Source organism: Spinacia oleracea, chromosome 1 (genome assembly GCF_020520425.1).
Source record: "Spinacia oleracea cultivar Varoflay chromosome 1, BTI_SOV_V1, whole genome shotgun sequence".
Taxonomy (NCBI): Eukaryota; Viridiplantae; Streptophyta; class Magnoliopsida; order Caryophyllales; family Amaranthaceae; genus Spinacia; species Spinacia oleracea.
The window spans coordinates 85190653-85262741 of NC_079487.1; the positions used below are offsets into that span (position 1 = coordinate 85190653).

Consider the following 72089-nt stretch of genomic DNA (forward strand, 5'->3'; position numbering starts at 1 on the left):
GGCCACTGTCGATCAAAACTAAAAACGATAAATAGTATTTCCAAGAACAAATTTTTACTCTCCACGCAGAGAGGACAAAACAACTAAAAGAAATAAACTATGCATTGGCTGAGGTAGTGCAAGATGAACATGGGGACAGCCGCCTGTGCCATTATTGCCCAGCATTATCTTCAGCATCAGACAGAGGCAACTCCCCAGGGTGGACATTTTCAACACAATGATCAGGTACCCCATCATCCTCTGGCACCGTACCGCCTGCAGCCAAACACGCTTGCTCGGCCTCCCTCTTCTTTCTCAGAAGCTCAACATGGAGCCCAGCCAACCAAGCAGCTTCGATAGGAGACCAGTCAAGATCAGGATGCTTCTCCTGCACTATTAGCGAAGCAGCCTTCCAACCGCCATCATAGCTCTGAGTGCGTAGAGCATACTGCTCATCTGACCGACGGAAGTCGCGAACGGCAGCCGCAAGTTGATCTTCGATGGAGTTCTGCAGTTGGGCCATTTCATTGTCATGAGATTGCTCAACAGAGAGAAAATCCTGCTGAAGAGTCTCAACTTTCTGCTGCTCGGTAACCAGATCAATTTGGGCCTGGGAAAAGTTAGTCTGCAGCTGATCACGCTCTTCAGTAACAAGCTTCAATTGATCATTGGCCGAAGTGAGGCAGGTCGAAGATAGCTCCAGATCATCAGTTAGCTCCTCAATTCTCTTCTTTTGGGCCTCTATATGAGCAGCGTTGGCAGCAAGTCGTTTCTGGTAAACTATGAAAACTTCTGTCAACTCACGAACAGCGTTGCCACACTAAGAACATAGAAAAAGAGGCAAGCATTGTAAGTAAGTGCATAGCAAAAGAAACGAACCAATGTACCAAAGGAGAAGAGAAATAAACCAAGTATACCTCCATGACCTTCTGACAAGCATTCGCCCCAGGGGTGTACAAACGCTCCTTGGGCAAGTCGCTGGGTAACTGCAGGCCTCTCAACATCCTCAGGGCAAGTGTCCCGCCTTTCTCAAGGTAGTTCCCATATAAGCTTTCTGATTCTGATACGTCCCAGCGCGGAACAAAAGTACGATCCGAAGCAGAAGGACCGGAGAAGATAGCAGCCAGCTCAGGGTCGGCCTGGGGACGAATGCGAGAAATTCTTTCTCAGCAAACTCCTTATGCCGACCTGTGATATGCAGGTCAAGATCATCAGCAGCCAGATCGTTTCCTTGAATCTCTTGCTCCAAAAACTGTCGAAGGGAACTACCAGAGTTGTTGCTGCGATGGGGATCAGCCGCAGAAGGGGAGGCTCGGAGTAGCTCAGCCCCACCATCAAGCATGGGTTGTTTCCCAGGACGCTGAACAAAAGGCGGCTCTTCAGCTTCGATGTCCACAGGATCGGACGCAGAGCCCGAACGACCTGGATGGTCACGTACCTCATCAGCCACTTCCCCAAAGTCATGACCTGCATCCTCTGTTGGAGCTTCGAGCCCAGCCTCGAAATCAGCTCGGTCACGACGAGAGCCTGACAGGGCACCGCGATGGGAAGCCCCGCGAGAGGTCTGCCCTCGACGAATAGGAGTGCTCACAGAGCCAGTGGGTGTAGAGGAAACCACCCGGGACACTCTAGGAACGATCCCAGAACCGCCACCCCGACCAGATCGGCGTGTAGTACTTCTCCGGCTGCCCTCTATCTGGTCAGCCAAAATTTGATACCCATTCGCAGCGGGATCGGGGGGAGCAGCGCAGATGAAGGAACCATCAGCCCGAACACCCAATTCCTCAAGGTTCAAGAATCGACGACCTGGAAATAAAAAAAACGTAAGGAAGAGAAAAACAACCCGCACAAAGAGAAAATAAAACACAAAGTGAGTAAGTAACACAGAACTAACCTTGAGGGTGAGTAGAACAAAGAAACATAGCGAACAACACGTCATTCCGCAGAACATAACTTGAATGCGGAAGCCAAACACGAGGCAACCGCCCAACCTCTTTACCGGCAGCATTAAACTTCGGCTCGGATGAAAAATGCTCAAAAGCCCTCTCCTCCAGGACAACACCATCTACAATCTCGACTCCCTCTAGTCGAGTCCGAGGCCGAACAAAACCCCGAGCAACAGGAAAGTCAGCAGGGACAGCGAGCCAATAAAACCTATCCTTCCACTCCTTTTGACCGGTAGGCATCCCATGGCAGGTCAATCTTCCACGATTGCAATAGATGGAAAACCAACCAATCTTGTTCCCAGTACCACTGTTGCGCAGATGATGGACTCGCTTACAGAGAGAAAGGGTCTCAGGGAACTCCAAAAACCGACAGACCCAAATATAGCTGATCAAAGTACGTACAGCGAAGGGGTGGAGCTGAGCTAAGCAAACATTAAACGCGCGAAGAATCTTCACCAAGGTAGGATGCAGAGGAAATCGCAAACCAAAGTCCAGACTATAGGCATAAACGCCTATGCATCCCTCTGGTGGATGAGTGATCCGAGCATCGTCGTCTGGCACGATAAGTCGATAACCATCAGGCAGACCATAAAACTCTTTACCAACAACAGCGTGATTCTCTTTTCGCGCATCATCAGTCCACTTAACATTCAGCTTCGCGTGTAAGGGACCAAAAGCAGAGGCCTCAGAAAGGAAGGGCGTCGAATCCCCAGGAACGACATTCTCTTCCACGTAGTTTGGAAAAGGCCTCATCTCGTTTACCTGGGCCAAAATATCTTCCCCACCAGCTTGCTCATCCACAGAAATAGTGACATGGTTGGCCATCATAGAACGAAAAATAGATTCCCGGCGTCTGTAAACACGTAAAGACAGTTTAGACTCATTAGCTCCAGCAAGCTGCTCAAAATCATCTAACCAGGCCTGTCAAGACAGAGGCTGAACATCAAGCCCTGGGGGGACATTGGACGGCGGATTTATCCTAACTATCCGCGACAGATAGTCATGGCGCATCTCCCTAAGAGTTTGACGAAAAGATGGGGACAGGTCGGCTGTAGAGTCAAGACGCCCAGAATCACCCGCATCTGGGGGGGGCGACTCCTCCCCAGAGGATTCATCGTCAGAGGACAAAGGAATCACAGCAGGCACAGAGCGAGACAAAACATCATGCATTGATTTGGTTCTGTGCTCAGCAAAAGCTCGAGTCTCCTCATCAGAAGATAAAGAGACAGAGGAGGGAGAAGAGGTAACATAGGAAGCAGAGGAAACGCTTTTAGCGTCTGAGCTACTAAGGTTTTGGCTATCAGATGCATCAGACATTGTGAACTGAAAGTCACAGGAAAAGGGAAAAAGGCACAAAGGTAAATAACACAAAAAAAAAAAAAGCTACTCAACAATGGCGGAAGTTCAAAAACGACTCAACAATGGCGAAAAATACCAGAAATTGAAACCCAAAAACCTCCAGAAACACTAAATTCAAGCAAACAACAAACGAAAGTTGCACAAAAGAATCGAAAAAACAACAAAAGATAGAAACTTACCGGAAAAGGAAGATAGGGTTAGAATCAAAAGGAACACGGCGACGGAAACCTCCCTTCGCGAAATGGCAAATGAAAACACGAAGGGCAAATGACCACCACAAGCAGCGAAAACACTAGCAATTGACCGGAAAAGTGACGACAAACACAGAAATGAGCAAAAGATCGAATTTTGAGAAGACTTTTGCAAATAGTAAGCAACGAAGAATGAGAGCACTCGAGTATTTTCTTCAGAAACACCAAGGAGAGAGAAAGTAAGAAATGAAGATGAAGAAGGAAGGAAGTTACCTTTTTTTTTAAGAAGCCAAAGAAGAACGGCTAGGATGCGAGCAACGATACAGTTGCACAAGCAGGATGAAGGACACGTGTAGACCTCAGTTCAACTGAACTCAAGCATGACGAAGGACGGTCCAGATTGAGCGACGATTCCAATTGACTCTTCAGATGGGCAACGCGTGGCACAAGGAAAAGCCGGTTAAAATCCCCAAAGATTTCTTACCATTTCACCCCAAAGAAAGCCCGCCCAAAAAAAAAAAAAAAAAAAGAGCAGACCTAATTCGAGAAATTAGATCTACTCTTGAGGGACTGGTAGCAAGAGAATACATAACCAGGACAAAAGCAAAAAGCCAACAAAACAAGCATTACAGCCCCAAAGAGGCCAGATCAAGAACAGAAGAGCAGACCTGACTTAAAAAGTCAGCTCTACTCTTGAGGGACTAGTTGTACGGGGTCATATCCAGAGAGGACAGAACATTAATGACAGAGCAAACTCTGACACCCAGGACACACCCAAGTCAAAGAAAGACTCTAAGCCCCAAGCCAAGCATACGCAACCCAGGCAGATCAAACCTCCCCATATCACATATAGGACATAGAGCAGAGCCAGACAAAGTTGCATCAGTCCAAGAAAGGACCCGCAGGCTAAACGACAACGACAAAGAATAAAGTACATCGCCGTCATACACGTGGCGGAATCCAAATAGGCCAAAGTACAGAATAGTACGCCTATAAATAGCACCCACATCACTCATGATGGGACACATTCTTACACACGGTACTTGCTCCACCTTCTCTCTATATTCGCTCTCTAAAGACTTCTTATCTATTTGCTGACTTAGGCATCGGAGGGGGTTTCCTCGGTTAAACCCCCGAGGTTAGCTCACGTTTGCTCTGCTTGACAGGGCCAAGGCACTTCGGAACGTCCTCCCAGTTCCATACTCGGAACACTTACCGTTTCGTACTAGTGTAGTGAAAATCCTCTGGTACATCTTTGTGAAGAGTGTCATTGAATTTTGAAAATACTCTTTGACGGGTTGGCCGGAGCAAGTTCCGTGTTTTTCCCATTCATATTTCCAGAATTGGTTTTCTGGTTGATAATAACTTGGCCAGTAATACAGAAGGTCTTTCCTTATATCCTACACCAAAAAGATTAAAAGAAATGAGTACTAATTACTTTGAGCGAAAAAGTAATACATACAAACATGGATTGTGCATAAGGTGTAAATACATTCAAAGCTGAACCACTGAAAGGATGGTTTGTGCAATACTCCATTCTTGAACCATTTCCATGTGTTGGCCATACTCCGTGCAGTCGAAGATTGGCTGGAGGGGTCTTATTGCACCCATGTTTGATTGTGCATAAGGCCATAGGCCACTCAAAAGCAACCACTGCGAATGGTGGTTTAGGGAGGGAAGGAGGTGGGCATCGTACAAATGATGCAAACACAATAAGCATAAACGTTGCGATAAAAAGGAAGGTAGCCATTTTTGTGGAGGAGGAAATAGGATTTGATGATAATTTAGCACAAATTATAACGTTTCATACAGCCCTTTTATAAAGATAGGATTAGCTAGCAGACTTACTGTTTCTACTGTTGTTTTACACGTAAAACAGAGCAGAAATGGAAGTCTGAAAGTGCTTAAACACTCCTTTTAAGCAATTTAATCACCTCCTTTGTACATCTAACAAACTGTGTATCAAAGAAGAACGCAAATGGAATTTGAAGCCCAACAGTAATCAACCTGGCCTTTTCTTTTCTTTTGAACTACACCATGCCACAATGCAAAACCTTAAAGTAAACAAAGACTTTACAACTAATGGATGAAAAGTAGGTCGTTTTGATGGCAATTAACATAGATGGATACGACTAATGTGCTTAACTTAGCGCGCCTTGATATCCTTGACAAAATACTTTCAAGTTTCAACTCGATCTTCAAGATAATATGAGTTGACATCAAGTCAACCAGTAGAACTAATGTACATCATTAATGCCACTACCCTTACAAATCAATCAATCTTCAAGGATGAGTATAAGTATATGAGTCTAGCAAACATCACCAAGCGTAGCTCTAATTAATCCATGTGGACTGCAGGACTGTGGAGAGTGGTGTAAATCATACATTAGCAAGAATGTAATTATCAGCTTTGAAACTACGGTTGTCAATGAGGCGTACAAGTTTGTCTATTTAAAATGAGGACCGAACAGCTAAAAGACATGAACATATAGTTCTCTGAGGGCACGCTTGGATTGGGTGTAATGGATTACGAGGGTAATAAAAGTCAAACCACCATAATAAAAGAACAATGAAGGTGAATTGAGGTGGTTGCAAGGAGGATGGTGTGGTGGTATTGTGATGAGAAGTTGTGGTAGTGGTGGTGTTGTGAGGAGAAGGGAGGAAGGGGGGAAGTAATTACCCCAAAATGAGGGTAATAATCACCCTAGTGGGATGGTGGGTAACTATTCCCCCCATGATGAGGGTATTTGTTCCCCCTTCTCTTTTATTTTCTTCTTGCCAATACTAGCTTGTTCCCTTTGCCACCACTTCACCCCCTTATCATCCCCTTCAATTACCTTAGTTTGACTTTTATTACCCCTTTAATACATTACCCTCAATCCAAGCATGCCCTGAAAGTGAATTAATCCAAGTCCACTGAGGGACTGAACCAGACCCAGTTAACCAAAAGTCTAAGACAACCATTGGAAGTAATTAAACTGAGAGAAAACCATCTACTCCGTAATATAAATCCCACTGCGAGGAACATCAAGACACAAGAATTGCTCACCATCACTTTCTCACCCCCTTTTTAACCAACTATGTCAAAGTTACCATTCAGTTCCCAATGTGTTTTTTTCTTTTACTTTAGTTTGTTGCTTTGTTTTCTCCTTGACCAAAATTTCATTGTCAGCATGAATTTTGACATTTGTCTAATTACCATAGAAACCTTATATCTTATATTCAGAATGATCAAGTACCAAATTTAGGCCAGTCAAAATGACAACACCCTTCTATCCACATATAATAGTCCTCTTGGGCCTTTTTTCCATCTTCAAGGTGTTTTTATTTTCAGTCAACTTTTATTTCCCATTGTATATCATCTACATATTGAAAGCTATACATAGAATGTGAACAAAATCTTCTGGAACCTCTTTTACGTTAAATTACGATATATTTTCTGATTATTTGATGGACGATGGTTAAGTTTGCAATGTCTGACCCAAAAAGTTGACAAGGGACTATCATTTGTGGATAGAAAGTAATCTGTAATCACATATGCAAACAGCATTTTCAAAAAGAAGTTCAAGTTGGACCATCATGATTTACCTGGAAAATAACATCATAAGTTGATAACTAAACACAGTATCTTCGTTTTCTTCAACTTCTTCAGGACCAGATGAGGTATATGTCTTCTCGTTTTGAGTTTTGCAAGTAGTCTTCTCGTTCCATTTCCCTTCATATTCATGGTTAACACTGGAATCAAAAGGATGAGTATCATGAGATTTGTGATGTATGTAGGGTCAGTGGTCGGGGTGGGATGAGGATCATTGTGGACTAACCTCGAAGGTTTGACCTCAAACCCCACAATCTCTGCTAAGTCAGTGAGAGCATCTTTGTGATACTTGACAGTAAACACCAGATGATTGTAAATGAAGTACTTAAAATGTTCGGTCTGTATACAGAAGAAGTTAACAACTGGGTGAAACTAAGATTCATTATGCTCGGACATGCCAAGATGACACAAGTTGAGTAGATGATATACTCACACCAGCATAGTGCCCCATAATTCCTATACGGAAACCAATTTGATAATAGTCTGCAGCTTCTTGAGGTAGTGGTTGATAACGAACAGCAGCAGGAAGCCCATCCAGGACCCTAACACTGCAGACACAGTAGTTGAATGCAAATCAACAAAAGACAGAAGCAGGGTACATGTATTTCAATTTGCTTATCAGACAATATCGTCAACCAGTGTATCTTATGAGGCTTTGGAGGCCAAATATGTTAACCTTTCAGTCATTTTATGAACCCATGATTGAGAAGAAGAAAGGAAAAAAAAAGCTAGTTCACAGAAAATACTTGGAAATAATTATTTCTGCAATGAGTTCTTCAACTCCATTGAAATTGAAAACAGCACATGTATGTGGAAGAAAGAAGGGAAAGGAATTTTCCTAGTACTTCCTCTCCTTCTTTCCTTCGTGCAATTCAATTTAGTTGCATACATGTGAACATGATCATACTCATGAATTTTCTCTTGGAATGAGTTAATGACTTTGCTGATAGCTCATCAAGAGTGATACGACAGACTACTCTGCACATCTGTGGCTCCCAGCATCTTGAAATACAGAATTTTGAAACTGGCCATTATAGTGAAGACTAGATTTCAAATTAAGTTTTGAGTAGTCAAATAGTTGTACTCACCACAAAAGGAGAGTCTATAAGTCGATGGCCAATAAATTCATCAAAATATCCAGCAGTGTCAACTGTAGTATTTGGATGACATAAAGGAAGACAATAGTATGTAAGGAAGCTGAGCAGCAGAAGTTAACTTGTCAACTTTCACCATCAATGGATCTACTTGAAACCAGAAGAAGTACCGGAAACGACACTTATCTCATAGTCAGACTACATACTACAAGATACACTCACCGATGAGAAAAAGAGCATGCTAACTGTCACGGTCCGAGTGTTTTGACACCGGATCGTGCATCGCGCTCTTGCCTATGGGGCGGCATGGGCGCAAGCCTTGTGCGGAAAGTGAATCTCAAGGCTCGGTACACGAGGGGGTGTTTGCTTTAAAATGGGCACTCTTGCCTATTGGCAACAAGAGCGAGGGTCAAGTGTCGATCGGGGCGCTTGTGTGCCTTAAGAAGCTTACTAATTAATTATTTTAACTTTCAATTATACCAAGTGAGATGAAGGCTTTGAGTTCAGTCTTTGTTGTCGCCAACTCTCTTATGCTGCAGCTCCATGGTTCCAACAAAAGAGAAGAACTAACTTGCATTCTCCCTACCAAATTCAGCCCCAATCACCACTAAACCAACAAATAATTGGTACGAAGGGAGTAACTTAAGTATACTGATTATAATTTCCTTATTCAACCTAAATAATGTCACTTTAGAAATTATAAAACCACTTGCAAACTGACAATGATAACGAACTAAAATTAGCTACTATAAAAGCCTAGTTAAGTTACCAAATTGATACAATAATATGCTAAAATGAATAATAAAAACACAGCCTCAATTAAGTCTATTTCCTAGGGATATTCTGAGTGTTTTGAGGCGTAGCCGTATTGGTGGCTACCCTAGCGACATCCAAAGCATCAACCTCAGACTTCTTCTTAGAGTATAAAACAGTATACCCTATTATAGCAGAAATAGCAAGCCCTGCTATAGTCATAGTGGTATAACTAAAAGGAAGACGACGACGCTGGTGTAGTACCTCCCCGGGACCACGGCCGTGTCCCGGGGGACGCTGCGACGCCTCCACACCCGCGGCCTTGACATGCTCAAGTGTCATCTTATGGGTGTCAGCCGTTTTTCTCCAAGATTGATCACCATCGCCACCCTTGTTGCTTGGATCAATTTTTACATCACCTTTATCTATATTAGGTCCTCCCCACGACATAGTAATATGATCTTTTTATTTTATTTTTTCTTTGTAAAGTAATTATTTGTTGCTCAAATTGTTGTTGTAAGTTTGTGCAAGTAATACAACAATCTTCTTGTTGTTGTGTTTAAAGAGAAAAGGTTAGCTTGGACGTGGCACGTAGTTGGGAAGAGTAAGTGAAATTTCTGAAAATATGGAGAGGACATCTGGGTTGAAAGAAATGTTGACAACCTTGATGTTGGAGCGTTTTTGTTCTGGACATGTGTCTCGTTTTGGTACTGGGAATTTGGAAATGTGTCTTCATTTTTAATAAATAAATAAATACTAAGGTTTCGAAGTGGCCCAACACTAAATCTATGTGCTAATGTGTAATGGTTTGGTTATGGAAGGGTTAGAGCATGAGGAATGGCAAATAACAATATTTGTTGCTTATTGCTTTGTTAACTTTTGCCATATTAATTTGTCAAGTCGCACTACAATCTTCCACAAATAATAAGCTACAATTTTTTTTGATTTTGGTAGAAATTACAAAGCTTGTAAGCTGTAGGAAGCCAATTAGCTCTACAAGTAATAATTCGCCACAATTAGTAACTAGCTCTAATTTTTATTTAATTACAAACTAGTCCTTTAATGGTTAGGTACAAGGTAGGATGGCTAAATTTGTTACATTAAATTTCTTGCTACAATGTTTTTAAGCTATAAAATTTCTCATTGGTTAGATACAAACTTTCTTGCCCCTTATAAGATTTTACTAGTTTGTGCCCGTGCTAATGCACGGGACTTCTAAAAAAACTAAAAAGCTATTGAAAAATACAATCATGAATACCTAATTAAAAGATTATTTGTGGAGGTCAATTCAACTGAATAGATCCAAATTAGCAAATTAATATTTATAAAAATATAAAAATATCTACTATCTTACATGTTTTTCATAACAATACATCTTTTGCAAATGGCAAGAGTCGAATATTGGCAAAGCACGTACTAATATAATAAAGGAAAATTTGGTAATATTAATCCAACCTTTGGCCGATTTTCTTTTATTAAGCCCACCTACGACATATTTTTTAATAATCCCATCTTTACTACCCATCGACTTTTATTAGGCCCAACACGTCATAAACCTATTGTAGGCGGTAATATGTCCCTACGTGGCAGTACTCTATCTCGATATATTCAGTCATCATCATCAATTCATCACCATCTCGATGACTTTTTTACCGATTACCGGTCACTTAAGCCTAATAAAAGTCGTTGGGTAGTAAAGGTGGGATTATTAAAAAATATGTCGTAGGTGGGATTAATAAAAGAAAACCGGCCAAAGGTTGGATTAATATTACCAAATTTTCCATTAATAAATTGGTAATATAACAATACTTTTTTTTTATTTATAGGGAAGAACGGGTTTCGGATAAGTGATATTATCTATATTCCAAAGGTGGAAAATTTGGTAATATTAATCCAACCTTTTGCCGATTTTCTTTTATTAAGCCCACTTACGACATATTTTTTAATAATCCCACCTTTACCACCCAACGTCTTTTATTGGGCCCAACACGTCATAAACCTATTGTCGCCGGTAATATATCCCTACGTGGAAGTACTCTCTCTAGATGTATTCAGTCATCATCATCAATTCATCACCATCTCGATGATTTTTTCACCAGTTATCGGTCACTTAAGCCCAATAAAAGTCGTTGGGTAGTAAAGGTGGGATTATTAAAAAATATGTCGTAGGTGGGATTAATAAAAGAAAACCGGCCAAAGGTTGGATTAATATTACCAAATTTTCCTATAATAAATTGGTAATATAACAATACTTTTTTTTTATTTATAGGGAAGAACGGGTTTCGGATAAGTGATATTATCTATATTTATTAGATTGATTAAATTTTAGCAACTTTGAAAATGTGTTTAAAAATTTCCAACCCATATGTTTTATTGTTATTCAAGTTTTCAATTTTAAAATTCAAAGATATGCAAGTTGATTTTATTGTTTTTTTCATAAGAATATATTACATTTCCTAATTTAGCCGGTGAATTAGAGTTCAGGGATTGAGGTTTGGAGTGCTCTCATTAACCATCACTTTGCTTTAATAATATAGATTTAATATATAATTTTATTTATTTTATCGTTTCCGCATTTTTATTTGTGAACTACTTGCTTAAATGAGCTACAATATTTTGATAGTTTTTCTTTATTCTTCTACGAGACCGCCTTCGGCGAGTGGACTAATATATCTCTCGTCGGTCATGGGTACCTCGATGGACAGCATCCCTCCCAGTTGAGATTTTTTCCATTCTCAAGGCTCAAATGCGAAACCTTGGTTAAGGAGCAAGAGGCTCTTAACAACTCATGTCAGTCTCAATTAATACGATATTATTTTTGTGTGAATAGGCCCTTTTTATAGTCATTAGAGTTGCTCTTAAATTATGTGCATGTCCGACCTTAATTATTTCTAACTTAAAATTCCTTTTACTTTGAACCTTCAAATTCCTTTTACTTTGAACCTTCTTTTTGTTCAAGACTCAAGCTTATCATACACTCGCCTAATTTTTAAATATTTATTTTACCTCAAATTCTCTTGGAAAAATAAAACATTAACATTCTTCTACGGAGTATCTTCTATCAAGATTACGGAGTTTTCCAATGGTCATCTTGTATTCCCTCCGTCTCTTTTTATTTTTTACGTTTTCTTTTTTGGGTATTTCAAAATGTTTTTTATCTTTCCTTTTATATTATCACATAATTGACTTATTATTCTATCAAAATTTGTGTCCAATTATTATTTTAACCAATTAAATTCATTGGGACATTAAATTTTTCACACTTTTTCATTGGGACATTAATTTTTTCTCATTTTCCAATATCTGAATTTTGATAAAAGCAAAAACATTATAAATAAATGTAATTTATCTTGTTTAAATAAAAAATTTGAGAAATCTCGATACAAATTAATTAATCGTTAAAACGCGTGAAAAATCCCAAACATAAAAAACAAAAAGAGACGGAGTGAGTAGTTGATAACACCATCAAGGCAACGTTATTGGTGCTCTTGGAGCTTTAGAAGCGCAAATTTCAGATGTATTTTATTTGACTAGTTTCGCTTTTTTAGAGATTTCAAAACGGATGAAACTTTTCATATGAGTAAGAAAATACCCTTATTTGTATGCAGTATAAGATAAATGAAGTATTTTTTAGATAACCTTTGTACTTATGATGTATGATGTACGACAAGTAAATGAATAAATCATAAAATTTTCGTATAATGGTTTAAATTGAAATATTGTTACATGTTAAAATCTCCTACTTGTAAGAGTTTGTTTGTCCATTTAATTTGTTTTGCTCATTTAGAGAATTTGAAATGAGCAAAACTTGTAAACGACCAAAAAGAAAAATACTCTAGAGTATACTTCACTCTAAATACATAGGGTATAAGAAAGATTTTTATAAATAACCACATGCAAATGTGACTGATGTATGATATATATACCTTTTTTTTTTGTGCGAATGAGCCACGGTGACGGAGATAGGAATCGATCCTAAAATTTTCTGAAATCAGGATAGAAGCTATAACCAACTAAGTTAATCGGCAAATTATTTAGACTTCATAATTATAATTATTGTTGTGGATATAGAATAGGAAATTAGGAACAACCGATTATATAAATAAAAAATGCCATCCCTCTTAGAATCGAATAATGTTTAGTTCATCGAGTTCTAAATAGCTTAGACTACTATCCTGAGAGAAGGGGTTCCATAATTATTGAATTAGATTATCAATCAAAAGCTGGATGCAAAGATTAATTACAAAAGGAAAATAAAGACCATTGAAGTTTAATTTAATCAATGCGTTTTTCGTACATCAAGAACTTTCGACCGTTTGCACAATTTGTAACCGTTACATTAACGGACAAGAGAAACAGAGCCCATTACATTTCACCTGAATTTCAGTCAAAAGTGTCCCCACTTTGACAACGGCTAGTTTTCGACCGTTTTCCATTCCCCCTCTATAAATACCACCCCCTTAAACCACTATCCTATCACTCAAATCTCTCTAGCTTTACTTAAACAACCAAGGCATTTACTTCCCCAAAATAAATAAATTTCTAATTCTAGCTTTATTTTAATTGAACTTTATATAGCATATACAAAATCAAAATCAAAATCAAAATCAATGGCTTCAAGAATCTTCTTCTCACTTTGTTTGGTATTGGCGTTTGCGCTTTTCACTGAAGCAAAAGATCACCCTGTGGGAGGTACATCAGATGCTTGGAAAGTTCCTTCTCAACCAGATTCTCTCAACAAATGGGCTGAAAGAAGCAGGTTCCAAGTTGGTGATAATCTTGGTAATATTAAGATTAATTTCTCCTATCCTATTTCATTTTCTGTTACTAAATCAATTGTTAGTCAGAAATCCCACCTGGGTTTTATCAATTTTTGTAGAAATTGTAAAAAATATTGCAATTTAGCTCAAAATCTAATCCAGATAATATTCTAACTGAAACTTCATGGGTTTTATTTTATTTAATTATGGCAGTGTGGAAGTATGACAGCAAGAAAGACTCGGTGTTGCAAGTGACAAGGGAGGCATACTTGAACTGCAACACGAGCAGCCCAATAGCGGAGCACAAGGAAGGAGAAACCAAGGTACAATTGGAGAAATCAGGGGCATACTACTTCATCAGTGGAACACAGGCTAACTGTCAGAAGGGAGAGAAGGTGATTGTGGTTGTTATGGGAGCTCGAAGCAGGCGGTCTGGTGCTGATTCTCCAGCTCTTGCTCCTTCTCCTTCTCCTTCTCCGAATTCAGAAGCTGAGGCTCCTACAGTTGCTCGTACAAATGCTGCTTCTGGCCTCAAGAGTGGGGTCATGGTTGTTGTTGGGATCTTGGCTGGGTTTCTTATGATGTGAGATCTGAGTTTTTTTTTTTGTGAGATAGCAACAATTATATTACTTGGGATAAAGAAATGTTAGTCCATATAAGGCAAAATCTTTGGATTTTCCTTGTTTTTTTTTTTGTTTCAATCTGGTTTCAGATCATGTAGTTTTCTAATTGTTCGATCTGCTCATATTAATTAAAATTTATTCTTTATTTGTTTTATGATGATAGTGTCTCTCTTAAGCCAACCTCTGACCTCTGTGTGTGTTACCAAAGGAATTGAAAATTTGAAACAGATGGAAATGTCATTCAATTAATTACTCAGTTAGTTCTTTAGCTGGATTAACATTTTTTTTTGAGATTCTTATGCCAAAACAAAGAACAAGTTGGCATGTAAAGAGAGTAACCCTCCTCGGTCACAATCTGAAGATTTTCTGTGAATGAAGAGCTAGAAGACCCGTTCTTGTTACTTGCACATTGAGGAACGGTGTTCCCAGTGCCAAGGTGCCAGCAGAAGAAAATTCAGCTCTTTTGGACATGGACAAAATCAAGGCCCCGGGGATTGATGGCTACAATGTTCAAACTCTATCAAACTCTATCAAACTCAAGAAGAATGACCCAAAAGGAAATGGGAATTGTTTAGTTTCAATGTCTCTTGAGAATAAGAGCTCGCCGGAAGTAACACCAAAACGCACATAAGTTTTGATTCAGGCTCCGCTTGGGGTGTAAAACATTTTCTGTAAAATGATTTTCGTGGAAAATAATTTACAATGAAAAACACAATTTTAAAATTAGTTTTCCGTTGTTTAGTACATGTAAGAAAAATGAAGAAACCAAAGGAAAATAAAAACGCAAATTTGTCAGAAACCACCTTTTAAAATAGAGATTTTGCGAGAAGAAATCCGATTTATAAATATTTTTGCGAGAAACCAAAGCTGGATTCCGGTGGTTAACTCTTTTTCTCAACGTTGACTTGCACTTGACTTTTTTAAACAAAAAATTCAATCATTTTTACATTCTTCCCATTCACTTTTCACTCCATTTTATTTCTATCACCTTCAACTGCAGTGGTGAACTGACAGAGAGAGTCGAGGTGTTGAGAAGAAAATTATAGAAACAGAAACCAGCAAATTATGGAAACAACAAATTATCGAATCTCCGACATACATAACCCCAAATTTACGCCATAAAATTATAACAAGAACACAAGTTAACAACTACTTACAGTAATTCATTCAAAAATGCATATAAATACTCAAAATTTCAACACAACCATCAACCTAATCAATCAAATTAGAATGAGTTGAATGTCCCTAATTTCAACTTTTGACTTTGAACTTTTGTTAGTTTTTCTGGGTGATCTGCAAAATGAGTAAGATGGTTTATGGAAAACTTATCCAGAAATTCACCAAATTTTAGGAAGAAACCCAAAAATTCAAATGAGCGGTGTTTAAGGGAAAATTAAAGGGAAGAATATGAAAAAACGATTTATTTTTTTGTTAAAAGAAGTCACATGTAAAGTCAACGCCATAAAAAAGAGTCAACTACCGGAATCCGGTTAAATGAGGTCTCTCGCAAAAATATTTATAAATCGGGTTTCTTCTCGCAATTTATTTTTTAAAAGGTGATTTTTCGCAAATTCTCTATTTTAAAAGGTGATTTCTGACAAATTTGCTAAATAAAAGAGAAAGTAAGCAGGTAAGCGAGAGGAGTGTACAAGAGAGATAAGGAAAAAGGAAGGAAAACAATTTTCCTCTCATTTTATTCCTAGTGAAAATACTTTACACTCCTTTGCAAATCAAACAATATAAAATGAAAATAAGAGAAAAACTATTTTCCCAGAAAATACTTTTACGGCCTATCAAACGGTGCCTCAATTTCATTTGTGAATTGTGATACCACAATGTAAGCAAATCCACCATGTGATTGGATTATCAGAAGTTTCTAGCAACAAAAGAAGTTAAAAGAAAGTCTTCATGTGATTGAATTTAAAAGCCCGCAAATCAGCCAATTCACTTGTTTGCATTTCTTCCGTTAGTCCTCGATGACCCTTTCTCAATTCGAATGGCTCATTTAGGCTCTTATGTTACATTCAACGACATCCTTTACGCACATCTCTCCAAATCATCTAAAACAAGACACCTTCAGGAATTAGGAGTTTTACACACTCACCGAACAAAAAGGTTGTACTGGAATATACACCTTATGCTGCCATATCAATCAAAATTTAAAACAATACCTAAAGATTGGTCGAAATGCAACCATACATCAGCCCAACATTAGACCACGTTCAATTCTTTGATTACGTAAAATTTCAAAAGAATTGGAATTATCATCTAGTGTATACAAGGAAGTTACATAACTCAGTGCAAAAGATTTGAGTCCTCTGTTGGATCAACCGAAGTCACTTTGGAGATTAATCCTCCAACATTCGTTCAAAAAGCCTTACTTCAGACCCTCACTCAAGCCGGGTGGCATCCCTAAACTTTGGGCAAGATTGCCCATTCTTTCCTTCATTGCCTGACAAAAGAACAAAACCATCTTAGAAATCTAGAAATAACAGTTTCCCCTTCTATAACTTTTTTGTTGACTAATTGAAAGATTAAACATGGTGTCTCATCTCACCAGCACGCTTTTTTGGTGTGCATCTTTGTATGCCTCGGTAACTAAAAGAGAGAGTTTCTGCGTGAAAGATAAAGCAGTTGTTCAGGAAGGGAACAAGCGTATGACAGACATTAGTTGGAAGAAAAACACACAGAATTATCTAAAGCTCACTTCAGCCCCAAGTTTCATTGCAGCTTCAGTAATCTCAGTCCGGACAGGTTGTTGATTACCAGAGAGGGTAACCTGATAAAGAGACGTTTGAATAATGAAGATGTTGCCTTATTTAAAGGTCCAGAGATAAAATAACATACATATGTTTCAGTGACAATGATACACACAGCAATCACATGAAAAGCTTGTTGATAAGAAGCTAGTTCAAATAGAGAGGTTGCGCAACATTATGAAAAACAACATACCTTTATGAGCTCATCTTCACAATAACCATCAAACTCTGCTCTGCAAGACCAAAACAATAACAAAAGAAACACTTTACATGAAATCAATATTCAACTCAAACATTGTTAGAAATTAGCACATACGCTGCCAGCTCTTTTTGCACTTTAACTGCTTCAACTTGGACTACCATTTGAGCCTTCTTGACCGTCTCATACAAATTTTGCATGTTGCCAAGTATTCCAGCCTATGTATTCAAGAAGGTAAGTTTAGTAGAAACTCGACAATAAATATATCGTGGGCATGTACAACGCCACACTATCTAAGAAAACTCCTACTCTGAATGAATAAATTTTTATCCTACAGTCCACAAAGACGAAGGGAGGTGAATAAATCAGCAAAATTATGTAATGCACAAAATTCTTCAATCTCAAGTAACAAACATGTTTTTGACAAACTCACTAGTCACTACTCTAGAAAGGAAAAAAATAGGCCAAAAGACCAAAACCTGTGTCAATAAACTGTTTGTCATATTAGAAGCTGGTTATCACTCCTAGAATTCCAGGTTATTCATATCCTCCTCCACCCCTGAAATTGAGTTCTTGTCATTTTTTTTGGCAATCTTCTTTAGCATGTTTTTCGGAGACTATTTCCTGTTGGAACTTGAATTCAGTCAGGAATAAAGAACAATTTTATCTCTTATATCGTTCCATTTAAAATTTTAAATCCAATTTTGAGGATGATATTTTTTGGGTACATTTCTAAGTCCTGATGAAGTCTTTCCATTTAAAAAGCTACTAAAAAAAGAAGGAAATTCCTCGTATCAGTTAGGATATTAAAAGCTTTTGCTTTTCACACCAACACTATGTTTGGTTAGGAAAATTTGCAGGGAAGGGAGGGAAGGGAAAGTGAAAAGGACATTTTCCCTTATTTGGATAAGATACAAGGGATTAGGGGAAGGAAGCGAAAAGGATTGGAGATATGGAGGGATCCACTTTCCTTCCCCTTTCAATAAATCAGATCCTTCCATTGTTGGAAAGGTTTGGAAGGAAAATGGAAGATCATTTTTTCCCTCCCCTCCCCTCCCCTCACATCCCTTTCTCTTACCTCTTTTTCCCTCCCTTCCCTTCCACAAATGCTAGCCAAACAAAGTGTAAGGCTAACAACGAAGGTAACTTTTCTGAATATAAGTTCTGCAGCATGTAAAACTAAATTGGGTATGTTTGCGGAAGCATCTACAATTCCACAGTCTTCTCTTTGACCCAAAAGCTAGACCCAAACAATGTGGAGGCCCTTTCCAGAAGGGCTGCATCACATTCACACTTGGGAAGTAATGAGGAGGCACTTGAAGACTTAATTAGAAATAAAAGGTTGGATCCTATAAGAAGGTTAGACGGAAGCTATCTGTTGCTGAGGGTCTGATTCAATAAAAAAGGAAGGTGACGCCCTTTCCAGAAGAGCTGCATCACATTCACACTTTGGAAGTAATGAGGAGGCACTTGAAGACTTAATTAGAAATAAAAGGTTGGTTCCTATAAGAAGGTTAGACGGAAGCTATCTGTTGCTGAGGGTCTGATTCAATAAAAAAGGAAGGTGACCCAGGACATAACTGTTAATGTGAGTTGCATATCAAAGGAATACGAAGAACCCTCTCAATCTAGGAAGCAAAAGTGAGGACTTGATGGTGGCTTCGGTGATTGACCTGAATACAAATGGTGAGTTTGATCCCTGAATCATAGAAGACAATATGCTCTACAATGATCAGGAGACTTAGGACAGTATCTCACAACTTCCCCTGCTATTGTTAACTTTATCTGAGAGCTCTACTTTGGCCAAATAGAAACATGCCAAAGGCAGGAACACTATAGATAAGAGGCAAGCTCACAAATAGTCTTCGAAATTTTTACAATCTTACATACCCACAGGAAGGCACCTTTTTTTAATGCAAAAGTGTATTACAATAGCTACAAAGAATGAAGATTTGCTTTAACATGAGCATTATTATAAGAAGGTAAGAGAACTCTCACTTTTGAGTCATCACCCTTGTCATCCTTTTTCCCTCCAAATAAACCATAAACACGTACTGATCTTGTGTTTTTACCAGGCTTGCTGTTTGTCCACAACAAACGTGGACGACCAACGGAATTATTTAACTTGCCTGTGAACATTTATGGAAATGATTAGATTACATGACAATTAAGCACGGCACATGGAATACAACACTTCAGGGATGCATTAAAACATTTAAACATAATCAAACTAGTGCTTTGTAAGGATAAAAACACACTAGATAACATAAATTAACTGTCAGGCCCATCATATGCAATTTCCCCATAAGTCACAAATTTCAGTTATTGCCCAATTCCCTCCAAACACCAATTCAAACCACTGCAAAAGAGAAATGCAAACTGAAAATCTCAAACTCTTTATCAGAATTTGACTGCATACTACTGAGTGAGACCTCTAATATGGTCCCAGGGCATACATCATCTGTGGTCCAGGAAAATCATAGCAAAAGTGCACAATTAGTGCATAGATTCTTTCCTCAGGCATGATTGACATATAAGGGTATCTTCAAACGCCAATCTGTAACGAACCAATACATTATTGACTGAGTTCCTAAACCATAATGGACTTCTTTTTTGAGATTTTTTAACATACATCAGGAACAGCCGAACAGGTTGAGGCACTTGTATCACAGGCAACTACTTATAAACTTTTTCCCTTGAAAGTACTCTGTTTTGTGAGCAATGATAACAGAAAAAAAAAAGTACCGGGGAGTGAACTTTTCTAAAATTTAACGACATTATATTAACATATAAATTCAGAGAAGAATATGATTGTGAGAGAATCACTAAGTTTGCATATTGCAGAGATCCTGCAGAGCACCAAATATCAACCATAAAGTAGTTTTTTTTCCCTTCTTCTCCTAACCAAAATCGTATTTGTTTGAATAACATGGAGCTATGCACTTTCTTTTTATTCTTTAAAGCATAAATCTGGAAGACTGGAACTCAAGTAGTTCATGCTTTCCAGGGACCAAGAGGTACATGAGGTTAGGGTGATCAGAACACGAGCTAGCCTGTTGGGATATCAATTTCCTCCCTAATTCGAATAAACTTAAACTTGTAAATGCTGGCTTCTCAGATGGCCCACGCCGTAGATAGTGGCATGCAGCCAAGCCAGAATGGGCTCACCAAAAATTATTGGTTTCCGCTCATTGACCTTGAAGTCAATATCAGGATGATCCATTCCAGCAAGAAAGAAAAACAGAGAGGGATATTCACTCATTTCATTCGCTTAAGAATACCTCATTTTTCATTCTAAAATTATGGACTAAAAGAAGCCATAATGGTAGCATGATCTTTCTACATACTGGTCCATGGTTATCCCATTTATTTATGTTGTCGACTTCATTACAACTTGGGAACACTAAATCTAGCAGAAATGCAATATCAATTTGTCATCAATGGCTCTGATCTATGGCCTGTAAAGCTAGTTGGAGAATTCAGGAGAAATAAACATCTAATAAGTGCTAATAAGGTCCGAATTGTGTTTTTCTTGATTATACAACAAGTTCCTTTGACCTTTCAAATGTCAGACAACCACTAGACATACAATAAGCAGTAGAACATACACTTATTAAGTTTTTGTACCTACCTTTATCTTCGTAGATTTATTTGTTTTTAAAGCTTTTAATACCATGGATTTTTTTGAACCACGGTGAGCCTATCCTATGCAGCAAGTACCTCAACACCGCTACACGGAACGACACTCTAAGAACTAACTCCCCAAGTAACTCGAATGATGAACAATTGTGAGTTGACAATGGCAAATTTCCATTAGATAGCCAAGTCTGACATTTATCCGTGTCCCATACCAATATTCGACCCTGAGTAACATTGGATAATGAACATTAGTGACTTGACAATTTGGATCATAAAATGGTAAATTCCTAAAATTTCATTAGAAAGACGAGTCTGACAACTGGGTCTCACAGAGTGCTCAAACCTGAGTATCTAAGACATTAAGGGGGGAGGGGTGGGGGGGCAAAAAGAATGGGAGTACCCTAATAGAATTGACCGCTTCGCCACAAGCTAGCTAATTAACATGGTCATAACATCCTTAAGAATTCAACAGCTACATAATCCAGTAAAGAAAAAAATTCCTATTAAGTAAATGGTGGGATCTTTCAAATGATAATGGTTTATAGATAATAATTCAATCAATATAAGCCAATTAGGGCAATTACATCACTGATAAACCCTAAATAAAATAAAATACTAATAAAACCCAAAATCACAATACCCCAATATCATGATAAACCAATTACCAAATTCAATTAGATAAGAAAGAGAAAGTCAGTTCACGTAATAATTCGACGCACAACAACAAAATGAAGGAGAAGAACCAATAATAAACGATGAAGAGACACTAAAATAGAGCATAAAACAGGAGATAAAGGAGAGAGGAAAAGAGAGCTTACAGAAGGAGAAGGAGATAGAAGAAGAGGTGGGATTTTTGAAGGTGTCATTGATTCTGCAATGAATTGGAAGTTTTGATGCGCTAAGGAGGGTGCTTGTACACGCCATGGAAGAAGGAGAGAGAAACAGTTGAGTGTGTGAGAGTGTAAGAGAAGATAAACCCTTTTGAATGAAATATCTTTATCGAAGGGGTGTTCATAAATGTCCCGTACACTCCCAACGCGCGGATGGTGTAAACGCTATAGAGGAAGCAACGCGCGGATGGTGCAGGGGCCTGTACGTAGATCTACGTGCACCTGTACCAAAACGCAAAAACATTAAAAGAAAACGAAAAAGAACATAACAAACTAAACAGAAAAAACATAATAAAGTAAACGAAAAGAACATTAACTAAAACCTGAAAAGAACACTAATGCTAAAAAACTAAAGAAAATATACAAAAATGAAAATAACATATTCTCTCTCCTCATAAACTATAAAAAGAACAATTATTGTTCAAAAAGAACATCGTGTGAAAAATACAACAGAAAAACAAAAAAAAAATATTATCGATAATGTTATTAAATATTAAAAAACATAAATAAGTTAAAAAGAACACAAAATAATTAAAAAAAGAACAACAACTTTTTTACAAAACAGAAGAAAAAAGAACAAAACACATGGAAAAGAACAACATTTTCTTTTTCCTTATCAAACAAAAGAACAGATTGAAAGGGACGAAAAGAACAACAAATCTATGTTCTTTTATTAGTTGTATTTGTTCTTTTCAAACCACTTAGTGTTCTAATTAAAAAGACGAAAACGACGATATTTTGATGCACTTAAAACTAGATCTATATTTTTATTTAAATGTATTTTTGTTCTTATCCCACGCATCAGAACTATGTTCTTTTATTAAGTGTTATTTGTTCTATTCAAACGATTTTATGTTCTAATTAAAAAGACGAAACGAAGATTTTTTGATGCACTTAAAACTAAATCTATATTTTTTTAAAAAGTATTTTTTGTTCTTTTACCACAAATCGGACTATGTTCTTTTTTAAGTGTTATTTGTTCTTTTCAAACCATTATATGTTCTTTTTTAACAATCTATGTACGTTGATATAAAAGAACAAACTATGTTGATTTAAAAGAACAAACTATGTTGATGACACAGTAAAAGTAAAGTTGTGAAAAGAACATAACAACTTGAAAAAGAACATTAGAGGAAAGAACAAGGAAACGTACCTTAATCACTTGATCAACATGTATCAGGAACATCAATATCTTTTAATAAATCTTAAAAAACTGATCTCAATCCTCGGAAAATATCACGCTCTCCAGAGATTCTCTTGCTTCGAAAACTAACCAAATTGAACTAGTGTTTTTTCTTAATTCACTCATTTTCAACAAACAAGAAACATTCAGAAGGAATTTTAGAGAGAGAATAAGGAGAAAATGTTTTTTTTTACTCTATCACTCACCATCTAACTCTTTCTCTTTCAAAAAATCTCTCTTATGTTGAGAGAATATAAATCATCTTCTCTTTCTCTCTCTAAAATGTATTTATAAAATGACTAATGGTTATGACTCATAAGTACAATTATTATATATATAGTTGCTGAAAAATAGAAAATGAACAAATAGGAAGTAGAATCAAATAATTGAAGAACAAAGAAGGAGAAAGGAAAAATTGTTAAAGAGTGCATAATGAGAACTGTGCACGTGTTTTTATTTTGTTATTTTAACAGAGTATTATAAAAAGAACAAATGAAAAGACTAAAAGAACAAATATAGAGACTAAAAGGAACAAGTCAAGTACTTTGTCCCACAATAACATATGATTCGGAATCATCATTTTCATCATTCTGTTATGAATTATCAAGCACATTATTCTTAATATCTGAAAAAAAATAATAGTTTAACATGTATAAAAACAAGAAAAAGAACGCAATCAAAGAAACAAAGGATAAATAAAAAGTAACAAGAAAAATAACACAATAAAATAAAAAGAACAAGTTATGAAACGCAAATAAAATTGAAAATAATAAAAAAGAAGAACACAGTAAAATAAAAGAACAAATTATGAAACGCAAATGGTCTATTTTTCTACTATAATGAAACTGTTCTTTTAATACGAGCATAATGAAACTGTTCTTTTAATACGAACATATGTTCCTTTAATAGGTAAAAATGTTCTTTTCTGGGAAAAAAATCGTAATTACGTAATCAAAATCTTCAAAATCAACGATTTCAACAAAATCAGCGTGTTATTACATAATTTGATTCATTAAAATCATCAAATTCATCAAAACACGATTATTACACAATCAAAATCATCAACATAGTCAAAATCATCAAAAACACAATTATTACAAAATCAAAATCATCAAAACATACCATTTATTATTACAAAATTGAAAAATTACCTCCCAAAATCAGATTACCAGCTGCAGAATTCAGGTTTGAAGAAGAAAAATCAATTTAATTTGATGTTGAAGCAGAAAAATCAACGAATTTTTGGGGATTTTCATTACTTTCTCTCTCTAAAACCCATTTAAGAAAACCTAGTTCAAACTTTCTCTCTCCTCTTCATAGTTTGAATTCAAAATATAAAACCCAGAAGAATATATATCGCAAAAATAACAACGAATCAAATAAAAACGCGATAAACATAGCTGAAAAGAACAGAGCCTTTAATGTTCTTTTGTTTAGGGGAATTGTTCTTTTGTTCAAGGGCATTGTTCTTTTTTCTGGGAATTTAATAAAAACGCGCGTTTTATGTTTAATGTTGGTCGTTTTGATCCCGGTGCACCTAGAGCTACGTGCACACGCCTGCACCATCCAATTTGCGCTCGTGCACCTGCACCAAAACGCAGAAAAATAAGAACAAAACGCAAAATCGTAAAAAGCACTAAAATCGTAAAAGATCATCTATCTATATATTATACTAAAAGAGAGGAAATCAATGTGGTGACGACAAATGTCACTCATTGATTGGCCTCTCTTTTAGATATAAAAAAATTAAAAAATAAAATACTTGATTGTAAATTATTTTGTTACCTTTTTACCCAATAAAGTATTTGATTCTATTTTCCTAAAAAAAATGTCATTCTATACATGAGTAATACTTTATAAAATCTGTTTTTATATTTTGGTAACAAATATAACAATATATGATTATATATTTTTTTTAAAATAATAAACGGATTACGTAGTAGGATATTTACAAAAAATAATTAATGTAATCTACCGATTTGTACTTACATAACTAGAATACAAATAAATTAGAAAATCAATGAAGTATGAATATAGTATTAAAAAAAAGGTTAATATAATATTGTATAATATTTTGACAACTAAATTCGATAATTATAAGAAATATTTTATTACTTTAAAAAAGAAAGTACGGAGTATGTAACTTCCTTAAACAAGAGAAAAACTTGCGTAACCTAATCTATCTACTACTCTACTATGTAACTCCTCAATTTTTTAGATGTAACTCTTTTATTTTTACACTAACTATTATATTACACATCTCTCTAATTTTAATGTTATTTGGTGACTATTAATATAGACGATGAACATAGTCATGTACTCCGTATCATTTTGTTGGATTTGTCTAAATACTTACATAATACAAATTTAATATATTATATCATAAGCCATAGACGTTGTAATGGTTATATCTTATATAGTTAAATACATGGTGCTGACAAGTGTTGTTCTTTTATTTGATTATCTTATAATATCAAAAATTATACTAAAAGAGTGGAAATCAATGTGGTGATGACTAATGTCACTCATTGATTCGCCTCTTCGTTAATATAGATAATTAAACTTAAAATAATTTACAACATCAAATATTTTACAGCCCTATAATGTCACGCAAATAGTATCCATATTTCGAAAATATAGGGCCGAGAATCGTAATATCAAATGGTTCATTTCTTTTTACCAAATATAATATGCATAACTAACACTTACTAAAAGTTCTACTACGTTGGTTATGAATATAAAAAAAAATACTAATAACTTACTTATTATAATGTTTTGTTTATTTACTTAATTATTCAAATCAGACAAACGAATTGTCAAATACTCGAGAATAGAAATTCAAAAATGTCTTACCAAAAAAAATGTTGAGTATAGGGGTGGGTTTGAGGCGGGTGCATGTGGATACACGGGAGAGGGTGATGAAGAGCGGATGCATTTTATTTTGTACCTCTCAAAACGGGGATTGGAGGGATGAATATCATTCCTATCTTTGATGGAGGGGATAGGAATAAGAATTGTAGATGAGTGCGCATATGCAGGCTAAAAGTGTTAGTGGGGCAAGTTTTTTGGGGGATCCGCATGTGTATCCTCCCTAAGTGGGCGGAGATCGAGGAAATTTTGATGGATGAGGGTGTTAGGTTATGATACATATGACAATTCATAAATCATGCGGAAAAACCATAAAGCCAGGAAAACATATTATTTACACATAATCATTTAGCATAGTTTAGATGCATACTCTTTGTTGCGTGCCTTCCCTAGCTGCGCCCGAACCGAACAAGAACAAGTCTTTAGGACTCCAAGTGTCGTCCCTCCGTAGATAGTCCACAGCACGTCCGGATCCGCCTTAAGATTGACCAACTAGAATCGCCCTTAAGGTACTATTATTTTCGGCACTTTATAGGCAAATGTGTGACTGAATTTTTCTCTCAAAAACTCACTTTGAATACTTTGAAACTTACTATAAATTGTGAGCCCTAGCCTCATATTTATAGGGGTATGGAAAGGGAATCGAAATCCTACTCAGATACAAATTAATTAAACCTAGAATCCTACAAGAACTCTAATTTAATTAATTTATCAAATAGAATTAGGAATTTAATCATTAACCGAACTCTGCATGTTTTAGGAAACGTGCACGAACACAAACACTTGCACACACACGCACGGCAGCCACGATGGGCCCCCATGCGTGCGCGCGAGCAGCAGCCCACGCAGAGCCCGCGCGCGCTGCGCGCTGCGCGTGTTGTGCGCGCTGTGCGCGCTGCGCAGCCTGCTGGGCCTGGCCTTGCGCTGGGCCTGGCGAGGCTGTTTGTGCGGCGCGCTTGGCTTGCTGGGCGATGGCCTGGCTTCGTGCTGGGCCTCGTCCGGCAGGCCTCGTCCGATGCTTATTCGTACGATGCGCTTCCGATTAAATTTTCCGATTCCGGAATTCATTTCCGATACGAACAATATTTAATATTTCCGATTCCGGAATTAATTTCCGTTTCGAACAAATATTTAATATTTCCGTTTCCGGAATTATTTTCCGATTCTGGTAATATTTCCGATTCTGACAATATTTCCGTTTCCGGCAATATTTCCGATTCTGGCAATATTTCCATTTCCGATAATATTTTCCGATACGTACCATGTTTCCGTTTCCGGCAACATCTACGACTTGGATAATATTTATATTTCCGATACGATCCATATTTCCGTTTCCGGCAATATCATCGTTTCCGGAGTATTCATTTCTTGCCTGTGACGATCTTAGCTCCCACTGAAACCAAGATCCGTTGGTTCCGAATATTCATAGATGGAGTATTTAATGCCATTAAATACTTGATCCGTTTACGTACTATTTGTGTGACCCTACGGGTTCAGTCAAGAGTAAGCTGTGGATTAATATCATTAATTCCACTTGAACTGAAGCGGCCTCTAGCTAGGCATTCAGCTCACTTGATCTCACTGAATTATTAACTTGTTAATTAATACTGAACCGCATTTATTAGACTTAACATAGAATGCATACTTGGACCAAGGGCATTATTTCCTTCAGTCTCCCACTTGTCCTTAGGGACAAGTGTGCATTTCCTAATTCCTTTGTCGCTCGATGCTTGCTCTTGAACATAAGGTAAGAGTTGTCATCCTTATTATGTCCAGAGGTGTTCCTCGGTTTCAGAGTTCAACTGATCAAATAAACAGATAATCATAGCCTATGATTCATCCGAGCACGGCCATGCATTTCACAGTTTCTAGCTCTCCGAGTGGCCTTGTACAACTTTTAAGCATCTCATCCCGATTTATGGGAGGACAATCCCAATCTTGCGATCTTGAGATTAGACTTCGTTTGATAGGTGATTACCTGAGCGTTGCCTTTATAGCCTCCTTTTACGGTGCGACGGTTGGTCAACGTCAAAGCAACCAGTTCTCAAACAAGTAATCTCAAATCACTCAGGTATTGAGGATTTAGTGTCTAATAATTTTAATGAAATTTACTCATGACAGATTTTCATCTCTTACAGTAAAGTTTCATAGGTCTTGTCCGATACTAGTCTTCCCAAAGTAAGTATCTATGCAAATGATTATGACATTGCCATGTCCACATAGTTCAAGAAACAGAACTACTAGTCATCTTGCATTCTAATCGTCTAACGTTTTCTATGCGTCCAATTTTATAGAAAACTCCGATTAGGGACCATTTTCAACCTTTGACATTCAAGTTCACTTGATAGACATTTCTTAGTCACAGGACTGGTCCTGACAGTCTATCTTGAATATATCGTCAAATTGAAGGGACTCATCATTTAATAAACCACAAATTAAATGGAAAAATGAATTCATTTCATTTATTGTGAATGATTAACCAATAATGTTTTACAAAGATTTAAACTCTAAAACTTTAAAACATTAAACAGAGACATCAAAGCCATTCTCCAATATGCTTGATTCCCATAGCTGCAGTGTGCGAGTTGTGCTTTGCCTGCGGCAGAGGTTTAGTTAATGGATCTGATATGTTGTCATCAGTTCCAATTTTGCTTATCTCGACTTCTTTTCTTTCAACGAACTCTCGTAGAAGGTGAAATCTACGAAGTACATGCTTGACTCTCTGGTGGTGTCTAGGCTCTTTTGCCTGTGCAATAGCTCCGTTATTATCACAATACAGGGCTATTGGTCCTTTAATGGAGGGGACTACACCAAGTTCTCCTATGAACTTCCTTAGCCATATAGCTTCCTTTGCTGCTTCATGTGCAGCAATGTACTCCGCTTCAGTTGTAGAATCCGCAATGGTGCTTTGCTTAGCACTTTTCCAGCTTACTGCTCCTCCGTTGAGGCAGAAGACAAACCCAGACTGTGATCTAAAATCATCTTTGTCGGTTTGGAAACTTGCATCCGTATAGCCTTTAACAATTAATTCATCATCTCCACCATAGACCAGGAAGTCATCTTTGTGCCTTTTCAGGTACTTCAGAATATTCTTGGCAGCAGTCCAATGCGCCTCTCCTGGGTCTGACTGGTATCTGCTCGTAGCACTGAGTGCGTACGCAACATCCGGGCGTGTACATATCATAGCATACATTATTGAACCAATCAATGATGCATATGGAATCCCATTCATTCGTCTACGCTCATCAAGTGTTTTTGGGCACTGAGTCTTGCTTAGAGTCATTCCATGAGACATGGGTAGGTAGCCTCGCTTGGAGTCCGCCATCTTGAACCTATCAAGCACCTTATTGATATAAGTGCTTTGACTAAGTCCAATCATCTTTTTAGATCTATCTCTGTAAATCTTGATGCCCAATATGTACTGTGCTTCTCCTAGATCCTTCATCGAAAAACATTTCCCAAGCCAAATCTTGACAGAGTTCAACATAGGAATGTCATTTCCGATAAGCAATATGTCGTCGACATATAATACTAGGAAAGCAATTTTGCTCCCACTGACCTTCTTGTATACACAAGATTCGTCCGCGTTCTTGATGAAACCAAAGTCACTGACTGCTTCATCAAAACGTATATTCCAGCTCCTGGATGCCTGCTTCAATCCGTAGATTGACTTCTTTAGCTTGCATACCTTTTTAGCATTCTTTGGATCCTCAAAACCTTCAGGCTGTGTCATAAACACAGTTTCTGTTAAAACGCCGTTTAAGAAAGCAGTTTTGACATCCATCTGCCATATTTCGTAATCGTAATATGCAGCGATTGCTAACATTATCCGAATAGACTTTAGCATTGCAACTGGTGAAAAGGTTTCATCGTAATCCACACCGTGGACTTGCCTGTAACCTTTTGCGACCAATCTAGCTTTGAAAACTTCAAGTTTCCCATCCTTGTCCTTTTTCAGTTTGAAAACCCATTTGCTTCCAATGGTTTGGTAGCCATCTGGCAAATCGACTAAATCCCATACTTGGTTTTCAGACATGGAGTCTAATTCAGATTGCATGGCTTCTTGCCACTGCTTGGAGCTAGGGCTCGTCATAGCTTGCTTGTAAGTCGCAGGTTCATCACTTTCAAGTAATAGAACGTCATAGCTCTCGTTCGTCAAAATACCTAAGTATCTTTCCGGTTGAGATCTATATCTTTGCGATCTACGCGGGGTAACATTTCTAGATTGACCATGATTCTCACCAGATTCTTCTAAAGATCTCTGAGTTTCATCCTGAATGTCATCTTGAGCATTCTCTAGAGTTTGTTGTTCGACTCGAATTTCTTCGAGGTCTACTTTTCTCCCACTTGTCATTTTGGAAATGTGATCCTTCTCCAAAAAGACACCATCTCGAGCAACAAACACTTTGTTCTCAGATGTATTGTAGAAGTAATACCCCTTTGTTTCCTTTGGATAGCCCACAAGGATACATTTGTCAGATTTTGGATGAAGTTTGTCTGAAATTAATCGTTTGACGTATACTTCACATCCCCAAATCTTAAGAAAAGACACATTTGGAGGCTTTCCAAACCATAATTCGTATGGAGTCTTTTCGACAGCTTTAGACGGAGCTCTATTTATAGTGAGTGCAGCTGTATTTAGTGCATGTCCCCAAAATTCTAATGGAAGTTTGGCCTGACCCATCATTGACCTGACCATGTCTAGCAAGGTTCTGTTCCTCCGTTCCGACACACCGTTCCATTGTGGTGTTCCAGGAGGAGTCAATTCTGATAGAATTCCACATTCTTTCAGATGGTCATCAAATTCATAGCTCAGATATTCACCGCCTCTATCAGACCGCAGTGCCTTAATCTTCTTGCCTAATTGATTCTCTACTTCACTCTGAAATTCCTTGAATTTGTCAAAGGATTCAGACTTATGCTTCATTAGGTAGACATAACCATACCTACTGAAGTCATCAGTGAAAGTGATAAAGTAGCTGAAACCACCTCTAGCATTTGTACTCATTGGTCCACATACATCTGTATGGATTAACCCAATAGTTCATTTGCTCTTTCTCCAACTTTAGAGAAAGGTTGCTTTGTCATTTTGCCAAGTAAACATGATTCGCATTTACCATAATCCTCTAAGTCAAATGGTTCTAGAATTCCTTCTCTTTGAAGTCTTTCTAAGCGTTTCAAGTTTATATGGCCTAATCGACAATGCCACAGATAGGTGAGATCTGAATCATCCTTTTTGGCCTTTTTGGTATTTATGTTATATACTTGTTTGTCGTGATCTAATAAATAAAGTCCATTGACTAATCTAGCAGATCCATAAAACATCTCTTTAAAATAAAATGAACAACTATTGTCTTTTATTAAAAAGGAAAATCCCTTAGCATCTAAGCAAGAAACTGAAATGATGTTTTTAGTAAGACTTGGAACATGGAAACATTCTTCCAGTTCCAAAACTAGCCCGGAGGGCAACGACAAATAGTAAGTTCCTACACCTAATGCAGCAATCCGTGCTCCATTTCCCACTCGTAGGTCGACTTCACCCTTGCTTAACTTTCTACTTCTTCTTAGTCCCTGTGGATTGGAACATAAGTGTGAGCCACAACCTGTATCTAATACCCAAGAAGTTGAATTAGCAAGTATACAGTCTATAACGAAAATACCTGAAGATGGAACGACTGTTCCGTTCTTCTTATCTTCCTTTAGCTTCAAGAAATCTCTCTTCCAATGCCCCTTCTTCTTGCAGTAGAAGCATTCGGATTCAGAAGTGGGTTGACTGACCTTCCTCTTTGCAGATTTGGCGCCAGTTTGCTTAGTTGGGCTGGCCTTGTTGCCACCTTTCTTAGCATTCCTCTTCTTTCCAGATTTCTTGAACTTGCCCCCACGCACCATAAGCACATCCTGCTTATCACTTTTGAGTGTCTTTTCAGCGGTCTTCAGCATACCGTGAAGCTCAGTGAGCGTTTTGTCCAGACTATTCATACTGTAGTTCAGTTTGAACTGATCATACCCGCTATGAAGAGAATGGAGGATGGTGTCTATAGCCATTTCCTGAGAAAATTGCTGATCCAGCCGACTCATATTCTCAATGAGTCCAATCATTTTGAGAACATGTGGACTTACGGGCTCGCCTTTCTTAAGCTTGGTCTCAAGAATTTGCCTATGAGTCTCGAATCTTTCGACTCGAGCCAGATCTTGGAACATGTTCTTCAACTCACTGATGATTGTGAAAGCATCTGAGTTGATGAACGTTTTCTGCAGATCCGCACTCATGGTGGCGAGCATTAGACATTTCACATCCTTGTTGGCATCAATCCAACGATTGAGGGCTGCCTGAGTGACCCCGTCGCCTGCAGCTTCGGGCATCGCCTCATCTAGGACATACTCCTTTTCTTCCTGCATAAGAACTATTTGCAAGTTCCTTTGCCAGTCAAGGAAGTTTTTCCCGTTCAACTTCTCCTTTTCGAGAATTGATCGAATGTTGAATGAATTGTTGTTTGCCATATTAAAAACTACAATTGAAAAGAATAAACAAATAAATAACCATTCACAGTTTCTCTTAATAAACTTAAATTCTAGCATACATGCATAATTCAATGTTTATTAAGCATTTTATTCAAATTATGTGTTCCGGCAGGTGTGAATAAAATGATTCCAAGACCCTAAAATCATTGAAGAACTAAGCACAGTTTGTCGACTTAATCCTAGAACATCTTAGGTAAGCAAAAGCCTTTTGCTAATAGTCTAGAAACTATTCTTGGTTGATAGGTACGTCTAAGAACTTATTAGGTAAACCTATCGAATTTGCCACGACATAAAAGGACTCCTTACTTATATCGTTGAGTTTCACCAAAACTAACATGTACTCACAATTATTTGTGTACCTTGCCCCTTTAGGACCAATAAGTAACACCTCGCTGAGCGAAAACTATTACTAGATTGATGTAAAGGATATCCAAGCAAGTGTATATTTTGGCATGGCACCTTTTAACTCAATTTTTAAGTTTGGAACTTAAGGCTCTTACTATGTTGGTTAGATTTTAAGTGAACTAAAATCCTTAATCATGCAACATAATCAAGCTTTTGATCTCATGCATTTTAAGACATATTTAAAACAATAAATAACTTAAAACATGCATAAGATATTTGTGATCTAGTATGGCCCGACTTCATCTTGAAGCTTTGACTTCAAAGTCCGTCTTGAAAATCTCCGTGGGAGGCACCATTTTCTTCAAATAGGATAAGCTATAACTAATTACAACTATTTGATGGTTCGCAGACCATATTTGAATTGAAAAATAACTTTGGTACTTTAGACCAATTACATTCAAATTAATGGTACGCAGACCATATTTTCTATCCTATTTGGGCCATACTAGTCATTTCATAACCTGCAAAACAGTACATATACAATATATACCATTCACCCATTCATTATCATGAATGGCCCACATAGCTGGTTAGTAAAACACATTATGCATCACGTAAACATTTGCAGCAATTAATCAAGGGCACCAATAATCTACCAATTATTCAGTCCTTATTAATTCTAATCAAGTTGTTTTAACCTTAAGGATTAATTTGTAGACCTAATCAAGAGTTTATGACTAAAATACGCTCCCACTTAAACCAATAAATTCATATGCTTTACTAATTTTAAACATAAAAATGTATTTCTAGTCTAACCGGAAACATACAAATTTAATTAAAATTTAAAGCTCATATAAACTTATAATTGAATCCAAAAAGTTTAATTTAATTTCAGTCGTATTTAAATTAATTCATGATTTTAATTTTAGTAAAATAATTAGAATAAATAAAATTTATTATAATTACAATATTCAAAATTAAAATCCAAGAAAATAATTTAAATTATTAATTTTAAAATTAATTAAAATTACGTGAACTGGAATTTTCAAATTAAACATTCAAAACGATCTTTAATCGTAACGCAAACACCCTACGCGTTGCACGCCCATGGGCCGCACGCACACAGCCATTGCTGGCCATGTGCGCGCAGCCCATGCGCTCGTCGCATAGCTGCTGCATCCCCATCGCAAGCCTCCGCACGCATTGGTGCTCGCTGCGCGCGCCAGCGCTCATCGCACGCGAGCTATCGCTCGCAGTGCGCGCGCGACATCGCTCGCTGGGCGCGCGAGCCATCGCTCGCTGGGCGCGCGACATCGCTCGCTAGGCGGGCGACATCGCTCGCTGTGCGCGCGAGCAATGCTGGGCGCAGCGCTCGTGGCACGCGAGCTTGCGCTCGCTGCGCGCGAGGCTGCGCGCTCTTGTGCGAGGCAGCGCGCGTTGTGGCGCAGCTCGCTTGCTGCCCACACGCGACTACCTTGGCTCGCCCTTCGCCCATGCCCATTCGTCCATTGCTCGTGGCACACGACACAAGGCAGGGCTGCTGCCTTGTGCTCGTGCACTACGCCCTTGCTCATTGCATTCGTGCCGCACGGGCGACGAGCTCCCTTGCTCGTCGTCGCATGCCCGCATTATACAACACCCCTTAAGGGTAACACGAAGCGTCCATTGCTTTGTGCGTGCAAGTTATATGAACGAATCGCATAAAAAATTTAAAATTTATAAAATTAATGACAAATTAATAAATATTATTAATTTCATAATTTTAGGGCGAAAAATCGAAAATTTATTATCCAATTGATTTCCGATTGTTATGGATTCAAGTCTAGGTCATAAAAATTTAAAATTTATCATAAATTTACAATTTTTATGGTGGTTTTTAATCATAGGTTTCTAATTAAATTACAATTAATTATGAAAATCAAATTAATTCTAAATTATTCTAATTTTCAACAAATTAATCATAATTACAAATTAGATTGCATAATTAACAAGACTAGGCATTCAAACTTGTTAAACATATGCAGTAGGTCAATCAAAAATTCAAGATTTATCAACAAGAATCGCAAATATTTAATTTAACATCTTAAATTTACGAAATTTTGCATTCGAAAAACTAAAACCTTCGAAAAGTCATAGTTAGGCTTCGAATTTGAGAATTCTGGGTTCGGCAGAAAAGAACTATTTTTGTCAAAATTTTAGAATGCCTTTTACATGCGGAATTGACACAAAAATCACTCAATTCGGATGAGTAACGAAGAAACTGCCGAAAAACTGCGTACGTATAATTAAATAAACGCAATTTGCAATTAATTAACAATTACGAAAATTAATCACGCCTTTTAATTCTTGCAAATTTGTAATATTTAACCATGTTCATGCAATTTAGATTATGAAAATAATAAGGGGCTCGTGATACCACTGTTAGGTTATGATACATATGACAATTCATAAATCATGCGGAAAAACCATAAAGCCAGGAAAACATATTATTTACACATAATCATTTAGCATAGTTTAGATGCATACTCTTTGTTGCGTGCCTTCCCTAGCTGCGCCCGAACCGAACAAGAACAAGTCTTTAGGACTCCAAGTGTCGTCCCTCCGTAGATAGTCCACAGCACGTTCGGATCCGCCTTAAGATTGACCAACTAGAATCGCCCTTAAGGTACTATTATTTTCGGCACTTTATAGGCAAATGTGTGACTGAATTTTTCTCTCAAAAACTCCATTTGAATACTTTGAAACTTACTATAAATTGTGAGCCCTAGCCTCATATTTATAGGGGTATGGAAAGGGAATCGAAATCCTACTCAGATACAAATTAATTAAACCTAGAATCCTACAAGAACTCTAATTTAATTAATTTATCAAATAGAATTAGGAATTTAATCATTAACCGAACTCTGCATGTTTTAGGAAACGTGCACGAACACAAACACTTGCACACACACGCACGGCAGCCACGATGGGCCCCCATGCGTGCGCGCGAGCAGCAGCCCACGCAGCGCCCGCGCGCGCTGTGCGCGCTGCGCAGCCTGCTGGGCCTGGCCTTGCGCTGGGCCTGGCGAGGCTGTTTGTGCGGCGCGCTTGGCTTGCTGGGCGATGGCCTGGCTTCGTGCTGGGCCTCGTCCGGCAGGCCTCGTCCGATGCTTATTCGTACGATGCGCTTCCGATTAAATTTTCCGATTCCGGAATTCATTTCCGATACGAACAATATTTAATATTTCCGATTCCGGAATTAATTTCCGTTTCGAACAAATATTTAATATTTCCGTTTCCGGAATTATTTTCCGATTCCGGTAATATTTCCGATTCTGACAATATTTCCGTTTCCGGCAATATTTCCGATTCTGGCAATATTTCCATTTCCGATAATATTTTCCGATACGTACCATGTTTCCGTTTCCGGCAACATCTACGACTTGGATAATATTTATATTTCCGATACGATCCATATTTCCGTTTCCGGCAATATCATCGTTTCCGGAGTATTCATTTCTTGCCTGTGACGATCTTAGCTCCCACTGAAACCAAGATCCGTTGGTTCCGAATATTCATAGATGGAGTATTTAATGCCATTAAATACTTGATCCGTTTACGTACTATTTGTGTGACCCTACGGGTTCAGTCAAGAGTAAGCTGTGGATTAATATCATTAATTCCACTTGAACTGAAGCGGCCTCTAGCTAGGCATTCAGCTCACTTGATCTCACTGAATTATTAACTTGTTAATTAATACTGAACCGCATTTATTAGACTTAACATAGAATGCATACTTGGACCAAGGGCATTATTTCCTTCAGAGGGGTTAAAGAATGTATACGTTGCGGGGTGAACGGGCGGTGATGGATTTTAGATTTGACCCGCCTGCGTTGCTAATCCTACATATATAGAAAAAATAATACTACTAACTTAGGAGTACATATTATAATGGTTTGTGAGAGTGATGGATAGCTCAGTTGGTTAGAGCTTCCAACCCGGTTCCAGGTGATTTTGGGATTGATTCTCATCCCCGCCCTTGTGCCTCATTTACACACAATAAAAAACATATTATAATGGTTTGTTTATTTACTCTTTTTATCTTTATCAGACAAACGATTTGTGCAAAGACTTTAGAATAAAGTTTTAAATTTCAAAATTGTCTTACCAAACAAAATTTATTGAGTTTAGGGGTGAATTTGAGGCGGTTGTGGATACATGTGGGGTGATGAAGCGATGATGAATTTTTATTTTCTATCTCTCGAAACGAGGATTAGGATGGGTGTGTATCAATCCTATCGTGGACGGCAGGGATGGGGATGAGAATTGTAGGTGGGTACATGTGTGAAGGACCACCCCGCCTTAAAGTCATCTCTAACTGAATCAAGTAAATGATGGGTAGGTATTAAATGATCGGGTAATGAGGTTGATGGGGCGAGTGTGTGAGTACTAAGTGGATATTACTATTGAAGTGAAATGTGGTTGAGATAATTTTATGCTTGACACAAGTGGTGAATGAGAATGAAAATAATTTTTTTCTCTGTACCCTTATTTGTTTTAATTGTTTTAATAAATAAGATGCGTCGAATGAGCAATAACAAATTTATCCATCATTCATTTTAATTTGGAGAATATCTATAAGCTCTACTTTGATGATAATTGTCTACCAGATTTCATATAAATTTATATTTAGATTATAAACCGTGCATCGCACGGGTACTATACTAGTAGTACACTAAAAAGAAAGAATATCAGGAATTAAACGAAAAGAACAATAACTAAAACAGAAAAGAACAATCATATTAAAAACCAAAAATGTACTCCCTCCGTTCCTAAATAAGTGTCACATTTGGGCTCCGGCACGGTAATTAATAAAATTGTAAAGTGAGTAAGAGGTAATGATTAAGAATGTTTTTTTTTTGGGAAAGGATAAAATAGATAATTGTTTAATTGAATAAAGTACAAATAAAAGTAGATGTGGGGATTGAAAAGTGGAAAAGTGTAGAATGTGTAAGTAAAAGTAATCATGATTTATAGAAAAGTGTGAAAAGTGTATGGAAAAGTGGGAAAAGTATATGTTCAAAAATAGAAATGTGACACTTATAAGGGAACACCAAATAAGGAAATGTGACACTTATTTAGGAACGGAGGGAGTACAAAGAAGAAAAAAATGTTTTCTCCTTGTTAATAAACTATAAAAAGAACAAGTACTATAAAAAAGAACATGATAAATGCAACAGTAGAACAAAAAAAAAGTATCTACAATTAAAAAAAAAACTAGAAAAGAACAAATAATTCAAGAACAAAAACAAAGATTTTATATACCTTGAAAAAATAATCATTTTCTTTTTCCTTATGAATCAAAAGAACAAAATGAAAGCAGAAAAGAACAACAAAAACATAATAAAAAGAAGAAAAAAAACCCCAAAACATAAGTTTTTCTATGAAAAAATGGAATGTGGCAAGTAATTTCTCTCTCCTCAATATCTTTTATTAAAAAAAGTTAGAGAAGTTATTCTATAAAAACTGAAAAGTGACAGTTAATTTCTCTCTCCTCGTTGTATATTTTAAAAAAAATTAGAAAATAGATTAAAAAATAGATTACTGGTTATAATGTCAAAAGCCCCCTGAACATCATCAACTAGACCTGGGAAAATCTCTTTCAACCTGCTACAAAGCATCTTATAAATTCTTTTATAGTAAAAATTTAAAAATACAATTAAAGTAAAAAACAGTAATAAAAATCAATTTTAAAAATAATAACAACAACGTTTTTACAAGCTAAAAAATAAAGAACATAATCACTCATGAAAAGAACGAGCTAATTTTGATGCTACACGCATAAACACTGGCAAAGGATCAAGCAAGATCCCTTTGGAGTTAACCATTGGCAAGAACGAGCTATATGCATCGTGGTTTGAAATGGCAACATGGATTGAAGACCATGAGTTGTTGCGTGGGAAATTAAAAATATTAATTTCTATGTACTAAGATACAGATGGAAAGTCATCCACATATCTGTGAAACTGCTTGGATAAGTAAAATCCAAACAAAACATCACTAGAAACCTATACAGTTGAAGTAAAAGTAATTATTGCCTAAGAAATAATGAAACATAGTTGTTTATGTTAAAGAGTTCTTCACTGAACTTGGGTAGATCACATGTCTGCTGACTTGATGGTTCTTCATTGCAAAATGGGTAGAACCACTCTTGAAGCAAGAAAGACTAGATCACAAAATAAACATACTCAAAAGATCTTATCATCCTATCTCGAAAGGCATTCGATGAAAAGGATATTAAGATTGGCAGAAGCATGATAACTAAACCTATGCAACAAGTGAGAAACAACACTCACATTGTGGAACTGGAAATCAAGCATAGCTTTGAATTCCATTAATTGTTTTAAAGATGGGTTAGAGGCCCATGGTTGTAAAACATTGGAGTTGAACATTTATCATATATGAAATGTATTTTCATATTCCATTTAATCTTGGTTTAGTATTAAATGATGAGTCCTTTCAATTTGATAATATATATATATTCAAGATAGATTGTTAGGACCAGTCTTGTGACTAAGAAATGTCTATCAAGTGAACTTGAATGTCAAAAGTTGAAAATGGTCCCTGGTCGGAAGTTTTCTGTAAAGGTGGACACATAGAAAATGCTAGACGACTATAGTGCAAGATGACTAGTAGTTGTGTTTCTTGAACTATATGGACATGGAAATGTCGCAATCATTTGCATAGATACTTACTTGAAAACGCTTAGGTAATCACCTATCAAACAAAGTCTAACCTCAAGATCACAAGATTGGGATTGTCCTCCTATAAATCAGGATGAGATGTTGAAGGTTGTACAAGGCCACTTGGAGAGCTAGAAACTGAAAAATGCATGGTCGTGCTCAGATGAATCATAGGCTACGATTATCTGTTTATTTGATCAGTTGAACTCTGAAACCGAGAAATACCTATGGACATAATAAGGATGACTACTCTTACCTTATGTTCATGAGCAGGCATCAAACGACAAAGGAATTAGGAAATGCACACTTGTCCTTAAGGACAAGTGGGAGACTAAAGGAAATAATGCCCTTGGTCCAAGTATACATTTAATGTTAATTCTAATAAATGCGGTTCAGTATTAATTAACAAGTTAATAATCCAGTGAGATAAAGGGAACTGAATGTCAAACTAGAGGCCGCTTCAGTTCAAGTGGAATTAATAATATTAATCCACGACTTACTCTTGACTGAACCCGTAGGGTCACACAAATAGTACGTGAACCGATCAAGTATTTAATTGAATATATTATTCATATAGTGCTCCATTTATGAACATTCGGAAACGACGGATCTCGGTTCCAGTGGGAGATGATATCGTCAAAAGGCAAAGTAAAGAATACTCCGGAAATGATGATATTGCCGGAAACGGAAATATGGTCATGACGGAAATATAAATTATCCAAGTCGTAGATGTTGCCAGAAACGCAAACATGGTTCGTATCGGAAAATATTATCGGAAATAGAAACATTGCCGGAATCGGAAATATTGCAGGAAATGGAAATATTACCAGAATCGGGAATATTGTCGGAAAAGTAAATTATTTATGGAATCGGAAATATTAACGGAAACGTAAATATTTGTTCGAAACGGAAATGGATTCCGGAATCGGAAAACGAATCGGAAGCTTTACGAGTGATAAGCCGGCAAGCGAGTCGGCCCATCGCTCGACAAGCAAGCAAGGCAGAAGCAACACCATGGGCCGCGCCAATTAAGCAAGCAAGGCAGCAGCACCATGGGCCGCGCCAAGTAAGCAAGACAACAGCGCCATGGGCCGCGCCAAGGGCCGCGCCAAGCAAGCAAGGCAGCAGCAGCTCCATGGGTCGCGCCAGGCCAGCGAGCTGAGCAAAGCAACAGCAATGCAGGCCCGCCAAGGCAAGGCCGCAGCGCGCTAGGCCTTCGGCCAGCTGCGGCTGTGGCTGGGCCTAGGCAGGCACGCGCACCAACATGGCTCGTTGTGGCTGCGATGAGTTGCTTAGTCTTGGGCTCCAAGAAAAGTCCGATTGCTTAATTCCCAAATAACCTTGGATTAAGTATTCCTAATCCTACTGGAACTGATTTAATTAAGAGTTTAATTAATGTTACAATTCTAATTGGATAAGAATTTCAATCCTAGTAGGTTTGGTAATTCTCTTCCTAGTAAGACTCAAATTCCTTATTTTCTACCCTATAAATATGAGGCTAGGCCCTCATAATTAAACTCATCAATTATATTGAAAATCATATTCTTTACTTACATTGTGTTCAAGGGAGAACATAATAAAGCCTAACCCGAATACATAAAACCTTAAGTAAAATCCTAGTTGGTTAAACCTAAGGCGGATACGAACGTGCTGTGGACTTTCTACGGAGGGGCAACGTTTGGGGCTCTTGATATGTGTGTTTTATATAGTGTTTTTACCCCCGTCCCTTAGTACTTTTATGCGTCAAATGAGCTCTTAGGAGCCGTTTTTAGTACTAATATGTGTTTTCGAGTGTGCCTTGAGTTTCAGGACTACTTAGTGAGAAATTGGTCTTTTTGGACCGGTTTCATGATGATTTAGGCCACTACGCGATCTCGAGAGAGTTCGGGACAATTATCGTCGACTTGCAGGAGCCTTAGATGCTCATGGTTGAGCCCCGGAAGTTAGACTCGGTGTTACGGACAAAAGACGGATCGTTTAGCTTTCCGCCCGATTGATCTCCTCTCGCCCACCGGGTGAGTAAGTGATGGTTGCTGCAGTCATAGGGCGCCCGACGGGCGGGTATCTGCCCGGTCGCCACCGGGCGCGCATCAGATGGAGGAATGGAAGAATCTCTCTTCGCCCGGCGGGCGAAAGCTGCCCGACCGGGCGCGTGCCGAAGTTTTCTAGAGTGTCTCCCTCCGCCCGGCGGGCCGACCTGCGCCCGACGGGAGAATTTCGAGCTGGTCGCGACGACAACCCTAGGCGGTTTTTCGCGCTTTGTTTTTCCGGTTTTCCTTTATTATTTTGGGCAAACTATAAATACTAAGCTTCTTTATTTTAGTTGCGATCTCAATTCCTGGTATTGAAACCCTTAGTTTTATTTCCCCTAGTTGAATTCTCTCTCTAAATTTATGCAAACACTTAGTTTAATTTTGAATAAAAATCGAAGCTTTCATTTTCCATTGTTCTTGAATTAGGTATTGCTCTTATTTTTATTCATTGTATTGCTTTAATAATGCTTTCAATTATGATTATCACTTTGTTTATTGTTAATATGCTTGAGTAGTCTAATTTCTAGGGTTGGGGATCCATGAATAATATGAAGGGATGATTGAATAATTGTGATTGTTGGCACTGTAATTGATTCCTCTTGATTGGTTTATTTCACTATGCAATTAGATTTGCGCAGGTTTAATTGTGATAGTCATGCAATATCAAGTTAAGATTCGAGAGATGCAATTTGATGTTTAGGCTTGTGTCAATAGGTCGAATTAGAGTTAATACGTAGCGAGAGCCCGTTAATTCTAAGTCTATGATTAGTATCGATTCGAGAGAGCATGCTAGTCTAATTAATTACTTTGTCGATTATCGTGATTGTTTATCGTCCTGGATTGTTATTTGTTGGTGAACCTATGCCCTAGATTCCTTAATATCTTGATTCTTAATTGTTTAATTATCGTCGTAGTCTTAGCAAACCATCAACCAAACTCTTGTTATCAATAGTCTTGATTAATTGATTAATAGTAGAAAGAACGCTTGTTTCCCTATGGATTCGATCCTGACTTCCCTTGCTATTTAGCTAGTGATTTTAGGTTTATTTTTGATTAGGTGATACGACTTTAGCCTGTCAGCTCTAAAGACTTGTTTTTTTTTATAGGGAAGACACGCATCACATTGTATGTAACCTAAATTATGCTAATTGACTATGTGGCAATTAATTTGGTTTCTGACTTCATGGTTTTTCCGCATGAATTATATTATTGTATTATTCATAACCTAACAATTCCACCAATCATTTTAAAGTACATTAATTGCAAAGCAATCAACATTACTGACTTAAGCTTCGGAGGGGTGATACTCGGACCACCCCTGAGGCTAGTTAACCCATTCTATTATGGAGGTTACAGCCGGATCCAAGAAGTACACTCCCAGGTGAGGCCTTCCAACCGTTCCAAGTCCTCAACCGTAACAAAAGGAGTATTTAGAATTCTGGATTTAGGGAAACAATGATAAAATCTTTAATCTTTTTTAAGTGAAATAAAGTTTAAAATTACCAAAAAAAAACAAGGGATTTAGTGAAATAAATTGTCAGTTGTTTGCCAAGATCAACAACAACGTCTTGGGAGCTAAATTTCTTGTCAGAATGGCTTCCACAAAACACACAAACCCGCTTGAATTTATCTCTTCCACTCTTGAATAATTTTGCGTAATTTGTTAAACTAACCTCATTATATTACTGAATTGCAGGTTATCATGAAATATGGCGTGTATGATGATGTTACCTGAAGTTTTGGCATGGTGGGAGTGGGACGATGAAAAAGGGGAAGCGGAGGAGGGGAGTTGAAGGTGAAGGAATTATAAGAACCAAAATGAATAAATGATGGAATTAAAAGAGAAAAATAAAGTTAAAAAAGAAACAAAAATAAAAACTTGACATGTCATACTTACCATTGCCACGTCATACCTGCTACCTATTATAACCAGTCAAAATTTAATGCAAATTGATAAAAATAGATTGGTATAAAAGGTTAACTTAATTAGATACAATCTAAAGTTATACTTATTAATAATAAACAGAGCAAAGGTTGACTTATTCTCATTAATTTTTCCTATAAAAAAGTACAAATTAATTAAGTATTCTCTTACTATTTTCCGTCTTTTGCAATAGAAGGCATGATTGCTACCAAAGGCAATCATGCCTTCTATTGCAGCTGAGACCTTCAAGATTGAGCCTGCATTGATTAACATGATTGAGAGACGCCAGTACGGTGGGGAACCAGGTGAAGATCCGAATCTTCACATTCAGTCCTTCATCCAATACTGTTCCACCATCAAGCAAAAGGGATTGACTCCGGAGCAGACTACGGAGATACTTTTCCCGTTCTCTCTGAGTGGGAAAGCAAAGTTGTGGATTAATGGGTTGAATCGGGCGGCTATGAAAATCACTAATTGGGAGTCCTTGGCCCTTGCATTCTATGTTAAATATTTCCCACCTGAGAAGACAGCTCGTCTGAGGGGTCAGATAATTTCTATTTCTCAACAAGCAGATGAGAGTTTGTTCGAGGTCTGGGAGAGATTCAAGGACTTGCAGAGAGAGTGCCCGCACCATGGTTTGGATGATTGGTTCTTGATTCAGCAGTTTTATAATGGTTTGGGTAATGAGTCTAGGTGTATTCTGGATTCAACTGCCAGTGGGAGATTCATGCAACTTGAGGTGCCTATAGCTATGGAAGTGATTGAGGAGATAACCATTCATAATGCCCAGTATGGGAATCCTAGAGGTCTATCTAACAAGGGTGGTAAGCATGATTTGAATTCTATAGAACAATTAACTGCCCAATTGAATGCTTTACATTATAAGTTTGATAATATGCAAGCAACAAATGCTCAATCTGCCCAACCTGTTAGTGTAGCTGCAATGAGTGCCCAATCTGCTACTGTCTGTGAAAGTTGTGGAATTTCTGGTCATTATGCACAAGAATGTAGGAGCTCTATTGAACAATGTAACGCATTCCAGTCCTACAAACAAAATAACCCATTCTCCAACTCTTACAATGAGGGCTACAAAAACAACCCTCTACTATCCTACAGGAGCAACAATATCCAGAACCCTCACCAAGTCCAACATCCACCACCACAACAACCATACCAAGCCCCACAACACACAATCCTACCAACCACGGAACAATTACAACCAACTGTCTAGTGGACCACCCGGGTTCCCTAGACAACACACATCACCTCCACCACCACAACCTCAAGCCACACAGTCTGACCCTATGCTAGTAGAGATGAGAAATATGATGCTACAAATGCAAAAATCTCTAAGTGAAAAGGATACGAAAATCGATGCTCTTACTGCTCACAACAAGATCATTGATACACAGTTGGCACAGTTGGCTACTACTATTGCAGGGAGGTCCCCTGGCCAACTCCCTTCACAGCCTGTAAATAGGGAAACTGCAAATGCTATTACATTGAGAAGTGGTAGTGTAACAGCCCGCTCTCTACGAGCTGCTAATTAGAATAGCCTATTAAACAGTAATCAAACTTAACTCTTAATCCACCAAGGATTAAACCAATCTCATCAACAACTCTCATAATTAACCTAAGAATATTCACAAATAAAACTATTACAACCTTATTCAATTCATACAATCCAGCTAGCACATCTCTTTCCCCCGTTCACGATCCTTATTTTAACTTCGGCATTTACTAAACCTACAAAGTCACTACATAAGAAACTGCCCCCACCAGGACAGGTTCAAAGAACAAAGTCAGGGAAACTGAGTACACACTGTCCAATCTGAAACTCATTTTGGTGGCTTAAAACATGATATCATGATTTATTTATTTGTAAGGTAAAACTCATTTGATACGATCATCATTCGTATTTCAAATCAAGCTCTGTAAACAAAATGCAAGAACTTAAATCATTTCACATAAATCTATAAATCATAACTGTAATATTCATAGTTGATTAAATAAATTAAGCAAATGCTTCAGACTCATTCACTAGGTATGCAAAAGATGTTCATATCATAAGAGGTCTTCAAATCCACTATTCAACATAGTCAAACTTTAACATATATTTTGAGAAGTATCCATCATGGATTCACAATTCGTCTCTCACGATTTTAATTATGAACCTAAGCTCAGTGCAAACACATCTCGACCTGTAATAGCCACTAATGATTCTTCGTACTAAATCTCTCAAACCTAACTATACACATATATATTCTTTCGAAGATATTGAAACTCCAATTCGTATCGATCTGGATAATTTATTTTTGAAATAGTATCAAAAGACTAGTATAACCTTTTCAAAAGAGTAACTATAAGTTATTGATATTCCAAAACCATAACTTTTTCAAAATTACTTCTTACAAATGATAAATAACGTATCAAAATCACACTTTAAATCTTGCAAACAATATATGTTTGATATTCCAAAACACATAAACACACTTATTTTTTCACAATATTTGCTTATTCTAGCAAATTCTAACACAGTTTGTCTTTAAAACTTATAAACTAACTAGGGGAAGAGAACACGAATAGAGACGGGTTGAATAACCAATGTCTCCAAACTTTTAGGGGTCGTCACCCACCTTTTTGTTAGGTTATGATACATATGACAATACATAAATCATGCGGAAAAACCATAAAGCCAGGAAAGCATATTATTTACACATAATCATTTAGCATAATTTAGGAGCATACACTTTGTAGCGTGCCCTCCCTAGCTGCGCCCGAACCGAACAAGAACAAGTCTTTAGGATTCCAAATGTCGTCCCTCCGTAGATAGTCCACAGTACGTCCGGATCCGCCTCAAGATTGACCAACTAGAATCGCCCTTAAGGTGCTAGGAATTTTCGGCTATTGTTGTGCAAGTGTATGGCTGAATTTTCTTTCAAAAACTTACCCTTTGAATACTTCAACCGTCACTGTAAATAATGACCCTAGGCACTTATTTATAGAGGTATGAAAAAGGAACTGGAATCCTATTAGGATACTAATTAATTTAATTAGAATCCTGCTAGGACTCTATTTAAATAAACTTTATCTAATAGGTTTAGGATTTAATCTTTTATCGAATCCCGATAGCTTTAGGATTCACACACGAGCATCGCACGAGCACCGTACACCCGCGCAGGCCTTGCGGCCCACGCTGAGCGCACAGCGCTCGGCCCATGCTGCTGTCCGCGCGCGCCCATGGCTTCGGCTGGGCCTGGCTTGCGCTGGACCTGGTCGAGGCTTTGGCGTGTGTTGGTGATGCGCGTGGCTTGCTGGGCGATGGCCTGGCTTTGTGCTGGGCCTTCGTTTAGCGAGCCTCGTCCGATGCTAATTCGTACGATACACTTCCGATTAAATTCCTGATTTCGGAATTCATTTCCGATACGAACAATATTTAATATTTCTGATTCCGGAATTAAATTCCGTTTCGAACAAATATTTAATATTTCCGTTTCCGGAATTATTTTTCGATTCCGATAATATTTCCGATCCTGACAATATTTCCATTTCCGGCAATATTTCCGATTCCGGCAATATTTCCATTTCCGATAATATTTTTCGATACGTACCATGTTTCCGTTTCCGGCAAAATCTACGACTTGGATAATATTTATATTTCCGATACGATCCATATTTCCGTTTCCGGAAATATCATCGTTTCCGGAGTATTCATTTCTTGCTTGTGACGATCTCAGCTCCCACTAAAACCAAGATCCGTCGATTCCGAATATCCATAGATAGAGTATTTAATGCTACTAGTCTTATATGCACGCGATGCGTGCGGGTATATTAAAAAAAATTGTGTTATTATATATATCACCCCAAAATTTAGGCAATAAAAATTATTAATAAAGTTCGTCTTAATAAAAGTATGCATCACATAGATAAAATTTATGCTATTATATTGTTCACAGAGTTTATCGGATCCATTCCAATAGATAGCCCATTCCAAAGCAATATTAGAATCCATAGCAATATTTGCTACTGAAATTAATAATCCGTAGAAAATCTTTTACTACGGCTCTTACCTAACAACTTTCTGAAGGTACTACACCCTGCACTACAATAATCTGCTACGAAATAATGTGTTTTCTTCTTGGTCAACATTCGTTTTTGAGCTAAAACTGAATAATTCAATGGCATAAACCCAATACCTATCACAAAAGCAGGAATATGTAAGAACAATGAAGTTAATACAACAATAGTAATTTTCAAGTTCAAAAAGCATCCTCTACCTACTAAATTCCCTACAATTTACAAAAAACCAACCTCCCCAAACATACATGAAACCTTGTTGTGCGCATTTAGGTACATTTCCATCCAAAAGACATTTCCAACCAACAGTATATTCCAAGACATCAAGGTTATCAGTGTTCCGTAGTCATTTGTTGAGAAAGTAGCTGGAATTGTGCTCGGAGAAGTTTCACTTGGTTTACTGTCTCATCGAGATATTTTGTTCTTTTAGATTTATCGAACTAAGTTCGATGATACGATTGTCGTGCTCTGATTGAGCCCTTTTACCTCTTGTGCTTGCATCATGCTTCTCAACCTTTTACCTCTTGTGCTTGCATCAGGCTTCTCCAAATATGACTTGGTAGCCAAGCCTAGGAGTGTGCACCGGTCCAAAACCGGTCCGGACCGGACCTGAACCGGAATGGTCCTGAACTGGAATCACCAAATTTCTTGGTCCGGTGTCCGGACCGGTATAATTCCGGTCCAGACCTGATTATTCCGGTCTATTCCAGTTTTAGTCCGGTTGGACCTGATTTTTCATTAAAAAAAATTAAAATTATTCCTCACAATTTGAAAATGAATGCAATAGAATTAATCTAAAACATGTATCATAAAAACTCACGAATTCAACAAATAAAAGAAAACCAATCTTCACAAAGTCGATCATTCACTTGTTAAAGTAACAAAATTCGAAATTAACAGGATATAAAACACTAATCACAAAAATTTAAGATCCCAGATTTGCCATGATAAAACCGTTTCGTCTCTATATCCAATTCCATATCCGTCATTCATGAGACCTTTGAGTTTTTCAATCGATCCCCTCCGTCATCCCTAAAGTCCAAAAGTCCCAGAAGAAACGGTTCAAAACCCCCAAAAAATAAACGGAAATTTTATACATAAAATTATGGGAAAATAAATTATTTAAAGTACCTCAAATCAACTTTTCTATCAGTTGCAAGCCTGCAATATACTTCACTTGAGAACAAACAATGAACCGTCAACCATAATTTCCAAGCTTTATTTCATCCAAATTGCAATAGATGTGAAAATAGGAGAGAGAAAGAAGGAGATAAAGAAATACCCCTCCCACACACATGTAAATATTACAAACTAATCTGCACCGTCCATTCTAATACTTTAAAACTAATCGAACGACAAAACCGTCACTTAATCTGTGTCACTCAAATCGCACTAATCATCGCTCAGCAGGGAAAGCCAATGCCATTTATTCTCCCTTCCTCATCAAATCCTTCAGCAATCATGTAGTTACGGATTCAAATCATACCCAGAATGTAAATCCTCCATCAAAAAAGAGTAAATTGCAAATTTTGTAACATTACAAAAATTCAAAATATAAATTGTAAATTTTGTAACACTACGAAAATTCAAATCATACCCAGAATGTAATCTATTTATTTTTTTGAAAGAACACTAAAAAGTATAAAATCAAAAACTTCATCAAAATTCAAATCAGACTCTCAAAAAATAATACCCCATAAAATGCAAAATTAGCAATATTAAAAAAAAAATTAAAAAAATCAGACACAAAAAATTACCAAAAAAAAATTAACAAAAAAAATTAACAAAAAAAAATTAAGATAGAAAAGGGGAGGAAGAAGAAGAATACGGAATACCTCACAAACTCATTGAAGGGAACTATTATCGAGGCCATCCGTGAATATTTTGCAGGAAGATGTTTCAACTGAGTTCACCTAACAATAAAAAGAAACCCAGATCTAATTCCAAACTCATAACCTAATTGTAATTTACCAAAATGTCGTAATTACAGAAGTGAAAAAAAAAATATGAAATTCGATTAAGAAATACTTACCCTACCGTAGCGATTATTCGGATCAACCTCAACGAACTCAGCGTCGGAATCAAACAGTTCTTGCTCCGAACTTGCGTCGCCATGCCATACTTCAACCTTAACCCATAAATTACAAATACAATATTCGCAATTTCTCAAAATTAATCAAATCTGTTTGTCACATCCAAAAACCAATTGAAAATCATTGATGTTGGTGTAATTGCTACACGAAGAATCAGGAAAAATAGAGAAGAAAAAGTGCGAAAAAAATGCAAAAAGAAAAATGCATTTGAGATCTTAAGAGATCAAGGAGAGGAGAGAGTAGAAGGGAATTGTTTGTAATTACCTGAGGATGAGATCAAAGATGAGAGAGAATCGAAGGTTTGAGATCTTTGAGTAAAAGGGAGGAGAGAGAAAGTATGGGGAAGTGAACGGTTGAGGAAGTGAACGGCCGAAGGTTTAGGTTTGTGTTGCAACTGATAAATTACAGGGGTATATCCGTCTTTTTGCTTAGAACTCTAGAGAATCTTTTTCTGGCAGACCATATTGAATCTTTTTGAGAAATCACACAATTTGAGCAAAAATAAATTGAATTAAAGAATCTAGCTTAATGGAACCCTCCAGAATCTCTGTGCCCTCAAGCTATTTTAAATTAGTTTAGGATACACAGAGTATTATCTACAACTGTTCTAGTTTGGTACTGAATTACGGGGTTTAGATTTTATCCCATTTCAAGAGAAACCCAAATCAATCTGTTTCTAGAAATTTCGTTCACAAACCAATTCAATTAAATTCCATACCACAAACCCAGAAGAATGTCAGTATTGGGACTAAAGCATTTCAAGACTACATGGCTACATCAGCTTACAGTCATAACCCAATCTTTTCGACTACACACACTTACAATTACAACAACGGGAATGTACTCGTCACCAAACTCAAACCAAAACCACACTAATTATTGCAAAAATTCATCCATTACGAATGATAAGGCAGTACACTATTAACCTTGTTCAATAAATCGAGTGCTACAAAAAACAAAGCAACCCAAGAAAAGTTTACAACAACAATTTAATGAAACACCAAGTCACAACATAAAATTATTGAACAAATTATGTAGCAAAAACGTAAAATAATGTAACCATGTGACCATAATGCAAAAAAGACGAACCTGATTATCCCATGAAGTTGCAATAAGATGATTAGCCTTGGGACTAAAATGAAGGCTTGACACAGAATCAGTTGGTGGTTGAGGCACCTGGAGTTCATAATTTAACCACAATTTTCACATTATTTTTTTTACCCAAAAACTATTGTAATTCAGTATTTCAACAATCTAAGATCATGAAGACAAAAAAATGAAAAGTACATCATATGACGTAGTTGGATTTGTATTTTGACCCAAATTCGTAAGAGATGTAAAATTCGACATTAGAGCTGAAGAAAATAAACAATTGAACAAAATATCAAAGACGGTTAGTCAAACTTAATCAAATTTACAAACAATAATAGAGACCAATTTAAAATTTCCCCAATAAATTTAAATTCTAATTGATTAGGGCTTCAATTGAAAATCACAAATCCAACCATAATAATGATGAATTTCAAACTTAATCAAATTTACAGACAATAACAGAGTAACGGTACTGCTCAATATCTAATACTTCATACTAATGAAAAAATAGAGGCGGGAAAATAAAACCAATCCCCTGCAGCAATATCATTGGTTTTTTTCAATTGTTTCGGTCAAACACACACATTAGAGCAGCATTTCAGTCAAACACACACATTAGAGCAGCATTTCAGTCAAGTACACACGTAATAGTTTGTTGAACAATTTACAAATACCCAACAATCAAAAAAAGTGAAGAGAGGAGAGAGAGTACTTTTGTTAGAATGGTTCAGACATGAGAATGATGTTAATTTCTTCACTCAAAAACTCGTTCTTATCTAAATGGGTCACTCTAAATTTGCAAGAATTTGATAGCCATATAACCAAAACTCAATTAAATTGAAGAACAATAGAATAAATGTGAGAAAATTGGAATTAAAGGGGAAAAAGGGTGTCAACTAATTATTTGAGTGCTTATTTGTAGCCCAAGGAGCTTCATTGCCTTAATATCAGTAATGTTAAACTCGGCAAAGTTTGATGATATCAGTACATAAATTTGAGATATAATCACCAGCATCCAAAGACCACAAATTTCAAAAATCAATAGAAAATAAAATCCGATTAAACGGTGGAAGCTGCTAATTTAAAAAACAAAATTGGCAAAATCAAGCATCAAATTTATCCAAAATTCGATTAACTTAGAATTCCAGATGCAAAACACCAAACTCAAAGAACGACACCCAGATCAAAATTAATGGCATAAGTACCTAATCATCAAATCGGTTTGTAGGAACCTTAAATTTGGGATTCTGCTCCACAAATGGTGGTGGTCTTTGATAAAGAACTGATGCCGAATCAAGATCCCAGCAGTTAGACCCCATATCACATACTCTTTGTAACTGTTTCATAATCAAACTAATGAATCAAGTACTTGCATCACATCCATTCTCTTTCCTCTGCTCTGTGATTTTCATCCTGAGATAACATTCCAACAGAATATGTCAAAAGAAAAAAAGCACGCAAAAACATGTATCTTGAAGGAAGATCTTAAACCAAAGAGAAAACCTTGATGAACATTTCCAAGGGAGCATCAAATATTGTTTCTACCTCAGCAGCATTTGGATCTGGCTTGAATGCATCCTCAAATCTGAACTCGATTTCTTCGAAAGATTTAAAAAATTGAAATCGAAATATTTAAGAAATAAGAGAAATTGAATGATTTACCTAATAGAGACGGATGTAGCGTGATTCTGAACTCGATTTCTTCCCCATTCACCAATTAGATCTCGAGTTTTTTTATGGATTTTTTTCGAGCATTTTGATGTTGCAGAAGATGAATAGATTGAAGGAGAGGATCTGATGGAGGAGAGAGAAGAAAACGAACGGGAGGGAGGAGAGAGAAGAAAACGGGAGGGAGGGTAAAGGGTTTGGGTTGCAGGGAGGGAGGAGAGAGAAGGAAACGGGAGGGGAGAGCGAAGGCCGAAGATTTGTGTTGCAGCTGAAGTGTGAAGGGTACTTTCGTCATTTTGCTTGGGGACACGAAAAGTTAAGTTACCAAAACGCCCTCAGCTGTTGTCTTATATAATAGAGATTAAATACTTGATCCGTTTACGTACTATTTGTGTGACCCTACGGGTTCAGTCAAGAGTAAGCTGTGGATTAATATCATTAATTCCACTTGAACTGAAGCGGCCTCTAGCTAGGCATTCAGCTCACTTGATCTCACTGAATTATTAACTTGTTAATTAATACTGATCCGCATTTATTAGACTTAACATTGAATGCATACTTGGATCAAGGGCATTATTTCCTTCAGTCTCCCACTTGTCCTTAGGGACAAGTGTGCATTTCCTAATTCCTTTGTCGCTCGATGCTTGCTCTTGAACATAAGGTAAGAGTTTTCATCCTTATTATGTCCAGAGGTGTTTCTCGGTTTCAGAGTTCAACTGATCAAATAAACAGATAATCATAGCCTATGATTCATCCGAGCACGGCCATGCATTTTACAGTTTCTAGCTCTCCGAGTGGCCTTGTACAACTTTTAAGCATCTCATCCCGATTTATGGGAGGACAATCCCAATCTTGCGATCTTGAGATTAGACTTAGTTTGATAGGTGATTACCTGAGCGTTGCCTTTATAGCCTCCTTTTACGGTGCGACGGTTGGTCAACGTCAAAGTAACCAGTTCTCAAACAAGTAATTTCAAATCACTCAGGTATTGAGGATTTAGTTTCTAATAATTTTAATGAAATTTACTTATGACAGATTTTCATCTCTTACAGTAAAGTTTCATAGGTCTGTCCGATACTAGTCTTCCCAAAGTAAGTATCTATGCAAATGATTATGACATTGCCATGCCCACATAGTTCAAGAAACAGAACTACTAGTCATCTTGCATTCTAGTCGTCTAACGTTTTCTATGCGTCCAATTTTATAGAAAACTCCGACCAGGGACCATTTTCAACTTTTGACATTCAAGTTCACTTGATAGACATTTCTTAGTCACAGGACTGGTCCTGACAGTCTATCTTGAATATATTGTCAAATTAAAGGGACTCATCATTTAATACTAAACCAAGATTAAATGGAATATGAAAATGCATTTCATATATGATAAATGTTCAACCCCTAATGTTTTACAACCATGGGCCTCGAACCCATCTTTAAAACAACTAGTGGAATTCAAAACTATGCTTTGATTTCCAGTGCCACAATGTGAGTGTTGTTTCTCACTTGTTGCATAGGTTTAGTTATCATGCTTTGCCAATCTTAATATCCTTTTCATCGAATGTTCTTCGAGATAGATGATAAGATCTTTTGAGTATGTTTATTTTGTGATCTAGTCTTTCTTGCTACATTAGTGGTTCTACGCATTTTGCAATGAAGAACCATTAAGTCAACAGACATGTGATCTTCCCAAGTTCAATGAAGAAATCATTAATATAAAACAACTCTGTTTTATTGCTTCTTAGGCAATAAGTACTTTTACTTCAACTGTATAGGTTGCTAGTGATGCTTTGTTTGGATTTGCTTATCCAAGCAGTCCATAGATATGTGGAAGACTTTCCATCTGTATCTTAGAACATAGAAATTATTATTTTAATTTCTCACGCAACAACTCATGGTCTCCAATCCATGTTGCCATTTTCAAAACACGATGCTCTATAGCTCGTCCTTGCCAATGGTTAACTCCAAGGGAATCTTGCTTGATCCTTTGCCAGTGTTTATGCGTGTAGCATCAATATTTAGCATATCTTTATTTCCTTGAATCAAGAACTATTCCTATGTACCTTTTCAAGTACCATAAGTATTCTTGATCTCAATCTAGTTGATCTTTACTTAGATCAATAGAGATTGGTATATGGTCGTCATGGCTAAAGTCATACGATACGTTTTTGGCGATCCTCATATTATATCATACGTGATAAATTCTTTTGCAGAATGATTCCCAATTGAATTCTATTCATGTAACTTTAGCTCATCTAGTGTCAGTAGATACTAAATCCAGCTAAATTCTTTGACATATAATATAGGTTAAGAATCTTACTTAGATCCTTTGATGTTTAACTTAGTAAATGCTTATACATAGTTCAAACATTCTTTACTTAGATTTATTCACATGGGTCGAATATCTCCAATGGAGTCTTTCGTGTTTGATTTAGTAAATGCCATTACTTAATCCAAAACATTAATATAAGATCTTTGTAAATAGATCTTAATACCCAGTATGTACTAAGTTTCGCCTTGGTCCATCATTGATGAATAATTTCAAATCTAAGTCATTAGTATTTGAATCTTATTTCATAATAGAGAGATATGTGTGTGATACACATAGGACCAATTAAGTTTTTATGTACTCCCACTAAACTTCTTATATATCTATAAGAATCATATACATTTTATGAAACTAAAATACTTATTAGCTTCACTAAAATGCAATTCCAATTCCCAATTGCTGTCTTAAATATGTACTTAGATTTCATAAGCTAGCATTCATTTCAAGCATTATTTGGATCCACAAATCCTATGACATGTCATGTACATAGTTTTCTTCCAACATTTGATTGAGGAATACGTTTTGTCATCCAATTTCCATATGTACCAATATGCAATCATTGCTTGATTTATAGACTTAAGCATTATGATTTTGCATGAGGTTTCAACACAATCCACACCGTGAATTTGCTTGTAACCTTTAGCAACTAATCTAGCTTTGTGTGAGAACACAATTTCATGTTTGATGGTTTTTATCCTTAAAACAAACTTGCAACCAATAGGTGTTAAACTATTCTTGCAAATCAACAAAATTTCAATTTTGTCATCAAAACATTGAGTATGTTTTATGGCCTCTAACCATTTAAAACATTTGAGTCTATATATGGCCTCTAACCATTTTAGGGAATCTGGGTTTCGTCATAGCTTTCTTACAGGTCACAAACTCATTAATCTATATGATAATAGTTTGACTGCAAGTTGTAGGTTTCTTCACTATCTAATAGAAGAATCGCATAGCTTCAGTGACCTGAACTCCATGTTTCTTCACTATCTAATAGAAGAATCTCATAGTTTCAGTGACTTGAACTCTATGCCTACTTGGGTATAGAACATCGATCAAACAATAGAATATCAGCAGCCACTTGAAAGTCCTTTGAATATTCTGTTCTCCTTGAAGCACTTGTAAAGTCTTCTAAGAGATGTCTATTCTTTAAAGCCACTTCTAAAGTCCTTAAAGAATACGTGTTCGGATTTTCTGAAGAACTTCGAAAAGCCTCCGGAATGTCCGTTTATGTTTGTTGTTCGCCTTGAGTACTTTCGAGGTCTATTTTCTCCCACTTGTCATTTTGGAAACGAATCTCCAAAAGGACATTATTTCGAGAAAACAAACATTATGTTCTCAAAAATTCGTGGTAGAAACAATACCCTTGTGTCTCATTTGAATAAATCACAATGAAACATATATCTATACTTGGGCCTTAGTTTGTTGAATAACAAACACTAAGCTCCCACTGAGTTTAGAAACTCTTTAGATATATCATGAAAAGATATTCTGAAATTACTTTTCAATAACTTTGACGAATTTGGTTTAGTTTGGTGGTAGTTGAGCATTTTGTTTTAGAAATTATAGGAAAAGTCTTTATGATTTATCGTTGATCGAATCAAGTACTAATTGACTTCGATTATTCCAATGTAGATATGGCATATCTTATGGAGCTAGATCGTGAATTTACAACACACAATCATTGATGATCATTCTTGACTTAAGTAATCATCAACATGATCTGACCTAGATCTTTATGATTCCTTGCCAAGTGGATTTTATACTTCTGAATCTTTGAACTAGCCAAACAGATTCAAACTTATATCACTTTGAGTAAATAAACCTATATTCACTCAAATCTGTGTGAAATAATAAAGTCATAAAACCTTTCTTTAGCTTTGAACTCTATCGTCTAGGCGGTCTAACAATAGTTCATATCTTTTGTTACTTTCAACAAGTAAGACTAGCTTGTCTTGAATGATCTAGAAATCAATCAACTTTCAAAAGTCCATCAAAATAGAGCTTATGAATGTTTACTTGTTGATATGGTCTAAGCAACAATGCCAAAGATTAGTGGAACTCAAATCAAGGGGTTGATTTGAACCTAGTAAAGTTTTTATTGTTAAAGAGTTGTTTGTTTTAATCAACCATATTGACTCAACCCGTAAATGACCATTTCATTCAAATAAACAAACAAACATTGTTTTTGTTCTTTTGAATGTGAGTCTTTCTGTGTTTGAAAACAGAAATTTAGGTATGCTGATTGTGGAACAAAATAGCCATTAAGTTCCAGCCTTTGAAAGGACTTAAAACAAACCAGATGACCCTACAACTAATGTAGCATTGCCATGCTTCATTTCCCACTTGTAGGTCAATAGTGCAGCCTAGCTTCCGTTGTTTGAGTTATTACCGAAGTAAGAACCTCAAGCGGTATATGATACCAAGGAAGTTTGATTGCTAGGTCACTTCTCTTTAAACATAAACTTATAGGTAGAAACGGAATCGTAAATTCCTTTCATTTGTTCCTTGTTTTCCTATTTCTCGTACCCTTTCTTATAGTCTTAAGAATTGAATTCTCTAGTGTTGACTTTTATATTTTGTTAGACATGTCCAATGTCATTCCAACAAGGTTCTTACCATTTTATATTGAATATTAAGTTTCAACTAGATGATCTTACCAGAAGCTTCTAAAGTTCTCTAAGCATCGATCTATTCGAATGTCTAGGGACTAGACTCATTCGAGAATTAAATGGACAAAGATATTAGGTTGTTAACCATTGGTAAAGCTGAGCGTTTAAACTCAATGCTTTATGATCTCAAAACTACATTGTATTTTTGAATCCACAAGCACCAATCGGTTCGCCATTCGATATTGATATTCGAAAAAAACCATAAAAGTCGATATAAGAAATGTACATTTTAAATTGCTCACTTTCTCTATTTTCCGTGAATCGTTCTTGGATTCACTACCAATCGAGGAAATTTACTGTTACCTTTCTAAAAGGATTTACTGCATTGCAAGATATTTAATTATAACCAATAATTAAAACATACATTGATGAATGCAAAGTCTAAACATTTATCATGAATAATAACTTGAAAATTAAAGCAATCATGCAATTCAAACAAGTTATTAGCATTTTATTCGAATTTATTGTTCCGGCAGATGCGAATAAAATGACTCCAAGATCCTAAAACCATTGAAGAATTAAGCACAGTTTGTCGACTCAATCCTAAAACATTTTAGGTAAGCAAAAACCTTTTGCTAATAGTCTAGACACTATTCTTGGTTGATAGGTACGTCTAAGAACTTATTAGGTAAACCTATCGATTTTGCCACGACATAAAAGGACTCCTTACTTATATCGTTGAGTTTCACCAAAACTAACATGTACTCACAATTATTTGTGTACCTTGCCCCTTTAGGACCAATAAGTAACACCTCGCTGAGCGAAAACTATTACTAGATTGATGTAAAGGATATCCAAGCAAGTGTATATTTTGGCATGGCACCTTTTAACTCAATTTTTAAGTTTGGAACTTAAGGCTCTTACTATGTTGGTTAGATTTTAAGTGAACTAAAATCCTTAATCATGCAACATAATCAAGCTTTGATCTCATGCATATTTAAGACATATTTAAAGCAACAAATAACTTAAATCATGCATAAGATAAATGTGATCTAGTATGGCCCGACTTCATCTTGAAGCTTCAACTTCAAAGTCCGTCTCGAAAATCACCCTGGGAGGCACCATTTTCTTCAAATAGGATAAGCTATAATTAAACTAATTACAACTATTTGATGGTACGCATACCATATTTGAATCGAAATTTTTTTTGGTACTTTAGACCAATTACATTCAAATTAATGGTACGCAGACCATATTTTCTATCTTATTTGGGCCATACTAGTCACTTCATAACCTGCAAAACAGTACATATACAATATATACCATTCACCCATTCATTATCATGAATGGCCCACATAGCTAGTTAGTAAAACACGTTATGCATCACATAAATATTTGCAGCAATTAATCAAGGGCACCAATAATCTACAAATTATTCAGTCCTTATTAATTCTAAGCAAGTTGTTTTAACCTTAAGGATTTGTAGACCTAATCAAGAGTTTATGACTAAAAGGGCTCCCACTTACACCAATAAATTCATATGCTTTACTAATTTTAAACATAAAAATGTATTTCTAGTCTAACCGGAAACATACAAATTTAATTAAAATTTAAAGCTCATATAAATTTATAATTGAATCCACATATTTAATTTATTTTCAGTCGTATTTAAATTAATTCATGATTTTAATTTTAGTAAAATAATTAGAATAAATGAAATTTATTATAATTATAATATTCAAAATTAAAATCCAAGAAAATAACTTAAATTATTAATTTTAAAATTAGTTAAAATTAATTAAAATTACGTAAACTAAAAATTTCAAATTAAAATTTTAAAACGATCTAATCGTAACATAAGGTGCGCAACATCATCATGCAACGCACAACCATAAGTCACACGCACGCAGCCATCGCTGGCCATGTGCGCGCAGCCTATGTGCTGCGTCGCATTCGTCGCTGCACACCATCGCAAGGTACCATCGAAACACACGAGGCAACTGCTCGCTGCGCGCGCCAGCGCTTGATGCACGCGAGCCATCGCTCGCTGCGCGCTGTCGTTCGATGCTGGGCGTAGCGCTCGTCGCACGCGAGCCAGCGCTCGCTGCGCGCGAGGCATCGCTCGCTTGCGCGAGGCAGTGCGCGTTGCACGCGACTGCTCGCTGCCTTGCTCTCGCCCTTGCCCACTCGCCCATCGCTCACAGCACACGACACAAGGCAGGGCTGCTGCCTTGTGCTCGTGCACCATAGCCTTGCTCATTGCATTGGTACCGCATGGGCGACGAGCTCCCTTGCTCGTCGTCGCATGCCCGCACTATACAACACCCCTTAAGGGTAACACGTAGCGTCCATTGCTTTGTGCGTGCAAGTTATATGAGCGAATCGCATAAAAATTAAAAATTTTATTTTCAAAATTAATGACAAATTAATAAATCATATTAATTTCATAATTTTAGGGCGAAAAATCGAAAATTTATTAATTAATTGATTTCCGATTAACATGGATTCAAGTCTAGGTCATAAAAATTTAAAATTTAACACAAATTTTAAATTTACAATTTTTTTTGGTGGTTTTTAATCATAGGTATCTAATTAAATTATTAACTAATTATGAAAATCAAATTAATTCTAAATTATTCCGAATTTCAACAAATTAATCATAATTACAAATTAGATTGCATAATTAACAAGGCTAGGCATTCAAACTTGTTAAACATATACTGTAGGTCAATCAAAAATTCAAGATTTAACAACAAGAATCGCAAATATTTAATTTAACATCTTAAATTTACAAAATTTTGCGTTCGAAAAACTAAAACCTCCGAAAAGTCATAGTTAGGCTTCGAATTTGAGAATTCTGGGTTCGGCCGAAAAAATCACTCGATTTGGATGAGTAACGAAGAGTCATAGTTAGGCTTCGAATTTGAGAATTCTGGATAGAATGCCTTTTACATGCGGAATTGACACAAAAATCACTCGATTTGGATGAGTAACGAAGAAACTGCCGAAAAACTGCGTACATATAATTAAATAAACGTAATTTGCAATTAATTAACAATTACGAAAATTAATCACCCCTTTTAATTCTTGCAAATTTGTAATATTTAACCATGTTTATGCAAATTAGATTATGAAAATAATAAGAGGCTCGTGATACCACTGTTAGGTTATGATACATATGACAATACATAAATCATGCGGAAAAATCATAAAGCCAGGAAAGCATATTATTTACACATAATCATTTAGCATAATTTAGGAGCATACACTTTGTAGCGTGCCCTCCCTAGCTGCGCCCGAACCGAACAAGAACAAGTCTTTAGGACTCCAAATGTCGTCCCTCCGTAGATAGTCCACAGTACGTCCGGATCCGCCTCAAGATTGACCAACTAGAATCGCCCTTAAGGTGCTAGGAATTTTCGGCTATTGTTGTGCAAGTGTATGGCTGAATTTTCTTTCAAAAACTTACCCTTTGAATACTTCAATCGTCACTGTAAATAATGACCCTAGGCACTTATTTATAGAGGTATGGAAAAGGAACTGGAATCCTATTAGGATACTAATTAATTTAATTAGAATCCTGCTAGGACTCTATTTAAATAAACTTTATCTAATAGGTTTAGGATTTAATCTTTTATCGAATCCCGATAGCTTTAGGATTCGCACACGAGCATCGCACGAGCACCGTACACCCGCATAGGCCTTGCGGCCCACGCTGAGCGCACAACGCTCGGCCCATGCTGCTGTCCGCGCGCGCCCATGGCTTCGGCTGGGCCTAGCTTGCGCTGGGCCTGGTCGAGGCTTTGGCGTGTGTTGGTGATGCGCGTGGCTTGCTGGGCGATGGTCTGGCTTCGTGCTGGGCCTTCGTCTAGCGAGCCTCGTCCGATGCTAATTCGTACGATACGCTTCCGATTAAATTCCCGATTTCGGAATTCATTTCCGATACGAACAATATTTAATATTTCCGATTCCGGAATTAAATTCAGTTTCGAACAAATATTTAATATTTCCGTTTCCGGAATTATTTTTCGATTCCGATAATATTTCCGATTCTGACAATATATCCGTTTCCGGCAATATTTCCGATTCCGGCAATATTTCCATTTCCGATAATATTTTCCGATACGTACCATGTTTCCGTTTCCGGCAACATCTACGACTTGGATAATATTTATATTTCCGATACGATCCATATTTCCGTTTCCGGCAATATCATCGTTTCCGGAGTATTCATTTCTTGCTTGTGACGATCTCAGCTCCCACTGAAACCAAGATCCGTCGATTCCGTATATCCATAGATAGAGTATTTAATGCTATTAAATACTTGATCCGTTTACGTACTATTTGTGTGACCCTACGGGTTCAGTCAAGAGTAAGCTGTGGATTAATATCATTAATTCCACTTGAACTGAAGCGGCCTCTAGCTAGGCATTCAGCTCACTTGATCTCACTGAATTATTAACTTGTTAATTAATACTGAACCGCATTTATTAGACTTAACATTGAATGCATACTTGGACCAAGGGCATTATTTCCTTCACTTTTCACATATGCTTGCAAGACTTTTAGATCATGTCCCCACACAGATGTACATATGTACATTTACACAGATGCACAAATGTGCATTTACACAGATCACACACAATTACACAAGTGTTGTTCATGACCGTTGTTAACGGCTTCTTCCCCACGAAAACACATTTGAAAACTTATCCAATAAAATGAGAAAATATATATTCTCACACTTACTCAAAGTATGGTATCACAACAAAACCTCATCTGAAATCTTAAACACAATTTAAAATCTTGGCACAAACCATACTTATACAAAGTGATAAATTTGTCCAAAATATTCGCTTAAAGATAACAATTTACTCATAACTTTTCACAAATTTTGTATACGTGATTCTTGAAAAAAAAAAACAATTTTAACCTAGTATATATATAAAGTTCAATATTCTTAGCGACACTCAAATTTAAATTATACTTCAAGGCAAATCGTATTTCTTAAGCTTATCACAAATCATACTCTCCAGCTCAAATTTTCAACTCACTATTAAACCATCGAAATCCTTAATCTGAATTACACAATTGCACATTCAATTTGGTCTGTAACACAAAGATCACACCTCCAAACCATTAGCTTATAATCACAATAGCATAATAAGCTCATATCCTTTTAATGCGTAAACTTCATGGTCACTAATAAGTAATCCTAAATGAATCTGATTTCTCAATAAAGTACTATACCCAAAGAAGCTTAATAGCTCAATCCGTATTAGTAAACTCAATTTAATGCTCAATCGCACATGGTTACGCACAAAACTCTATCGATCACATAGATCTTATAACTAAATCTCATTAGGGATAAAGTATAAAACTTATATATAAATCCACAATTTAATCGTGTTGAAATATAAATTATTTATATTATTTCATCTTAGTCAAAGGATAATTTTGGTCTTTCAAATTCAAACATACTCTTTACAGAAAACAATATAAAGATCTCAAACGAAATAATTTAATAATATATTGAGCTTCCCAACTCGATGAAGGATAATTTGGTAAATATAGGCCATAATTCATAATTCGAAAAATCACGTAAGTAATTAAAATACGTAATTTATTATGTAGTTTAAAAACTGGATTTTTAGAAGATCAATTAGTTTATTATTATTTTTTATTATTTTTATGGTTACCCAAATCATAAAACTTGATTCAAAAAGTCATTGACGCTGTAACCAATCTCTATCGTCATATTAAAATAATACTATAACTAGTATGTTGGTGAAACTATCGTTTAGCGATAACTTTAATCATAACATAAAGAAAGAAAATAATTATCCCATAAAGATAATTTATAGATCTTGTTATAAAATTGTGTGGCTCAAATAAAAGTTCAAGAAACCACTTAGTACAAAAGAAATATATCTCTCATATATGGTTCAACTGATAGTTGTTGCTAAACTTTATTAATCCCAAACACATAGTCAATATATATATATGAGTCACTCATAATTTTCTTTATTTCAAAATTTCTCACACCATAGCTTCAATGCTTACGAAGATTCCCTAAAACCATTTATCAAACATACCAATAATGTTCCTATCAAAAAAAAAAAAAAAACATACCAATAATGTAATTACACTAGCATAGGCTTGCCCATAGCTTGTCCTAATGCAAGAGACCAATATCTTTACAACCCATATTATTCTTACACAGGCATAACTATTTTCAACAAGCTCTTGCACCGATCATATAACAAGACACACAATCACTTTTCACAAATCTCACAGTCCAGCTTTCACAAGTCACATATTCAAATCAATCATAGTATTTCATATTCTAAAACAAAATAGGAAGTGCATTGAAATGCTAAAATAAATGTAAATTTTATACTCTATTTCCAAAATTTCAAATTCCAAATCACAGTAACATAGTACTTGAACTTAAACCAAAATTTTATTCTTAAATGTAAATCAAAAAAATTCTTTAAATCCAGGAAACACAAGCTATAAGTTTTAACAAAGTGGATGGACAATGTGTACCTTCAATCGTTACACCTAACCTCCGAGAATCTCATGTCTCGATCACCATCGATCGCTTTAATCCGAATTCAATCTTCCAGAACACATCCCATACTTTAATCTCCAAGGATAACTCATAATCTTGACCACCAATTTTACCTTGAACATCATAAATTTATCACCAACAATTTACCTTGTCCTTTAGAAGCCAACAACAAAACTAAGAGGTTGGGGAAGTGAGAAGGAACAAGGAAGTGGGGCAACAACAACAACAACAACACGTTGACAGCAACAACTGTCAGCTTCGAAAAACCATATCTCCTAGATAAAGGTTCCAATTTTAGTAATTTTTGAGCCTAAGTTCATCAGGTCGAAGAGATATATAATTCTTATTCAGGGAACATAAGCTCAAAATTATTAGAATATCATCGAAATAACAGAAACAGAAGTTGGTGCTGACATCACAAAAACAGCAGCAGCAGTTGGTTTCATAAGGGCTTATCTCCTAGAATACAACTTCAAATTGAGCTATTTTTGAGCCTAAGTTGAATATCTCAAACAGAGCTACAAAATTTATGAAGAAATCATTGGCTAAAAATGACTTTATGATGAAGATAAATCACGAAACAGAAGTTGTAGCTACAAGGAGTGAGATTGAATGAGTGTCTTTCCAATTGTTTTTTGTTTTACCATTTCATGAGATTAAGTTAGATGATCTTATCAAATCATGATAAGGTAGGCTATATGAATATAAGGTGACAACACACAAATATACTTTGGTCTTGGCATTCTCTTATTGTGACACGAAGAGAAAGGAGTAGTAAATGGTTGACTAGGATTAAAGGGTAAAATAGTCATTATCAACTTCTTTCTTTTTTTTTCTTTTTTTTTTAATTACATATGCTAGTAAATATTAATTTGCATTCAATCAGTTTTAATCTAAAACTAATTTCATACATAATTTAGCTAATAAATATAATTATCTTTTAAATTAAATCTCGTAAAAATTGGGCTACTACATACTACCACCCTTAAAATAAATTTCGTCCTCGAAACTTCAAAACACAAACTTTAGATCATTTGAAGAAAACATATTAATTTGAAATCATATTTTGAAATCACAGTGTAGGAAATACACCAAAATAACTCGATTTTCTTGACAGATATGAGTCCAATTGAGCAAAAATGTATATATTGGAGATTAATGCATGATACTATACTCAATTCAATTTAGGAGGAAGGGCAGGATAGATTGTTATTGACAAATATGCCGAAACAAACGATCAAGAGATGGGGAAATGAAATAATAAATTTTTACAATGAGCCCAATCTTTTCGTTAAGATTTAATTCCCAAGACCAAACAATCTATCCCATAATCTAATTGAAATAACCAATGAAATATATAATCATCAATCCGTCATCTCCAAATGAATAACCATACTAATATCTTCAATCCTTGACACTTCTTTCCACATGGTTAAATGAAGGTTCACCAATTCCCAAAACATATATCTTTTGATTTCCAATCTTCATATCCCTAAGATATTTTACAACTAAATTGTCATCACTTCAAATCTTCCTCTCAAATCCTGACTCATTGATAAGACTTTGAGCTTATCATCCTAAATAAAACTCACATACCTATTAACTCTTTATTAAATCAATAAACCTATTTTCAACACAAAAACTATGATATGAAGATCATAGCAAACCCAAAATCAACCTTGGCTCTGATACCACCTGTAACAGCCCGCTCTCTACGAGCTGCTAATTAGAATAGCTTATTAAACAGTAATCAAACTTAACCCTTAATCCACCAAGGATTAAACCATTCTCATCAACAACTCTCATAATTAACCTAAGAATATTCACAAATAAAACTATTACAACCTTATTCAATTCATACAATCCAGCTAGTACATCTCTTTCCCCCGTTCACGATCCTTATTTTAACTTCGGCATTTACTAAACCTGCAAAGTCACTACATAAGAAACTGCCCCCACCAGGACAGGTTCAAAGAACAAAGTCAGGGAAACTGAGTACACACTGTCCAATCTGAAACTCATTTTGGTGGCTTAAAGCCTGATATCATGATTTATTTATTTGTAAGGTAAAACTCATTTGATACGATCATAATTCGTATTTCAAATCAAGCTCTGTAAACAAAATGCAAGAACTTAAATCATTTCACATAAATCTATAAATCATAACTGTAATATTCATAGTTGATTAAATAAATTAAGCAAATGCTTCAGACTCATTCACTAGGTATGCAAAAGATGTTCATATCATAAGAGGTCTTCAAATCCACTATCCAACATAGTCAAACTTTAACATATATTTTGAGAAGTATCCATCATGGATTCACAATTCGTCTCTCACGATTTTAATTATGAACCTAAGCTAAGTGCAAACACATCTCGACCTGTAATAGCCACTAATGATTCTTCGTACTAAATCTCTCAAACCTAGCTATACACATATATATTCTTTCGAAGATATTGAAACTCCAATTCGTATCGATCTGGATAATTTATTTTTGAAATAGTATCATAAGACTAGTATAACCTTTTCAAAAGAGTTACTATAAATTATTGATATTCCAAAACCATAACTTTTTCCAAAATTACTTCTTACAAATGATAAATAACGTATCAAAATCACTCTTAGAATCTTGCAAACAATATATGTTTGATATTCCAAAACACATAAACACACTTATTTTTTCACAATATTTGCTTATTCTAGCAAATTCTAACACAGTTTGTCTTTAAAACTTATAAACTAACTAGGGGAAGAGATCACGAATAGAGACGGGTTGAATAACCAATATCTCCAAACTTTTAGGGGTCGTCACCCACGTTTTCACATATGCTTGCAAGACTTTTAGGACATGTCCCCACACATATGTACATTTACACAGATGCACAAATGTGCATTTACACAGATCACACACAATTACACAAGTGTTGTTCATGACCGTTGTTAACGGCTTCTTCCCCACGAAAACACATTTGAAAACTTATCCAATAAAATGAGAAAATATATATTCTCACACTTACTCAAAGTATGGTATCACAACAAAACCTCATCTGAAATCTTAAACACAATTTAAAATCTTGGCACAAACCATACTTATACAAAGTGATAAATTTGTCCAAAATATTCGCTTAAAGATCATAACAATTTACTCATAACTTTTCACAAATTTTGTATACGTGATTCTTGAAAAAAAACAATTTTAACCTAGTATATATATAAAGTTCAATATTCTTAGCGACACTCAAATTTAAATTATACTTCAAGGCAAATCGTATTTCTTAAGCTTATCACAAATCATACTCTCCAGCTCAAATTTTCAACTCGCTATTAAACCATCGAAATCCTTAATCTGAATTACACAATTGCACATTCAATTTGGTCTGTAACACAAAGATCACACCTCCAAACCATTAGCTTATAATCACAATAGCATAATAAGCTCATATCCTTTTAATGCGTAAACTTCATGGTCACTAATAAGTAATCCTAAATGAATCTGATTTCTCAATAAAGTACTATACCCAAAGAAGCTTAATAGCTCAATCCGTATTAGTCAAACTCAATTTAATGCTCAATCGCACATGGTTACGCACAAAACTCTATCGATCACATAGATCTTATAACTAAATCTCATTAGGGATAAAGTATAAAACTTATATATAAATCCACAATTTAATCGTGTTGAAATATAAATTATTTATATTATTTCATCTTAGTCAAAGGATAATTTTGGTCTTTCAAATTCAAACATACTCTTTACAGAAAACAATATAAAGATCTCAAACGAAATAATTTAATAATATATTGAGCTTCCCAACTCGATGAAGGATAATTTGGTAAATATAGGCCATAATTCATAATTCAAAAAATCACGTAATTAATTAAAATACGTAATTTATTGTGTAGTTTAAAAACTGGATTTTTAGAAGATCAATTAGTTTATTATTATTTTTTATTATTTTTATGGTTACCCAAATCATAAAACTTGATTCAAAAAGTCATTGACGCTGTAACCAATCTGTATCGTCATATTAAAATAATACTATAACTAGTATGTTGGTGAAACTATCGTTTAGCGATAACTTTAATCATAACATAAAGAAAGAAAATAATTATCCCATAAAGATAATTTATAGATCTTGTTATAAAATTGTGTGGCTCAAATAAAAGTTCAAGAAACCACTTAGTACAAAAGAAATTTATCTCTCATATATGGTTCAACTGATAGTTGTTGCTAAACTTTATTAATCCCAAACACATAGTCAATATATATATATGAGTCACTCATAATTTTCTTTATTTCAAAATTTCTCACACCATAGCTTCAATGCTTACGAAGATTCCCTAAAACCATTTATCAAACATACCAATAATGTTCCTATCAAAAAAAAAAAAAACATACCAATAATGTAATTACACTAGCATATGCTTGCCCATAGCTTGTCCTAATGCAAGAGACCAATATCTTTACAACCCATATTATTCTTACACAGGCATAACTATTTTCAACAAGCTCTTGCACCGATCATATAACAAGACACACAATCACTTTTCACAAATCTCACAGTCCAGCTTTCACAAGTCACATATTCAAATCAATCATAGTATTTCATATTCTAAAACAAAATAGGAAGTGCATTGAAATGCTAAAATAAATGTAAATTTTATACTCTATTTCCAAAATTTCAAATTCCAAATCACAGTAACATAGTACTTGAACTTAAACCAAAATTTTATTCTTAAATGTAAATCAAAAAAATTCTTTAAATCCAGGAAACACAAGCTATAAGTTTTAACAAAGTGGATGGACAATGTGTACCTTCAATCGTTACACCTAACCTCCGAGAATCTCATGTCTCGATCACCATCGATCGCTTTAATCCGAATTCAATCTTCCAGAAACATCCCATACTTTAATCTCCAAGGATAACTCATAATCTTGACCACCAATTTTACCTTGAACATCATAAATTTATCACCAACAATTTACCTTGTCCTTTAGAAGCCAACAACAAAACTAAGAGGTTGGGGAAGTGAGAAGGAACAAGGAAGTGGGGCAACAACAACAACAACAACACGTTGACAGCAACAACTGTCAGCTTCAGAAAACCATATCTCCTAGATAAAAGTTCCAATTTTAGTAATTTTTGAGCCTAAGTTCATCAGGTCGAAGAGATATATAATTATTATTCAGGGAACATAAGCTCAAAATTATTAGAATATCATCGAAATAACAGAAACAGAAGTTGGTGCTGACATCACAAAAACAGCAGCAGCAATGGTTTCATAAGGGCTTATCTCCTAGAATACAACTTCAAATTGAGCTATTTTTGAGCCTAAGTTGAATATCTCAAACAGAGCTACAAAATTTATGAAGAAATCATTGGCTAAAAATGGCTTTATGATGAAGATAAATCACGAAACAGAAGTTGTAGCTACAAGGAGTGAGATTGAATGAGTGTCTTTCCAATTGTTTTTGGTTTTACCATTTCATGAGATTAAGTTAGATGATCTTATCGAATCATGATAAGGTAGGCTATATGAATATAAGGTGACAACACACAAATATACTTTGCTCTTGGCATTCTCTTATTGTGACACGAAGAGAAAGGAGTAGCAAATGGTTGACTAGGATTAAAGGGTAAAATAGTCATTATCAACTTCTTTCTTTTTTTTTCTTTTTTTTTCTTTTTTTTTTAATTACATATGCTAGTAAATATTAATTTGCATTCAATCAGTTTTAATCTAAAACTAATTTCATACATAATTTAGCTAATAAATATAATTATCTTTTAAATTAAATCTCGTAAAAATTGGGCTACTACATACTACCACCCTTAAAATAAATTTCGTCCTCGAAACTTCAAAACACAAACTTATTTGAAGAAAACATATTAATTTGAAATCATATTTTGAAATCACAGTGTAGGAAATACACCAAAATAACTTGATTTTCTTGACAGATATGAGTCCAATTGAGCAAAAATGTATATATTGGAGATTAATGCATGATACTATACTCAATTCAATTTAGGAGGAAGGGCAGGATAGATTGTTATTGACAAATATGCCGAAACAAACGATCAAGAGATGGGGAAATGAAATAATAAATTTTTACAATGAGCCCAATCTTTTCGTTAAGATTTAATTCCCAAGACCAAACAATCTATCCCATAATCTAATTGAAATAACCAATGAAATATATAATCATCAATCCGTCATCTCCAAATGAATAACCATACTAATATCTTCAATCCTTGACACTTCTTTCCACATGGTTAAATGAAGGTTCACCAATTCCCAAAACATATATCTTTTGCTTTCCAATCTTCATATCCCTAAGATATTTTACAACTAAATTGTCATCACTTCAAATCTTCCTCTCAAATCCTGACTCATTGATAAGACTTTGAGCTTATCATCCTAAATAAAACTCACATACCTATTAACTCTTTATTAAATCAATAAACCTATTTTCAACACAAAAACTATGATATGAAGATCATAGCAAACCCAAAATCAACCTTGGCTCTGATACCACCTGTAACAGCCCGCTCTCTACAAGCTGCTAATTAGAATAGCTTATTAAACAGTAATCAAACTTAACTCTTAATCCACCAAGGATTAAACCAATCTCATCAACAACTCTCATAATTAACCTAAGAATATTCACAAATAAAACTATTACAACCTTATTCAATTCATACAATCCAGCTAGCACATCTCTTTCCCCCGTTCACGATCCTTATTTTAACTTCGGCATTTACTAAACCTGCAAAGTCACTACATAAGAAACTGCCCCCACCAGGACAGGTTCAAAGAACAAAGTCAGGGAAACTGAGTACACACTGTCCAATCTGAAACTCATTTTGGTGGCTTAAAACATGATATCATGATTTATTTATTTGTAAGGTAAAACTCATTTGATACGATCATAATTCGTATTTCAAATCAATCTCTGTAAACAAAATGCAAGAACTTAAATCATTTCACATAAATCTATAAATCATAACTGTAATATTCATAGTTGATTAAATAAATTAAGCAAATGCTTCAGACTCATTCACTAGGTATGCAAAAGATGTTCATATCATAAGAGTTCTTCAAATCCACTATTCAACATAGTCAAACTTTAACATATATTTTGAGAAGTATCCATCATGGATTCACAATTCGTCTCTCACGATTTTAATTATGAACCTAAGCTAAGTGCAAACACATATCGACCTGTAATAGCCACTAATGATTCTTCGTACTAAATCTCTCAAACCTAGCTATACACATATATATTCCTTCGAAGATATTGAAACTCCAATTCGTATCGATCTGGATAATTTATTTTTGAAATAGTATCATAAGACTAGTATAACCTTTTCAAAAGAGTAACTATAAGTACGTTATTGATAATCCAAAACCATAACTTTTTCCAAAATTACTTCTTACAAATCATAAATAACGTATCAAAATCACACTTTAAATCTTGCAAACAATATATGTTTGATATTCCAAAACACATAAACACACTTATTTTTTCACAATATTTGCTTATTCTAGCAAATTCTGACACAGTTTGTCTTTAAAACTTATAAACTAACTAGGCGAAGAGAACACGAATAGAGACGGGTTGAATAACCAATGTCTCCAAACTTTTAGGGGTCGTCTTCCACCTTTTCACATATGCTTGCAAGACTTTTAGGACATGTCCCCACACAGATGTACATATGTACAATTACACAGATGCACAGATGTGCATTTACACAGATCACACACAATTACACAAGTGTTGTTCATGACCGTTGTTAACGGCTTCTTCCCCACGAAAATACATTTGAAAACTTATCCAAATATTCTCACACTTACTCAAAGTATGGTATCACAACAAAACCTCATTTGAAATCTTAAACACAATTTAAAATCTTGGCACAAACCATACTTATACAAAGTGATAAATTTGTCCAAAATATTCGCTTAAAGATCATAACAATTTACTCATAACTTTTCACAAATTTTGTATACGTGATTCTTGAAAAAAAAAACAATTTTAACCTAGTATATATATAAAGTTCAATATTCTTAGCGACACTCAAATTTAAATTATACTTCAAGGCAAATCGTATTTCTTAAGCTTATCACAAATCATACTCTCCAGCTCAAATTTTCAACTCACTATTAAACCATCGAAATCCTTAATCTGAATTACACAATTGCACATTCAATTTGGTCTGTAACACAAAGATCACATCTCCAAACCATTAGCTTATAATC

At 36.0% G+C, this 72089-nt stretch overlaps 5 protein-coding genes and 1 pseudogene across 7 annotated transcripts; 1 reads left to right on the forward strand and 5 right to left on the reverse strand.

The window, feature by feature from the left end:
- Nucleotides 1-563: 563 nt before the first annotated feature.
- Nucleotides 564-5237, reverse strand: LOC130466763 (uncharacterized). Of its 3 annotated transcripts, XR_008926916.1 has the most exons (6): nucleotides 4968-5237; nucleotides 3749-4875; nucleotides 3464-3576; nucleotides 1874-2778; nucleotides 897-1785; nucleotides 564-799 (listed from the first exon to the last, which is right to left on the reverse strand). XR_008926916.1 is itself a non-coding variant. In XM_056835364.1 (5 exons), exons 4-5 carry the CDS (start codon nucleotides 2751-2753, stop codon nucleotides 986-988), a joined length of 1680 nt encoding a protein of 559 aa, XP_056691342.1. In that variant the 5' UTR covers nucleotides 2754-2778; nucleotides 3464-3576; nucleotides 3749-4875; nucleotides 4968-5237; the 3' UTR covers nucleotides 852-985. The 3 variants fall into 3 exon arrangements, 1 of the variants encoding a protein (XP_056691342.1); XM_056835364.1 differs by lacking the exon at nucleotides 564-799 and having other exon boundaries at nucleotides 852-1785; XR_008926925.1 differs by lacking the exons at nucleotides 3464-3576; nucleotides 3749-4875; nucleotides 4968-5237 and having other exon boundaries at nucleotides 1874-2992.
- Nucleotides 4615-5225, reverse strand: LOC130465491 (ribonuclease 3-like). Its single transcript, XM_056834270.1, has 2 exons — nucleotides 4968-5225; nucleotides 4615-4875 (listed from the first exon to the last, which is right to left on the reverse strand). The coding sequence occupies exons 1-2, from the start codon at nucleotides 5223-5225 to the stop codon at nucleotides 4615-4617; spliced, it is 519 nt and encodes a 172-aa protein (XP_056690248.1).
- A 3553-nt stretch (nucleotides 5238-8790) lies between the features above and the next one.
- On the reverse strand, nucleotides 8791-9612 carry LOC110779185 (uncharacterized). The gene has a single exon (XM_021983720.2). The coding sequence runs from the start codon at nucleotides 9365-9367 to the stop codon at nucleotides 8990-8992; it is 378 nt and encodes a 125-aa protein (XP_021839412.1). The 5' UTR covers nucleotides 9368-9612; the 3' UTR covers nucleotides 8791-8989.
- Nucleotides 9613-13397: 3785 nt separating this feature from the next.
- Nucleotides 13398-14454, forward strand: LOC110779182 (early nodulin-like protein 13). The gene is made up of 2 exons (XM_021983717.2): nucleotides 13398-13699; nucleotides 13891-14454. Exons 1-2 carry the CDS (start codon nucleotides 13528-13530, stop codon nucleotides 14262-14264), a joined length of 546 nt encoding a protein of 181 aa, XP_021839409.1. The 5' UTR covers nucleotides 13398-13527; the 3' UTR covers nucleotides 14265-14454.
- Nucleotides 14455-16350: 1896 nt separating this feature from the next.
- LOC110779183 (nucleoid-associated protein At4g30620, chloroplastic) lies at nucleotides 16351-21893 on the reverse strand. The gene is made up of 7 exons (XM_021983718.2): nucleotides 21716-21893; nucleotides 19257-19387; nucleotides 17376-17476; nucleotides 17253-17292; nucleotides 17008-17079; nucleotides 16858-16914; nucleotides 16351-16752 (listed from the first exon to the last, which is right to left on the reverse strand). Exons 1-7 carry the CDS (start codon nucleotides 21819-21821, stop codon nucleotides 16678-16680), a joined length of 582 nt encoding a protein of 193 aa, XP_021839410.1. The 5' UTR covers nucleotides 21822-21893; the 3' UTR covers nucleotides 16351-16677.
- Nucleotides 21894-43923: 22030 nt separating this feature from the next.
- Nucleotides 43924-44023, reverse strand: LOC130466546 (uncharacterized; annotated as a pseudogene).
- Nucleotides 44024-72089: the final 28066 nt, after the last annotated feature.

Bases quoted from the DNA above. Each gene is read 5' to 3' on its own strand.
- LOC130466763 (XM_056835364.1), bottom strand. From the start codon at position 2,753: ATGATGGCCAACCATGTCACTATTTCTGTGGATGAGCAAGCTGGTGGG. The intron at 1,786-1,873 runs GTTAGTTCTGTG...TTTTATTTCCAG, and splicing joins TTGTTCTACTCACCCTCAAG to GTCGTCGATTCTTGAACCTT.
- LOC130465491 (XM_056834270.1), bottom strand. From the start codon at position 5,225: ATGGCTACCTTCCTTTTTATCGCAACGTTTATGCTTATTGTGTTTGCA. The intron at 4,876-4,967 runs GTATTTACACCT...TTTTTGGTGTAG, and splicing joins TCAGTGGTTCAGCTTTGAAT to GATATAAGGAAAGACCTTCT.
- LOC110779185 (XM_021983720.2), bottom strand. From the start codon at position 9,367: ATGTCGTGGGGAGGACCTAATATAGATAAAGGTGATGTAAAAATTGAT.
- LOC110779182 (XM_021983717.2), top strand. From the start codon at position 13,528: ATGGCTTCAAGAATCTTCTTCTCACTTTGTTTGGTATTGGCGTTTGCG. The intron at 13,700-13,890 runs GTAATATTAAGA...TAATTATGGCAG, and splicing joins CCAAGTTGGTGATAATCTTG to TGTGGAAGTATGACAGCAAG.
- LOC110779183 (XM_021983718.2), bottom strand. From the start codon at position 21,821: ATGGCGTGTACAAGCACCCTCCTTAGCGCATCAAAACTTCCAATTCAT. The intron at 17,293-17,375 runs GTATGTGCTAAT...TTGGTCTTGCAG, and splicing joins GTGCAAAAAGAGCTGGCAGC to AGCAGAGTTTGATGGTTATT. The intron at 16,915-17,007 runs GTGAGCTTTAGA...TCTTTCACGCAG, and splicing joins CAATGAAACTTGGGGCTGAA to AAACTCTCTCTTTTAGTTAC.